The 61573-nt window shown below is 38.5% G+C and overlaps 2 protein-coding genes across 3 annotated transcripts; one reads left to right on the top strand and one right to left on the bottom strand.

The window, feature by feature from the left end:
- On the top strand, positions 29893-31510 carry LOC109226888 (mitochondrial import inner membrane translocase subunit TIM14-3-like). The gene is made up of 3 exons (XM_019391783.1): positions 29893-30063; positions 30601-30770; positions 31138-31510. The coding sequence occupies exons 1-3, from the start codon at positions 30061-30063 to the stop codon at positions 31292-31294; spliced, it is 330 nt and encodes a 109-aa protein (XP_019247328.1). The 5' UTR covers positions 29893-30060; the 3' UTR covers positions 31295-31510.
- On the bottom strand, positions 31593-49430 carry LOC109226887. 2 transcript variants are annotated; one of them, XM_019391781.1, is made up of 8 exons: positions 49165-49430; positions 47324-48621; positions 45137-46391; positions 43285-43564; positions 42484-42591; positions 42125-42403; positions 40856-40999; positions 31593-32130 (listed from the first exon to the last, which is right to left on the bottom strand). In XM_019391781.1, exons 2-8 carry the CDS (start codon positions 48555-48557, stop codon positions 31942-31944), a joined length of 3489 nt encoding a protein of 1162 aa, XP_019247326.1. In that variant the 5' UTR covers positions 48558-48621; positions 49165-49430; the 3' UTR covers positions 31593-31941. The 2 variants fall into 2 exon arrangements, with proteins under 2 accessions (XP_019247326.1, XP_019247327.1); XM_019391782.1 differs by lacking the exon at positions 49165-49430 and adding an exon at positions 48736-48934.

Here is a 61573-nt window from a genome sequence, read left to right as displayed (position 1 = left end):
ACCAAAATCCAATTTCACCATAAAAATCCTTGATTTCAAGTGGAAAACATGTTTAATGATGTTAAAAGTTGAAAGAATTGAGTAAAAATCAACTTACGAATGATTTGGGATGAAGTTTGCTCTTGAAAAATCGCCTATGGTGTTTGGGTTTTGAAAGAATGGTGAAAAGTGATGAAAATTCGACTAAGTATAAAATTTGCTGGGCCTCGGATATGGGAAATGCGAAGGTAAGTTCGCATTTGCGAACATCACAGGCTTGGGAATTGCGACCACAGGGATCGCATTTGCGAACTCGGGTCTGGTGGACTAGGTTCGCATTTGCGAACATCCGATCGCATTTGCGATCATGGCCATATCGCATTTGCGAACAGTGGCGTCGCATTTGCGACCCAAGCTGAAACCCTTCCATCTCGCATTTGCGGTGGGGAACTCGCAATTGCGAGTCCCGCATTTGCGAGGAATCTTTCGCAAATCGAGAATACCAGACCTGATCTGCAATTTTTTTTCAAAGTTCAAAAATGCAACTCGACACCTATCCAAAACTCACCTGAGCCCTCGGGGCTCCAAACAAAACATGCATACAACCTCAAAAACATCCTACGGACTTGCTCGTGCGATCAAATCGCCAAAATAACATCAAAATCATTGAATCAAGCCTCAAAACACATGATTCTTCTTCTAAACTTCATAACCTTTCAAGCTTTGAACTCATAGTCCGAAACACGTCAAACGACGTCCGATTTCGACCAAACTTTACGGAAAGCGCTTAACACATATTTAAGACTTGTACCGGGCGTCGGAACCAAAATACGAGCCCGATACCATAGTCTTTTAATCAATTTTCATTTCCATTTTCCTTAATAATTTCAGAAAAACAATTTCACGGAAAAATTCATATCTCAGGCTCTAGACCTCGGAATTCGATTTCGGGCACATGCCCGAGTCCCATATTTTTCTACGGACCTTCCGGGACCGTCAAATCTCGGGTCCGGGTCCGTTTACGAAAAATGTTGACCAAAGTCAACTATAATCATATTAATATCAAAATTCTTCAAATTTTTCACGGAATTCACATATTTCAACATAAAAGCTTTCCGGCTACGCGCCCGGACTGCACACGCAAATCGAGGCAAGTAAAAAAATGAGGTTTTAAGGCCTCGAAAGCACGGAATGGATGAGGAAATAGGTGATGACCCCTTTGGGTCATCACAACTGATCACTGAGTTTGCAGCATTTGTTCAAGCAGAAGGACCTTAATTTGCACCAGAGGAGGTGGTTAGAGCTGCTTAAGGATTATGATATCACTATTTTGTACCACCTGGGGAAGGCCAATGTGGTGGCCGATGCTTTGAGTCGTCGGGCGGAGAGTTTGGGGAGTTTGGCTTATCTACCAACAGTAGAGAGGCCCCTGGCGAAGGATGTTCAGGCCTTAGCTAGCCAGTTTTTGAGATTGGATAGTTTGGAGCATAGTCGGGTCCTAGCTTGTGTGGTCCTCGGTCTTCCTTGTTTGATCGTATCAGAGAGCGCCAGTATGATGACCCTCATTGGCTTATCCTCAAAGACAAGGTTCTGCATGACGATGCCAGAGATGTGACCATTGGTGATAATGGGGTATTGAGAATGCAGGGTCGGGTATGTGTACCCAATGTAGATGGGCTTCGGGAGTTGATTCTAGAAGAGGACCACAGTTCGCGGTATTCCATCCATCCGGGTGCCGCAAAGATGTACTAGGATTTGAGGCAGCACTATTGGTGGAGGATGAAGAAAGATAGAGTTGGGTTTGTATCTCGATGCCTCAATTTTCAGCATGTGAAATATGAGCATCAGAGATCGAGTGGCTTGCTTTAGCAGATAGAGATTCCGGAGTGGAAATGGGAGTGGATCACCATGGACTTCGTAGTTGGACTCCTACGGACATTGAGGAAGTTCGATGCCATTTGGGTGATTGTGGATCGGCTGACCAAGTCCACGCACTTCATTCCTGTGTGTACTACCTATTCTTCGGAGCGGTTGGCGGAGATTTATATGCGGGAGATTGTTCGTCTGCATGGTATTCCAATTTCCATCATTTCGGATAGAGGTACTCAGTTTACATCACGGTTCCAGAGAGTCGTACAACACGAGTTAGGTACTCGGGTGGAGTTGAGCACAGCATTTCACCCCCAGACAGACGAACAGTCCGGGCGCACTATATAGATTCTTGAGGGTATGCTCCGTGCGTGTGTGATGGAGTTTGGAGGTTCTTGGGATCAGTTCTTGCCACTTGCGAAGTTTTCCTACGACAACAGTTATCAGTCCAGCATTCAGATGGAACCGTATAAGGCTCTGTATGGTAGGTGGTATAGATTTGGACATGGTTTGGTTGGTTTTGGCATCGGTTGTATAATATGGAAATTCAAGTTCATTAGGTTTGGATTTGAGGGTGATTCGTGGTTTTAGCGTTGTTTGATGTGATTTGAGGGCTCCACTAAGTTCTTATGATGTTTTTGTATTGGTTGGTATGTTTGGTTGAGTTCCCGGGGCCTCGGGTGAGTTTTGGATGCTTAACGTATTTGAATTGGACTTAGGCAAATTCTGAAGTTGGCTGCTTCTGGTGTTTTCGCACCTGCGGTGGGAAGCCCGTAGGTGCGGCCCCGCAGAAGGAAGGAAGGAGGTCGCAGGTGCGGTTTGAGGCAGGAGGACGAGTGGTCGGAAATGCGACTCAAGAACCACAGATGCGGAGCTGCATCTGCGAAGAAATGACCGCAGGTGCAGTGCTTGGGGAAATAATGAAATTCCGCAGATGCGGAACCCTATCCATAGAAGCGAGACCGGAAGTGCGGTCCTGGGAGCGCAAGTGCGGAAATCGTTGGGCAGAAAAGATAGCTTCGAGCGTTTGAAATTTCATAACACAAAATTGATTTGGAGCTCGGTTGGAGGCGATTTCTTGAGGGATTTTGAAGGAGAACTATGGGGTAACAAATTATAATTCTAATTTGGTCCTAATACATTAATCTATTCTTGTTTTCCTTATTTAATTAAGGAATTTGAGGGTGGAAATTTGGAAATGGGGGAAAAAGTTCCCCACTTGAAAATCTGAGTTTTGAATAGGAATTTGATGTCGGATTGGGATGATTTTTGTACGAGTGAACTCTTGAGTGAATGATTGTTTGTGATTTGTGATTATTACCCAATTTTGAGACGTGGGCTCGGGGAGGATTTTTGGGCATTTTTCGATTTTCATGCCTTAGCTTTGAATTCATTAGTTAAATGAGTTGCTTGTAGCTATATTTATATTATGTAATTGATTTGATTAGATTTGGGCCACTCGGAGTTGGATACTCGTGGCAAGAGCGTGATTTCGGGATTGATTTTGAGCTTGGTTCGAGGTAAGTGGCTTGCCTAACCTTGTGTGGGGGAACTCCCCTTAGGATTTTGGTACTGTTGTTATATGAATGCCTTGTACGTGAGGTGACGAGTGCGTACACGTGCTAATTGTTGAAAACCCCCGTTTTCATTATGTAATTAACTTTGTTTTCCTTTAATTGAGCAATACTATATTACGTAGCCTCTTGTTTAGCTTAGGCCTTAATTGTCTTATCTACTTTAACTGTCTACCCGGATTCTGTGTAGCGTGTTTAGAGTAAGAATTTCCTATCTTCCTTGCTACAAACTTGACTAGAACTGTAGATACTTCCTAGCTGGAACTGTTGTGTATTTTGAATGAGTTGTGTATTTATTTTGGGACTACGGAACGGTATTCTGGGAGATCCCCCTGTACATTTATGTTTGGGACTATAGGACGGTATCCCGGGAGATCCCTCTGTACTGGATTCTTACTTGGGACTACGGAACGGTATTTCGGGAGATCCCCATGCACATTTACGATTTGGACTACGGAACGGTATCCCGGGAGATCCTCTGTACATTTACGTTTGGGACTACGGGACGGTATCCCGGGAGATCCCCTGTTGCTATCTCTGTGTACTGAGTTACTTCTTCCTGTGATTTCATTTTTCATTGACTGTTAGCATTTTTAACTCTACTGCGATATTTCATACTATTTTATCTTATTATATGTATAAACTAGTAGAGCCCTGACCTGATCTCGTCACTACTCGACCGAGGTTAGGCTTGGCACTTAGTGGGTACCGCTGTGGTGTACTCATGCCCTTTTCTGCACATGTTTTTTATGTGCGGATCTAGGTACTTCTTCTCAGCCATACTTCCAGTAAGGCGGGGCGATCTTAGAGACTTCGAGGTATATCTGCCATGTCCACAGACCTAGATATCCGTCTCTATTCCTCCTTAAGTATTAAACTTCCTGTATTTTTCTTCGTTGTTAGATTTCTGGAGTTAGAAACACTACGTATTCTGTAGCTTGTGATTCATGAGATTCCGAGTTTCGGAAATGCTTATGTTCAGATCGAGAGTGTTTTATTGTATATGCCGAGCAGTATTGTAAACTTCTTTATTATATTTACCTGTTAATTTGTTAGTTTTCGTATCTTTTGTTTCGTTTTCGCAAATGGTTAGGCTTACCTAGTCGTAGAGACTAGGTGCCGTCACGATAGTTCACGGAGAGAGAACTTGGGTCGTGACAGTGATGTGTATGATTTTGAACGGATAAGACTTTAGGCTTCTATTATGCCTTGTTTAGATTGCGTGCCTCCTATAATTCATGCTTAATCATTAGTATGACTATGTGAACTTCTTGAATCATACTAGAGATCAAGTGCAGGTTTGATTTCCTGTATGAGCATGATATTCGATATCGTATGGCATACCCCCCTAATATGAGTTGTAGTCGTACATTTCGCACATGCTACACCATAGCATGCTATTTTTCTCAGTCTGTGAGTATGTGATTTGATATCCATTGTTCATATATATGTATTCTTGTATATGCTTTCTGTGTTATGGATTGTACTGATAGCACGTGAGCGATCCGTACGGGTTGAGTTACTATGGCATGTGATTTGTCTGTGCGGTTGTTATGAATATGGCACATGAATTGCCCGTGGAACGTGTGGATAAGGATCCATCCCCTAGGATCGTCCTCTCATTTTCTCTCTTGATGACGTACACGTTGATTATGAAAAAATGATCAGTGGTTGGATTTTGCATATCTTCTCTATATGCTAGTTCTGGAATGTATACGTGCCTTTCATGCATATCTTTTCTATATGTTGCTTTGATTGATGAAATAATTCATAGTACATATCTTCTCTATATGTCAATATATGCAACTTGACTGGTTTATTCATGCATATCTTCAAAATAAGCTGAGTTGTTAAACTATTGAAGGGTTATTTGATATCTTATCCATATCTTTCTCTATATGATGCCTTACTTGATGAAATGGTTCATAGTACATATCTTCTCTATATGTCAAATGATGGTAGGCTATAATCTTGTGTTTTCGTCGCTTATTGCACTCTAATTCACTGCGCTTTACTTGAGAGCTTTAATTAGTAGTGTTTTGTACTTATTGTGTGTTTTATGCCTTATAGGAGTGATTCTGAGTGATGTAGATTTCATGGACCTAATTCGAGATATTTGGAGCTTTGAAGTCTGAGTAAAAGCCCAAAGGATTAAGCCGGGATCGTGTTCGGGGGTCGAGGACTAAGTTTGGACATCAAAACGCAAGATTTGACCCGTACTCTGAGAAAAGTGTTACAACTGCGGCGTGTGGGGCGGAGCGTGGTGTGCCAGCAGTGTATTTGGGCAGCCCGTTGATGCTCTCTGGATTTCCCCACTAAAGCCATCGTTGCCCCATGCGGCGCGCCTGTGCAAATTTTACATAGCCAATGTCCTATTTCGGCTAGGAAAGGGTGGTTTCGTCTAGGCCCGACCTACTTGGTATAAATACATGGAAAAAAAAATTCCTGGACTTTTGACATACTTTAGACCTAAGGAAGCTAAGGAGGAGCTGGAGGAGCAAAAGCACAGGGATTTCATCATTCCTTCCTCACTCAAGACCCAAGTTTGGACTGAATTTACGTTTTCCTATCTTTTTATCATATTTGTGATGAATCACTCCACATCTATGGAGTAGTTCCTTCTAGGGTTTGATGGATTATGTGTATTGATATTTGTTTGTGGATTATAACTCTAGTTTTATGTGTTGAAGTGTTTTTGGATGATTTAATTGTTGCATCTATATTCACTTGTTCATGTAGTCGAGAGAGGCATAACTTGTGATATCTTGCATTTTGTTGTAGGTTGAGTTTATCAATTCTTATTAGTAATCGAAAGAGGTTAGTTGAATCATTGATTAAACCTAGTTAGGAGGATAATCGAGAGAGGTTCTCCTAAAGACCAATCCACTACGCATTCTTGCATATCATCACCGATCTTAAATTAGTTCATCTTGTGAGGTTGAGACTTAATAGAGAGAGGAGTTTCTACTAAACGTTTGAAATAATAATTGAATGAATTCGAGAGACTCACTTGAACAGTAGAAATGAATTATCTAGAGTTAGATCCCAAACAATTATCTTGCACCTATCCTATCAAAACCCTATCTTCTCCCATTGATAACCTTCTTTGCTTGTTCCTTGTTTCGATTGTCACCAGTCAATAGCTTTAGATTCTTAGTTAATTTTAGTATTAATCACATAAATCATCAATTGTTGATCATCTTGAATAGAAATCAAGCTAGAAAGTACGAGAATACTGTTTAAATCCAATCCTTGTGGATACGATATTATACTATACTATATTTAATTAGCGAGCATAATTTAAGTGTGTGTTTCGAGCTCGTCAAATTTTGTCACCGTTGCTGGGGATTGGCAATCAATAGTGTTTGAAATAGTTTGTAGTGCTAATTCAGGAATTCTTTTTCTTTTTAGTTTATTTTTCTCTTTTTACATTTGGTGTTCTTAGACTATGCGCAGGACATGTTAAGAGTGGTGCATGACTCGAGCTTCTGTGAAAGAAGTGTTACCATACGAACCAGAGATTGAAAAACAACTGTGACAGCTGAGGAAGGAAAGAAATCTCACCGAGACGTTAGAGAAGGTTGGGAAATCCTCAACCAAAGAAACTATGGCCGGAGACGGTGATGATAATGTAGATTTGGCTGCAAGAGAGGTAGCCCAACAACGAGAAAAGTTGCACGGGATGCTGAGGAAGCAGCTATTAGAGATGCACAGATTATCTATAAAGAAGAGAGAGGTCGGAGACTTAATCAAAATCAACCCTTGGTTGTAGACCTGTTTGGAAATATAGCTCCCACGCCCGGGAGGCCACTTAGTGATTATGCTAGACCGCTCTACAATAAAGGATTATCAAGTGTTAGACCACCTCCAACTGCAGCTAATAATTTCCAGTTGAAGCAAAGGTTGCTTCAAACCATTCAGAACTGTTGTGTCTTCAGAGGAAAGACGTCACGACTCAAAACTCCAACCTGTCATGATAGCGCCTATCGATGGTACTAGGCCAGCCAACTTTCAAAAATACTCCGATATTTCATTAAAAGATAAACCAAAAGTCTTTTTCATAACAGAAATTCCATAAAGAGTTAAACTCAAAATAAAAATGCGGAAAAGATAGCCCGACATTGGGGGCCACTAAGTCATGAGCGTCTAAACATAACCGATCCAAATATAACACGACTAACATAGTCAGAAATCCAAATACAACTAAAGGAAAGATAGGGAAGAAGAAAGCAAGGCTGCGAATGCCGGGCAACTACCTCGCTATCTCCAATAATCAGCTAAGAGGACTATCAGCACCCTCTGCGGCCAACAACTCTTGGATCTGCACACGAGGCGCAGGAAGTAACGTGAGTACACCAACTCAGTAAGTAACAGAAAGAAATAAAGAACTGAGAAGCAGTGACGAGCTAAGCAAATTTCAGTTCATTTCATAAGATTCAGTAAAGAATAGGCATGCTTTCAATCCAGAAGTTAAGTCAAATCAATTTGTTTAAGTCAAGTTCAAGTAAAACCAGATATAATATCTTTCAATAGTTTTCAAAACATGGATGTAAGGCAACTATGCATCAATAATGAATTCATATACTGCCTCTCAGGCAATCATCACTCAGTCCACCCAAACACTCCAACCTCACAATCACTCATTCCCCCCAGTCACTCATTCCTCAAGGTCGCTCAGAACTTGGCACTCAACACTTGGCACTCGCACTCAGTAGGTATCTGCGCTCACTGAGGTGTGTACAGACTCTAGAGGGGCTCTTTCAGCCCAAGCTCTATATCGAGCCAATAATGGCAAAAATCAATGAAACATAATGCAGCGTGCAGCCCGATCCATAAATATCCTCACAATAAGGCCCTCCGCCTCACTCACTCATCAATCTCTCCAAACTCTCGGGCTTTCAGAAATCAGGAAAAAAAATTAGCCCAATAGCAATAACATGATGCATCAAATAGAATAACAGAGACTGAGATATGATATGCGAGTAAAAATTGCGACTGAATACAAATAACATTTAGCAGGCAATTCAATATACAACGCAGCCTCTGAGGGGCCCAACAGTATCAACACATAGCCTAAACATGGTTTCCAACATGATTTACTGTCACGATCAAAAATCCACTAGTCGTGATGGCACCTAACCCAACCCGCTGGTATGCCAACTAATAACTATCCAATTTCAATAATGCTAATAAGTCAATTAAACAAAATAAATTATCAGGATCTATTACATTTCCCAAGGACTAGTAGTACAAATCATGAGCTTCTAAGAATAGAGTTTACAAAGCTGATATGAACAATAACATCTTATGTTCGAAAAGTACATAAACAGAATTTTATAATCTAAGGCTACCGTGAACAAGAGGCAGCTACAACAGGAACGCAGGTACGCCTTCAAATCCAGCAACCATCAAACGCAGCAACATCGGCATCCGGGATCTGCGCGCAATATGCAGGAAGTATAGTATGAGTACGACCGACCCCATGTACTCAAAAAGTAACAAACCTAACCTCGGGTTGAAAGCAGTGACGAGCTGAAACATAGGTCGGGTCAAACACCAATAACCAACAGTAGTTCAAACAACGTAGAGCATATAAACAAGGAAATAATCTCAGAGATAAAAATGTTCAGCTTTTACACAGTTTTTCCAAAAATAGTTCTCCTTTTCAAGAATATCAGTGGAAACCCAAATCCTTTATCGAAATCATTAAAAATTATGAGATAGCTTGAAAACTGTAATTTTCCAGGAAAAAAAATCCTTTCCACAATAAGTCCATTTCCTTTCCAAATAACAAGTGTGAAAATACCACTCCATGCCCACATATCAATGTGTGTAAAAATTCATGAACGATGTGCTACCGTACAACATGAGGAAAATGTGTCTCTGCGCATGTATGCCATATATGCATGCCAATGCCATGAAGCTCATAAATGAATCATGTACTTACAGAGTACTCAACCTCACTGTATCACACTTTCCACTTATCATACTCAACCACTCGGTACTATATGTGGCCCATATGGCCCAGCGAAATCCATCCCGGAACATATACAACACTGGCTATAAGTCACCCAGTACCGAGGAAAAAGGGGCAATCCAACCTTGTGGAGAAATCCATCTCCAGGTATCAAGTACTTCGGACAAATCCATGTCCAGGTAAATCCATCCTCAATAATATATAAATGCTCAACCACTCGGTACTGTATATGGCCCATGCGGCCCAGGGAAATCCATCCTGGAACATATACGATACTGACAAGAAGTCATCTAGTACCGAGGAAAAAGGGCAATCCAACCCTGTGGAGAAATCCATCTAAAGATATCAAATACTTCGGACAAATCCATGTCTAGGGAAATCCATGCCTCAATAATATCATCCGCGCTCACTAGGGTGTGTTACAGACTCCGGAGGGGCTCCTTCAGCCCAAGCGCTATCATAATCATCATGTTGCGGCGTCCAACCTGATCCCATAACTATCACTCATAATCAAGCTCTCGGCCTCACTCAGTCATCAATCTCTCCAGTCTCACCCACGGGCTCACAATGTCACTAAAACTGACCCGGAACAATGATATGATTTATCAATAAGTAACAACTGAGACTGAGATATGATATGAATGCATGAATGTGACTGGGTACGAAATATCAATGAAATCAATGAGATGATAATAAGAAACGACCACTATGGGTCCCAACAATATCAGCATAAAGCCTAAACATGATATCTAGCATGATGTACAGCTCACTTACTTTATCACATGGTGAAAACACAGATATTAACAAAATGGGGTCGTTATTCAGCGCCCTGGAAACAACAGAGTCACAATTCACAGGGTGCACGCCCACACGCCTGTCACCTAGCATGTGCGTCACCTCAACATCAATCACGTAGCACGTAATTCGAGGTTTTATACCCTCGGCACTAAGTTTAGAAGAGTTACTTATCATAAAAAGCCAATTCTGACACCAAGCAAGCCAAGCGATGCTCCAAGAATGCCATCACACGCGTAGCGACCTCCGAACGGCTCGAAACTAGCCAAAAGCAACTCAAATACATCAGGTAAAGCACAAGGAAACAATTTCAAATGATAAAGATCGAATCCTAAATAAAATCCCAAATCCGGCAAAAAATCACACCCGAACCCACACCTCGGAATCCGACAAAACTCATAAAATCCGACAACCCATTCAAATACGACTCCAACCATACTTATTTCACTCAAATCCTACTCCAAATCGGCATTCAAATCTCAAAAAATTCATTTAATGAAGTTTCTACGATTTTCCCTGAATTTCCATCTCAAAATACTAATTGAATGATGAAGACAATCATATATTCATGTATATTAACCAAATCCGAGTTAGAATCACTTACCCCGACGATTTTCTTGAAAACCCCACAAAAATTGCCACAAATCGAGCTCCCAAGGTCCAAAATGTGAAATAAAACCCTAAGCCTCGCTTATATAGTACTTCCTCTGAACTTCATTGTGCGGTCCGCACAATTCTACTGCGGCCACACTCTGCCAATCTATGTGGTCGCACAAAAATCGTGCGGCCGCACACCACAATTTTTTCTCCATACCAGGATTCCGTATTTTGACCATAACTTTCTCTAAAAATGTCCAAATGATGATTTTTTTACCTTTATGGAAACTAGACACGAAGGGCTACAACTTCCATTTTTGAATCATCTAAAAATTCCTTGTAGAACAAAAGATATGAGCTTCCGAAGTCGGACTGGCGAATCTGCAGAATCTCCCTGGAGTGCGGCCGCAGACAAAAATGTGCGTTCCGCACTCCTCCTCTGAGCTCTGCACTTTTCTGCTGCGGTCCGCACTCTTATGTGCGGTCCGCATCTCTCCTTTTCCTAAGCGCCCCAAAATGCGTGGTGCGCACCCCAAAAGTGCTAGAACAATATCAAAGTGCCGAAATGCCCAGACTCGCTCAAAACTCACCCGGAAACACACCCGAGGCCCCCGGGACCTCAACCAAAGGTACCATCAAGTCCCAAAACACCACATAACTTAGTCGAGCCCTCAAATCATATCAAAAAACAATAAAAACATGAACCACACACCAAATCAAGCTTAATGAACATCAAACCTCAGACTTCTGTAACTGATGTCGAAATCTATCAAATCACGTCCGATTGACCCCAAATTTTGCACACGTCATAAATGACATATTGGAGCTATTCCAATTTCCGTAATCGGATTTCAATCCCAATATCAATAAGTCAACTCTCCGGTGAAACTTCCAAACTTAAATTTCCGAATAACCTAAAAACCAAAACCGACGATTCACATAAGTCATAATACATCATACGGAGCTACTCATGCCCTCAAACAACCGAGCAAAGTTTGAATTCTCAAAACGACCGGTCTGGTCGTTACATCCTCCCCCACTTAAACATATGTTTGTCCTCGAACGTGCCCAGAGTTGTCCTAAAAGCCATCAAATCGTCGTGTAACCTTACCATGCACATACTCGGGGGTGATCCCATGTCACCCTATACCATATAGTCCTGACAACACAACATAACTGAAGACCATTACTTCAACCTTAGTCCGTAAACCACAAAATCCAATTTCCAACATCCGGAATTTACTACAAGACCCGAACTTCGCATATACACACTGTATAAGTCTGAACAAGCTGTATCAAGCCATAACCATGACCGACGACACAATCACAAGATATACCACATAACTCAAATACTCATAGCGATAGCTTCCGACCGTAATAGTTGCTCGATAACTAACTCGACACCGGTAACGAACCTCATTTCAACTTAAATCTTGTTCTTAACCTTTGTACACTTCCAATCATGAAAGAAACATGCAAAAACTCGTTACCACTTATCATACCAACAAGTCATGGAACTCTCTCTCATTCGACAAGAACAATAACCAATTTCTAAGACGACTTCCGATATTATCCTTCCAACTATGTTGTAATCAATTATGATAGTATCCATTCTAGGTTTAATGACCTCATCTCATCCAACACAATCATTCTAGTGACATGCCACATCAACACAATCTAAAGCCACAACCCGTGCAATCCGTGCACCAGTAAGCAACAATCCAAATGTACTCAAATCATGAAAAATGACTCAAACGAGAGAACTGTCCTGCAAGCTTAACAAGTACTGCCACAACGAAATACTGAAAATCCATCATCCCATAGGACCAAAACATGAATCTAACACAAAGGTTCATACCTCAACATAATTTCGCTGCAATGTGTGCCCCATCCAAGCACTGATCCATGGCATATACCTCAAGCCACCCTGCTCATATCAATAACCACGCGCAATTCGATATTAAGTTCCTAAAGTACATTACCATAACCACGAAGAAGAAATAACACAATACCACAATCCGGAAAGAACAAAGCCAATGCGCAATCAATTATGCACTACCCAGATGCTCACTCAAATTCCGCTATAAACCCCAAATAGAACAGCACCATATGTGCGTATAACCAACGAATCGCAACTGCTCATAGCATAGAAGAGTAACTCACAGATCATGAGAACACGAATAGACTCAACAATCACCGAATGGCACATCCCTCAACGATAGCAACATGGAGCCAACAAATCCGACTCGGTGAAAATACACATCCTAATTGGCTTACCAATGAACCCCCAAATTAGCTCTAGCCACCCACAATTAGATAAATAACCCTCCGAAAGTCCACCATGACTGAATCATATCACATACCATCCTCTAACTTGATCCGGCGACAATTTCACAGTCCACCACCACGAAACAATCTACTCCTAAGAACTCCAGTCTCCAAATCCATAGAACACACGAATCGCCATATCTGATCCGAACTCCACCGCTCGAATGTCTACACATCTCTCATACACGATCATCCCACGAGGAATACTTCTATATTTCTTCTGTGCCACAAAGTAACATTCGATTATCAACAGTCGATCAACTAGACGAGTACCACAATACCAATGAAGTATCCATAGATCAAAACACAGTGCCCCTTCTGAAACTTACACTCTCATCAAGCCATGTCTAATAGTAATATCATTTATCTAGTCATCTGAAATCGTCCATGTTGCCTAAGAATTTTTATGACCTTCTCTTCAAAACTGAATTGACCTCGCTCATGCAAATCTCAATCCCACACAACACGCTGCACATACCATGCCATCATATGAAAAATACGAGAACTTCATTTCATAATCCGCTCCGAATCACAAGCAACCACATGCTCAATTAGCCAAGAACCTTCCATTTGATCCCACCTAGGAAAAATCACAATACACCTCATGCCCCGCACATCAATATAAAATATACACCTCGAACCGTGGTAGAAACCCTTGAGAACTCTTTGAAGCCCATGTGCACATAACCAAGCCAACAGAACTTAACCTCTCTAACTCAACCAAGCCACGCAGGTTGTCAAAACCCATGAGTATCACCACAAAACACCTGTAGAAACTCACTACATCATAAGAAACGAAAGAGCCAATCACATTCGTTACCATGCTGATCCAACCCGTTGCCAAACTGTCATAATTCTCCGAGTTCTTCTGGATTACTTTCAATTGATACTTTCCTTGCTAGTACACTATTATCCTTAGCCAAAACTTGCCCATGAACTTTAGTAATAAAACCACACCGCCCCAAGGCTTATAAGCCGCATAATTCCCTCTTAAGCACCCCAAAAGTACCACAACCGACATACCCACTCCGAAGAGACCTTCTATGAATTTAAAGCGTTCCTTTTACCTTCGTGATACTGAAATGTAGAATCCATACGAATATAAAAATGCCACAAGTCTCAACACCATCAAATGAAAATCTCAATTTCTAGCCACATACCGATCCTGAAAATTCTCAATTGCCACATATAAACCTTGAATTCATTAGAACTATTATCGAGAGTCATCCACTCTACTCAAATCTCAATTAAACTGACCAAACAGACGAATGACCTATGCCCCATTAGCACAACAACAACCAAGGATGTAATCCACACTCCTAAGCACTGGGCAAATTCTACTCCATGAACACTACATCCTTCACGAGTAACCACTCAATCATTCCATGATTTCCCATATACGCATAGAGTGTAATACAACCCGTATCTAGAAATTCCCTTACTCGAGTCATCCTCGATCTCAACCTCTTCAAGTCATAACTGATTCGCCTGCATACCTCAAACTGAACCCAATACAATACATAATCGTGCAATCAACCCGTCGATAACAGACTCCCCCACTTGGCTCAAAGCCATAGATCAAAATATACAATAATTCAAAACGCCCATACTCTATTAGTGATACAATACTGTAGTGAAATGCAGCTGAATCCTTCATAAGCTCACATGCACAACCCACATAGTACCTCAAATCATCTGCAAATCTCGCATTCACCCTAGTAACAGCCAAGCCAACTCCCGCCAGTGATCCAAACTCAAATTGCAACACATATAATTCACTGACAAAAGGGAACTCTCTACAAAATAACATAAGGATCACACAACCTCAGGACACCCCGCAGGAGATAACCTACATGCTTAGTCTCAATCTGGCATCTCTTCTTACCCTTTAACAACCACAACTACTACACAATCGCTTAGTCTTCCTAATTCTGATCTCAACAATAAGACACGAGAACCTAATTTGTTCTGGCATTAAGCAACAGGAAAGATCCTTCAATACACTCATAACTTGGAACCATACGTCGCATCAAGACAGAAACCAAACACCCAATAGTCCTTTCTGCATCTCAAGAATACCCTTCTCGTCACATTCGAACAATCTGAACACATCTCGCAGTCACATCATACTCACCACATAGTCATCCAATCACAAATCCTATTAATAGGGACACCACCGGACATATAAGCCCCAAAAGCACATGCTCACACAATCGAAATTTCCATGCTCAAGCTATAGTCAAAACCCGGCCTCAAGTCCTCCAGACTGGCCCATCATCAGCATGCCAAAATCTCATTTCGCACCTCAACCATGGAATCACAAGTCATCGATACACAGCTGATACCAAGCGCTCACATGCGCATACGAATGCGTGGAAGGAATTCAAAGAGTTACACTTCAAGATGAATCAATGTCGCACGATAAGGAAAGAAAGATGGGAAGAATATCTTAAATGTCCTGTAGCCTCTCGAAGATAGGTATAAACATCATCATACTGATCCGCAAGACACTACTAGACACTTGCTCATGACTTGTAGAACCTATGAACCTAGAGCTCAGATACAAAACTATCACGACCCAAAATTCACTAGTCGTGATGGCACCTAATCCAACCTGCTAGGTAAGCCAACTAATAACTATCCAATTTTAACAATGCTAATAAGTCAATTAAACAAAATAAATTATCGGGATCTATTACATTTCCCAGGGACTGGTAGTACAAATCATGAGCTATTAAGAATAGAGTTTACAAAGCTAATATGAACAACAACATCTTCTATTCAAAAAGTACATAAACAGAATTTTATAATCTAAGGCTACCGTGAACAAGGGGCAGCTACAGCAGGAACGCAAGTACGCCTTCAAATCCAGCAACCATTAAACGCAGCAACATCGGCATCCGGGATCTGCACGCAATGTGCAGGAAGTACAGTATGAGTACAACCGACCCCATGTACTCAAAAAGTAACAAATCTAACCTCAGGTTGAAAGCAGTGACAAGCTGGAACATAGGTCGGCTCCAACACCAATAAACAACAGCAGTTCAAACTCAGAGATAAAAATGTTCAGCATTTACACAGTTTTTTGCGAAAATAGTTCTCCTTATCAAGAATATCAGTGGAAACCCAAATCCTTTATCAAAATCATCAAAAAATTATAAGATAGCTTGAAAACTGTAATTTTCTAGGGGAAAAAATCCTTTCCACAATAAGTCCATTTCCTTTACAAATAACAAGTGTGAAATACCACTCCAATGTGTGTAAAAAGTCATGAACGATGTGCTACCGTACAGCATGAGGAAAATGCATCTCTATGCATGTATGCCATATATGCATGCCAATGCCAAGTACCTCAGAAATGAATTATGTACACACACTCTTAGAGTAATCAACCTCACTGTATCACACTTTCCACTTATCATACTCAACTACTTGGTACTGTATATGGCCCATATGGCCTAGGAAATCTATCCCGAAACATATACAACACTGACTATTGGTCACCCAGTACCGAGGAGAAAGGGGCAATCCAACCCTGTGGAGAAATCCATCTCCAGGTATCAAGTACTTCGGACAAATCCATCACTCAATAATATATAAATGCTCAACCACTCGGTACTGTATATGGCCCATGCGGCCCAGGGAAATCCATCCTGGAACATATACGATACTGATTAGAAGTCATCCAGTACCGAAGAAAAAGGGCAATCCAAACCTATGGAGAAATCCATCTCCAGATATCAAATACTTCGCACAAATCCATGTCCAGGGAAATCCATGCCTCAATAATATCATCCGCGCTCACTAGGGTGTGTTACAGACTCCGAAGGGGCTCCTTCAGCCCAAGCGCAATCATAATCATCAATATAACTGACGCGGTGTGCAGCCCGATCCCAAAACTGTCACTCATAATCGGGCTCTCGGCCTCACTCAGTCATCAATCTCTCCAGTCTCACCCACGGCTCACAATGTCATAAAAACTGACCCAGAACAATGATATTATGTATCAATCAATAACAACTGAGACTGAGATATGATATGAATGCATGAATGTGACTGAGTACGAAATATCAATGAAATCAATTAGCTGACAGCAAGAAATGACCACTATGGGTCCCAACAATATCAGCATAAAGCCTAAACATGATATCTAGCATGATGTACAGCTCATTTACTTTATCACATGGTGAAAACACAGATATCAACAAAATAGGGCCGCTATTTTAGCGCCCTGGAAACAACAGAGTCACAATTCAAAAGGTGCACGCCCACACGCCCATCACCTAGCATGTGCATCACCTCAACATCAATCACATAGCACGTAATTCGGGGTTTTATACCCTCAGCACTAAGTTTAGAAGAGTTACTTATCTTAAACAAGCCAATTCCAACACCGATCAAGCCAAGCGATGCTCCAAGAATGCCATCACGCGCGTAGCAACCTCCGAACGGCTCAAAACTAGCCAAAAGCAACTCAAATACATCAGGTAAAGCCTAAGGAAACAATTTCAAATGACAAAGATCGAATCCTAAATAAAATCCCAAATCCGGCCAAAAATCACACCCGTGCCCCGCCTCGGAATCTGACAAAACTCACAAAATCCGACAACTCATTCAATTACGAGTCCAACTATACTAATTTCACTTAGATCCGACTCCAAATCGGCATTCAAATCTCAAAAATTCATTTCATGAAATTTCAAAAAAATTCCCCAAATTTCCATATCAAAATACTAACTGAATGATGAAGACAATGATATATTCATGTATATTAACCAAATCCGAGTTAGAATCACTTACTCCGGCGATTTTATTGAAAAACCCACGAAAATTCGCCACAAACCGAGCTCCCAAGGTCCAAAATGTGAAATAAATCCCTAAGCCTCGCTTATATAGTACTTCCTCTGAACTTAATTGTGCAGTCCGCACAATTCTGCTGCGGCCGCACTCTACCAATCTCTGCGGTCACACAAAAATTGTGCGGCCACACACCACAGTTTTTTCTCCATACCAGGCTTTAGTATTTTGAAAATAATTTTCTCTAATAATGTCCAAATGACAACTTCTTTACCTTTCTAGAAACTAGACACGAAGGGCTACAACTTTCATTTTTGAATCATCTCGAAACTCCTTGTAGATCAAAAGATATAAGCTTCTGAAGTCGGACCGGCGAATTTGCAAAATCTCCCTCGAGTGCGGCCGCAGATAAAATTGTGCGGTCCGCACTCCTCCTCTGAGATGCGCACTTTTCTGCTGCGGTCCGCACTCTTATGTGCGGTCCACACCTCTGCTTCGCTTCAGCACCCGCAAAATGCGCGGTCCGTACCCCCAAAACTGGTAGAACAATATCAAAGTGCTAAAATGCCCAGACTCGCTCAAAACTCACCCCGAAACACAGCCGAGGCCCCTGGGACCTTAACCAAAGATACCATCAAGTCCCAAAGCACCATATAACTTATTCGAGCCCTCAAATCACATCAAAAAACAACAAAAACATGAATCGCACACCAATTCAAACTTAATGAACTTGAAACATCAAACTTCTATAACAGATGTAGAAACCTATCAAATCACGTTCGATTGACCCCAAATTTTGCCCACAATTCATAAATGACATAATGGAGCTATTCCAATTTCCGGAATCGTATTTCGATCCCGATATCAAAAAGTTAACTCTTCAGTCAAACTTTCAAACTTAAATTTTCGTATAACCTGAAAACCAAAACCGACAATTCACATAAGTCATAATACATCATACGGAGCTACTCATTCCCTCAAAAAACCGAGCAAAGTGTAAATGCTCAATACGACTGTTCGGGTCGTTACATTTACAATCAATTTCTATGACACATAGAGAGCATACAGCTAACAGCAAATTTGTTCGACTTTACAGTTTCCACGGGACGGACCAAGTCACAATCCCCATGGTGCACGCCCACACGCCCGTCACCTAGCATGTGCGTCACCTTCAAAATGATCACATGATACCAAAATTCAAGGTATCATACCCTCAGGACCAGATTTACAACTGTTACTTACCTCAATCCGAGAAAATCTCTATTCCGCAATGCCTTTGCCTCTCAAATCGGTCTCCAAACTTCCCGAATCTAGCCACAAACATTACAATACAATTAATATAGGCCAAAGCAATCAATTCTGCAAGAAAACTACTAAATTAGATTCAAAATCCGAAATTGGCTCAAACCCGACCCCCGGGCCCACGTCTCAAAATCTGACAAGTCACTAAAGCCGAAAGCCGATTCACTCACGAGTCCAACCATACTAAATTTATCAAAATACGACCATTTGGTTATCCAAAACCCCAAAATTCACTCTCCAATTCTTAAGCCTTAAACCCCCGAATTCCACCTCAAAAACTCACCAACTAGGTGTAAAATCAGTAGGGAAACACCATTATTGAAGATAAATAAGCACAAGGAACTCACCTCAGTGATTGCTTTGAAATCCCTCTCAAAAATCCCCAAAATCCGAGCTCAAAGTGATAAAAACGGTGAAAAATCCCAAAGTGTTCTATTTATACTTTTTGTTCAGCAAAACCACATCTGCGGTCGCTTTGTCGCTTCTGCGGCGCCGCATCTGCGGACCAAGCTCCGCTTTTGCAGAGAATCACTTAAACCCAGCCCCCGCTCTTGCGATCAAAGAACCGCATCTGCGCTCATCACAGGTGCGGAATTAACATCGCACATGCGGACCAAAACACGCACCCGCGCCCACTTCCGGCTTCTGCGACCATCGGAGGTGCGGCAAACCCTTTGCACCTGCAAACTTTGCCTGTCCTTCTCTCTTTCACTTCTACGGCCATATTCCCGCTTCTACAGGTTCGCACCTGCGATGAGGCATCCGCAGGTGCGATTATGACAGCTGAGTTAAACTTCAGCAGCCTTCCAAATTCCAAACTTGTTCCGTTAATCACCCGGAATCAACCCGAGGCCCACGGGACCTCAACCAAACATACCAACATATCCCACAACATTATACGAACTTAGTCAAATCACCTCGAACAACATCCAAAACACGAATTACACACGGATTCAAGCCTAATGAACTTCGAAACTTCCAAATTTTACAAACAACTTCAAAACCTATCAAACCATGTCCGATTGACCTCAAATTTGGCACACGAGTCATAACTGACACCACGGACCTGGTCCAACTTCCAGAAATCAAATCCGACCCCGATATCAAAATTTCCACTACCGGCCAAAATCACCAAAATTTTAACTTTCGCCAATTCAAGCCTAATTCCACTACAGACCTCCAAATCTCATTCCTGACGTGCTCCTATGTCCAAAATCACCTAATGGAGCTAACAGAACCATCAAAATTCAAATCCGAGGTCGTTTACACATAACTCAACATCCGGTCAACTCTTCCAACTTAAGCTTTCAAATAAGAGACTAAGTATCTCAATTCACTCCAAAACCACTTCGGGCCCGAACCAACTAACTCGGTAAGTAATAATACAGCTGTAGAACACAAAAGAAGCAGGAAATGGGGGAACGGGGCTATAACTCTCAAAACGACCGGCCGGGTCGTTATAAAAGATAAACGAAGATCCACACACACATCTAATGGACTTCGAGGAAATTATGAACACCTTTCAATACAATGGTGTGTCACAAGATGCATTGTACTTAAGGGCATTCCGTTTTCACTCAAAGATGATTCTAAACAGTGGCTTCAAAGCTTTCCCAATGTATCGATTCGAACATGGGAGGAGATGACCAGAAAATTTCTTGATAAATATTTCTCCTCAGCTAAAACAGGCAAGTTTAGAAAAGAAATGCATAACTTCTGCCATAAAGAGACTGAAACTATGTTTGAAGCATGGGGGAGGTTTAAGGAGATAGTGCGAAAGTGTCAACATAGTGGAATTGAACTCTAGATGCAACTCCAAGACTTTTGCGATGGATTGACACCGGCCTCACGTAAAACATTGAGAAATGCAACTGGAGGCCCTTTGATGAAGAATACTCCAGAGGAAATAGTTATAATTCTGGATGAGTTATCTAAAGATGCAAATCAGTGGCCCTCTGAGAGTGCTGAAAGAAGAATATCAACTGGTGTTACCAAGTTGATGCTAATACATCTGTGCAGGTACAGCTTGATGCTATGGCTAAAGAAATACGAAAGCTGACCTTAGCCGCGATACAGAGTGAACCTCATGCATCTTGTGATATATGTGGAAGAGGACACCCTACTCATGAGTGTCAAACCTCAATTGAGGAAGTGAATGTTGTGGGAAATTATAATTTTAATGGAATGGGTCAGAAGCACCCTGATTTTTCATGGAGTTCATCTAGGGGTACTGTGAATGCATGGCAACAAAACAATCCCAGATTTCAGTGACAAAGAGATCCTCGTTTCGTGAATCAGCCGAGACAGCAATTTCATCCTCAACAACCCAATCAGCCTGGTTTAGAAGATCTCATGAAGGCCTATATTGCGAAAACTGATGAAAGATTTGAAGTACAAGGGGCAGCAATTCGAAATCTAGAGAAGTAGGTGGGGCAGATTGTAACAATATTATCTGATAGGGTTCTAGGAATTGTCCCTGCTGATACTGAGAGAAATCCAAAAGAAATAGTAAATGTTGTAACCTTGAGAAGTGGGCAAGTGTTGAAAGATCCCACCCCATTTCAAAAAGATGTGAAACTTAAAAAGAAAGTGGAGAGCAGCTAAAAAGTGATGTTGATAAGAAGAAGAAAGGAAAGAGGGCAGCTGAGGAAAAGAAAAAGGGAGAGAATTCAAGAAGGGTGGAACATGAAGAGAGCAAGCATACGCCTGCTTTACCTTTTCCCCAAAAGCTATATAGAGAAAAGTTAGACAAGAAATTTGAGAGATTTCTGGATATGCTGAAACAAGTTCATGTGAACTTACCATTCACAGAACTACTCTCACAAATGCCGGCCTATGCCAAGTACTTAAAGGAGATCCTTACAAAGAAGAGGAAAATAGAGGAGACCGCAGTGGTCAAGCTTAGAGCATTGCAGCGCAATCTTGCAAAACAAACTCCCACAAAAGTGTGGAGATCCAAGCAGTTTTACTATACCTTGCTCTTTAGGAACTATTAATTTTGATAAGTCTTTATGTGATTTTGGTGCCTTGATTAATTTAATGCCTCTATCTATTTACAGGAAACTGGAGAAGGAGATTGGAGAGATAAGGTCGGCACCAATATCTTTTCAGCTGGAAGACCAAACGACTCTAATACCCGAGGGGATAGTTGCAGATGTGTTAGTTCGGGTTGATAAGTTCGTATTTCCTGTGGATTTTATAGTGGTGAATATGAAGGAAAACAAGGAGGTCCCCCTCATCCTAGGAAGACCATTCTTAGCAACGGGTAGAGCGATATTAGATATAAACGAGAGAAAACTCATGCTCAGAGTGGGTGAGGAGACCGTGACTTTTGAGATGAATGTAGCAATGGGGGTGAAAAAGGAGAAACCAGCTGCAAGTGTTGAGCGAAAAGTAAAGGGCTCGAAAAAGAAGGTTGCAGTGAGTGAGAAAGATAAGTGTGGGGTTTACCCCAAGAATGCTGAGAAGAAGTTGTTTTCATGGATGTGTGCAATAGTTCAGGCGCAGGGAATGGAGCCCGACTTCGACTCAAACCTCGTCTAAATATTCAGGGAAGTTTTCTTTACCTTATGCTTTTTAATTGTGTGTCATGGGACATTCCACAACTTAAAGTGTGGGGTGGGGGATATTTGTATGTATGTATATTAGTTTTTAGTTTTTATTTTGCTAGTTGTAGTAGATAGAGATAGAAAATAATTGGAAAAAAAATAGAACAATGTTAAAAAATTTGATTTTTCCCGATGATGGATATCATCGACACGTGTCTTGAGGGATTAAAGTCGAAGAAAAAAGACCAAAAAGATTTTCTTTTGTTAGGTAGTGTAATAATTCACCCTTGATTTTTTCGTACGGCGGTTCTTTTGCAAGGTTTTGTTTGAACCGGGTGTAGTTAGTTTTTATTTTGTTAGGAGTAGGAAACCTTGTGCTATAATTTGGATGTAAACAATCTTTCTTAACTTTGTTGTACCTTGAGAATAGTGAGTGCTTTAGTTGTGACGCTTAGGCTCATTTTTTGACTCTTGTGTAAGTACCTTAAATTATGTGATCTTAACTTTGCGTAACTACTTGGACTAGAGTGTCTTGATGAGTCCAATTCTGAGTGAGTTATGTGCCATGTGTGTGTACGGTTTTTTGGTAATTTGTGCATTGCATTTGATATCTAGAACTTGCCCCGTGTGTTTGCAAAGCGAAATAGTAGTTTTATTCAGTCTTGAAAGTCATATAGGCGTTTCTTTATTGAGCCAGATATATGTTTTTACCCACCTAATTGTTATGTATCTTAGTTAACCTCTTTGAGCCTGTAATCCTGTCTTTTGACAACCACATCACAAGTTTTTCCCATTTATTTGAATTGACTATCTATTTGAACCTTGTACCTCTCTTGAGCACTTGAATTTGTTATGAAGTTTGTAAAAGTTGTAGTGTGGGGTGGTTGGTTGGCTTTTGAGTGGAACTATTAAAATAAGTAGAAAGGTACAATGTTTTGAAAAAGTAAGAACCACTTGGATTGAAAAAAAAAATATGTATATATATATATATATATATATATAGTGTATTGTTGTGCAAATATCCCTTGATAAATGGTAACTCTTGATATAATGTGCTTAAAGAAGTAGGGACTTAATGTATATTGATGTGAAGGTGGAGTTATGGTTTCAAAGTAGTGTGGGGTTTTGAATGGTTAATTGTATGTATTAAAGTGCTTAGGGAGGTGTAGTCAGTCTTATATCTAAATGTATCCTACCGTCCCGCAGCTTACATTACAACCAAATAAAGTCCTATTTGATCCTTGACTGAATGAGCTCAATTAATAGAGTAGTACACTACGGGCAAGCCTATGGTACATCTTTTGTGGCACATGAATGTTAGTTTTGAGAGTGAGCGAATTCTTTATATCTTGAGTTCCTAATTGTTCTTAAATTTTATTGGGTGTGGAACTACTCTCTATTGTTGTGTGAGGGCACTTGATTCATTAAGGAAAGGTAATGTCGTTGACCTCTATGTTAGAGTAAGTGAGTGAGTTGTGAATAATGCATGGTACTTTTGAGTCAAATCTTGAGGCGAGGATGTTACGGTATTGTACTTAATCTGTTTTAGATATTCTTGGAATGATAAGTTAGGGGAGTTATTTAAAAAGGTCGTGTCTTTATGAAGTGTAGTTTAATTGCTCGAGGACGAGCAATGGTTTAAGTGTGGGGTGTTGATGGTAGGCTATAATCTTATGTTTTAGTCACTTATTGCACTCTAATTAATTGCACTTTACTTGAGTTGAGCTTTAATTGGTAGTGTTTTGTACTTATTCTGTGTTATGTGCCTTGTAGGAGTGATTCCGAGTGATGTAGATGTTATGGAGCTAATTCGAGCTAGTTGGAGCTTTGAAGTCTGAGTAAAAGCCCAAGGATTAATCCGGGATCACGTTCGAGGTTGAGGACCAAGTTTGGACGTCAAAACGCAAGATTTGAGCCATACTCTGAGAAAAGTGTACAACCGCGGCGCGTGGTGTGCCACGGCAGTGTATTTGGGCAACCTGTTGATGCTCTTTGGATTCCCCACTAAAGCCTCGCATGGCGCGTCGCTCCATGCGGCGCGCCTGTGCAAATTTTACAGAGCCAATATTCTATTTCGGCTAGGAAAAGGTGGTTTCGTTTGGGCCCAACCCTACTTGGTAAAATACATGGAAAAACGTAATTTTCTGGACTTTTGACATACATTAGACCTTAGGAAGCTAAGGAGGAGTTGGAGGAGCAAAAGCACAGGGATTTCATCATTCCTTCCTCACTCAAGACCCGAGTTTGGATTGAATTTATGTTTTCCTATCTTTTTATCATATTTGTGATGAATCATTCCACGCCTAAGGGGTATTTCCCTTTAGGGTTTGATGGATTTGTGTATTGATATTTTCTTGTGGACTATAACTCTAGTTTTATGTATTGAAATGTTTTTGGATGATTTAATTGTTGCATCTATATTCACTTGTTCATGTAATCGAGAGAGGCATAACTTGTGATATCTTGCATTTTGTTGTGGGTTGAGTTCATTAATTCTTCTTAGTAATTGAAATAGGCTAGTTGAATCGTTGATCAAACCTTGTTAGGAGGATAATCGAGAGAGGTCCTCCTAAGGACCAATCTACTACGCATTCTTGCATATCTTCACAAGCTTAAATTAGTTCATCTTGTGAGGTTGAGACTTAATCGAGAGAGGAATTTCTATTAAACGTTTGAACTAATAATTGAGTGAATTTGAGATACTCACTTGACCATTAGAAGTGAATTATCTAGAGTTAGATCCCAAACGATTATCTTGCACCTATCATATCAAAACCCTATCTTCTCCCATTGATAACCTTCTTTGCTTGTTCCTTATTTCGATTGTCACTAGTCAATAGCTTTAGATTCTTAGTTAATTTTAGTATTAATCACATAAACCATCAACTGTCGATCATCTTGAATAGTAATCAAGCTAGAAACTACGATAATATTATTTAACTCCAATCCCTGTGGATACGATATTATACTATACTATATTGGATTAGCGAGCATAATTTAAGTCTTTGTTTCGAGCTCGTCATCAAACTGTATAACTTGACTTACTTATTCATGTATATCTTCTCAATATGTAACTGTCGATGATTTGTTGGTTCTAGGCGCATAGCTTCTCTAGATGTTGGGCTGTTAAATAATTGAAGGTTATCATATGTGTATCTTCTTTATCAGAAGTGCTATTTTGTTTACAATGCTTGCGCATATCTTCTCTATGTGCACCAATGGCCTTACTTGTACATCATGCTTAGATTTTAATATTATTGTTGTGTACATGTTTATGCTATTGAGCTGCATAGGTTAAGTAAAAAGAGTATCTTATGATTTTAAAACATCATCACTACTTCACCAAGGTTAGTCTTAGTACTCATCGAGTATATTGTGCTCATACTTTTGCACCTTACCTGCAGATTTTGGAGTTGAGCTGTTGTGGATGATAAGGCTAGCATTGAACATGCACCAGCATTCCAGATATAAATTACCACATAATCATGGTAGATTAGGATTTGTACTTATATTTATGTATATTCAAAAATATTTTGTATTTTCTTCGTAACGGTGTTGTAAATCTAAATCTTAGTACTCCGTGACTTGTACTATCAGTCCTTGGGGTAGTTGTATGAATTTGTTTTCCATATTATTTATTGTTTATTAATGATCTTTTATTTCAGTTGTGTTTTTAATTGTTTGTCTTACCTAGCATGTTGGGGTTAGGCACCATCACGACTAGAAAAAATTTTTGATCGTGACAAGTTGGTATCAGAGCTCTAGATAGGTTCTACATGTTATGAGCAAGTGTCTAGTAGATTCTTGAGGATCAATATGATGACGTAGTTGCTTCTCCCCAACAGTCTGCTTCAAGGAGGTCCAAAACAATTGATGAAGGGTCCCAAAAAAGTGAAACACCACTATCGACTGTCTTTGTTGTACCTTGATGTGTTAACTGATCCGCCACTAAATTTTGCTCCCTGTAATCCAGCTGGTGGATGACTGGGTAATTCAGCTGGTGGATGAAGGACCATAGTGCATAATACCTAAATTAACACCTCTACGTACATAAGTTTTTAAAATTATTCCTCTAACTTTATGAATTTTCAGTTCGGAAATTTTAGTTGTCATATGACATGTTTTAAATATCTTTGATTGTTGATCAAATTTATGTTCTTTACAAAATGTTTAAGTATGAGTTCTCATTAGAGGTGTGCATTCGAATCGGTTTATCGATAAATCGAATCGATTATTTGTTATCAGTTTATCGATTTATCGATTTCGATTTTGATTTCGAGATTTTCCTTATCGAGTTATCGATTTCGATTTCGATTTTGTCTCTTAGATACTAAAAAGACAAATTTTTTTTTTTTTACTCTTATTCTATAATAACCTTTCCTTTACCCTAAGTCCCTAACCCTATTATTTCCTCTACCACATTTAAGGAATGATCATATTTAAAGCTCAAGGGAATGAAGTTCAAATTAATGGAAAACAGAATTAGCCGTGATGATGTATTTTATTTTTTTTATTTTTTATTTTTATACCGTTGGAGTGTTGGTGGCATACATTTGATCCCTTTCTTTAGTTTCGTTGCATGTTCTTGTTGACACATTTTTATGTTATAAACGGTGTTCGTCTTATTTTAGCTTCTTTTTGTCCATATTAGTTAGGCGTGTTTATAGCGATATACTTTCCGTGGAATCCCGCAAATTTTCTTATTGGTGTAATTGATAACAGAATCGATAAGCCCCAAAAATCGATAAATCAAAATCGAAAAAATCGAAACCTTATTGAAACGATAACGATAAGCATATGTACAAATCGATAATCGATAAGTAATTATCGATAAGGGTCAAAATCGAATCGATAAATCGAATGCATACCCCTAGTTCTCATTGAAAAAATTACACAGTTCCCGCTAAATACAGTACAACTAGAGTTTGTTAAATAATTGATAGAGACTTTAAGGTGCTCATTTTGATAAATTTAGATGACCAAAAACTGCTCAAAGAATATTATAAGGACTAATCTAAACCTACTCCAAACCTAAGGGATGTTTTTGTCATTTTATCTTAGAAAAACTTTTCAACTTTTTTTTCTCATAGGCGCATTTAGCTAATTAAACTTTTTCCTTTTTCCATAGAAATTTACACTAGATATGTACCCGTGCGATGCACAGGCCCAATTGTTACTTTTTTTTTTCTTTCTTCTTCTTGTTTTCATCCTTTTAATATTTCTTGGTCTATTGTTAATTACACACTTTCTACGCCTTTAGGAAAAGAAGAAAGAGAATAGGCTTTTGTGTAATAACGTATAGAACGACGATTACATGTATTGTTATTTATCTTTTGCATTATATGCATTTTAATTTTTCTGAAATCTTATTACTATACCAATCACTTTGAAACACTTATCGAGTCTAATGCTTTATTATACGGTGATTAGATAATAATTCAAGTAGAATTTAAATTATTTCTACATAGGGCCTTTTTTATTTTAGAAAATTTTGCATCACTAAGCCTTAAATTAATTATTGTTAAATACTAATTAAAAAGTCAGTTGAAAAATAAGTCGTCATGTATTTTTCACATTTTTTTGATTGAATGATATATAGTTTTATTCTTTTATTATTTTCAGTGTGTTAATGTATCATTTTTTTCTTTTTTTACTAATCAAAATTTAAATAATAAAAATATTAATATTATTCCCAAATAATTGATGAAAAGGTTTTTTTTGGTTCTTTGAAATAGTAATCATGATTTTTAATTATTAAGAATTTTAACAAGAAAATTTGTATTTTGTTCTAGTTGAATGACATAATATTATAAATAAATTAATATCTCGATCACTCTAAATACTAATCAAATTGACCGTAAATTAAAATATTGCAATTTTTTCTAGTTTCATTTGATATGATTGAGATACTATCTAGGGTATAATGCGATTTTCATCACAATAGTAGTATTTGTTGAGACTATTTTAAAAATAATTAATTGTATATTTATGCATTTTGAAATGTATATAATGTTGAATTCTTATTGAATAGAGTTTGTACTCAACTAACTTCGATCATAGAGGGAGAAGTATAATCATGTATGACGATACTTCTCATACTTCCTATTATATAACGATTTTTAAAAGAAAAGAATTTCACAAATTAATCTTAATTTTTACTTCAGATATTCTCAACTCATATTTTAGAGAGGGGATACTTATTATACAATTTGGACAAATTTTTTATATTCTATAATAATAAGGCGGACTTGAAACTATATTTTATTCTTAAATAATTTTTTTCCGAATTTTATGAAGTATTCCAATTGAAATTGCAATTTAATGAGAACTTTGTATAAATGATACAAATTGATAATGATATAATAATATTTGAATGTAAATCTACATACATTATCACTAATTCTTGTTTAAAGAAATCTTCTTTACCTGGAATAGTTAATAATAAAATATATTTCTTAAGGAGATAATAGAATTGTCATATATAAATGTATGTGACCTTAGTATTTTTAATCAGGTGAACATTTGAATTATAAAATTATTAAAAAAATAATTTTTCTAGTTAAAAGTACTTATTGAAAAAATAATAATAACAATCAAGTAATGCATTTGATGAAGATAGTGAAGGTTGAATGGAAAGTGAGTTCCACTATTTAAAAGCTTATGGACACGCTAGTTTTGGTTTTTCCTGTTATTAAGAACCTACAACCAAACTTTTGAGCCTAGTATACAAACAAACAATGCGCTAATATATTTAAAATGACCATTTCCACTATTTAAAAGCTTATGGGCACGCTAATTTTGGTTTTTCCTGTTATTAAGAACCCACAACCAAACTTTTGAGCCTAGTATACAAACAAACAATGCGCTAATATATTTAAAATGACCATTACGCCCTTGGTCAACCTCCTCTTCTCTCTTCTATATAATATATAATATATAATTATTATATATTATATAATTATAATATATAATATAATATTATATTATATTAAATAAAATATAATAGATATTGGACCGGCTAAAATTGGGTGAACCGGACACTGGAATCTTCTGGAACTAGAAGAAAGAACCGCCATCTTAGTGGGTCAACAATTTCTTAATGCCCAAGCCAACTTTTTAACGCAACCTATATAAAGTCCCTGGTTCTAACTTGGACACCATCAAATTTATTAGCAATTGATTGTAAATCCGAGTTCAGACTCTAAGCTTACGTTCCCATATATCGCAGACCGATAGGAAATCTTTAAATCTTTGAACTGACCATTGGTATTGGTGAAGTTTTGGTCGTTTTCTCATGGTAATCCTCTATTTATTTTACTTCGCTTAAGAATTTTGTTTCGTTTGATATAGGAGCATGTTGTTCTTTGCCGCTTAGGTTAATACACCCTTTGCTCTTTTCCATATCCACGTTATGTTTTCAGAATTCATGTTTTTTGGCATGATAAAGTAAATGCTTTTCAAATTTTTAAGTTAAGAAATTTTGTGGTAAGGCTTTTTGTATGCAATTATTATTTTTTTATTGGTTATTATCTCTGCTTTTCTTTCTCTGCATATAGTTTTAATTGCATAATTGAACCTCAAAACTATTATGTTTTCCACCTCAATTTTTTGTTGATTAAAAGTTAAAGGGATGTTCTTGAGCTAGCATACATACACCTGTTTAAGCGCTAAAGATCTCTGTTTTTAAATATAAAAAAACAGAAGGAACTGGATATTTTGTGTATTATTCTTGTTAAACATATTTGTAGTAGAAAACAATGTGTCCATATAATTACTCTACTCTTGGTTTTTCATGAACGTGTTTCTGCTTTGTTTTCATGGTTTCTGTTTTCAGGCATCTCCGATAGTAGTGGGAACTACAGTTGGAGCTGCTGCTTTGGGAGCTAGGTACTTGATAAGAGCATGGCAAACATTCAAAGCTGCACCTCGAGTTCGGAGGTTTTATCCCGGTGGGTTTGAACAAGTTATGACAAGAAGGGAAGCAGCATTAATTCTTGGGGTCAGGTATATATAAATCTGGTATTCTGTTTTGTGATGCCAAAGTGTGTCTCTTTTTTGCTCTATTCTTGGGGTATCAACCTGAACCTCGTACACTCGCAACCTGAACAATAGCTTAGTTATAAATCTGACGGAACAAATGTCCCCTTTAGATTGCTAACTTCTTTCTGGTTATGTTAGGAGCTAGGTTATCACTTTCAGAATGTATATTATGCATAGTCCTTTAGGCCTTAGGTTAGCAGAATTGATGGTCAATTTGCTCATCAATAGGCAGATTGTTGCGCCTGGCATACTTTTTGTTTGAGCTTGCCAATCAAACTTGACCATGGATAAAATTGCTTCATGTCCAATATATGGTGTCTTTTCCTTGCAGAGAAAGTGCTGTCCTGGAGAAGATAAAGGAGGCTCACAGGAGAGTAATGGTAGCAAATCATCCGGACGCCGGTGGTAGCCATTATATTGCTTCCAAAATCAATGAAGCTAAGGAGATCTTGTTAGGGAAAACCAAGGGAGCTAATTCCGCTTTCTAATTCACTTTAACAGCTTCATTGTCAGTATGCGTGTTGATTTGAGGAAGAGGTGAATTTGTATCAGTAAATGTATTACTATCATAATTTACCAAAGTAAATTCTTTTTAATGTAATTTAGGAGAGTTCTTTGCGGTAAAGAGTTGTACTATCCTGTTTCCTTTCCCATTTTGAACCAGGGATCTGCACGGAATATATGAACACCTCTCTTGAACTATATATACCAGTAGTCTAACTTTTTCAGAGAAGTGAGAACTACACTTACAGTCCATACAAACCGGAGTAAAAACTCAGAACAAGATATCAACAAGTAGCATTTTGCATTATATTTCGCGAAATACGTCTGTTCATGGTACATTACAGCAACCGAGCGAACTCCAAAAAAAAATTGGAGAAGCGGCTATTTCACAAGCTACACTAAATACGTAAAAAGAATGAGCAGACATCATGTACAAAGAGAACGCATTTCCTTCGATGAAACAAAGACAAAAGCAAGAAACAAAAAATCCTAATGTTACAAAACGCTCAATTGCGTTAAATAGAAATACAACCCAACCTGGAGGAACCCGACGTGGAGGACTTTCTTCATGTCATCAGTGGAGAATCCAAATCGAAGCAATAGAAAAACTTTAGTTGCCTGAGAAAATAATTCATGACGATATTGGCTCGTACGGATATGATAGCCATGGGTGTTTTAGAGCCTCTAAAGCAGAAGGTCGCTTCTTTGGGTTAACTTCTAAAAGATGAGCCACAAAATCAATAAAACCTTGATCTCCCATCGGTAATCGATACCTCAAGGATGTCTTCTTGGGTATTAAGTATTCCAATCTGTTTGTTTCCTATAAACAGAAAAAAGTGGAATGGTTAAAATATAGTACAAATGAGAGTAGCAGACAGAAGCACAGCAACATCCATGCTTGAAGCAAGTGTACTGAGGGGAGGCAAAGAAGAGGAACTCTCTAAAATAGGAGAACATATTAAATCCTAACTTTTTGACATGTGTATTATATCAAATTTTATTTTATTTTTTGGCTAAAGTTACGTCCTTAATTACGTACAACTCATAGAAAACAAAGGATCTGAAGGGTCTCCAGCAACGATGTTTACAGATGTTTCAGCAAATTATAAATCATAGTCGAAGTTCAACTCAAGGAAATATTTAGTATATAAGGAACTATCAAGACCAAAGGCCTTTCATAGATTAATATATGTTGTCCTCGAGACTATGTGCATGGACTCGAGATGAGTTACATATCCTATAAGGGTGAAAATTATTTATACCTCCATCTTTGCTTTAAAAGTCAAACTTCTCCCTCAACTTTGAACAATAGCCATTCACCCCTCATTTCTCAGTTACCTTTTAAAATGCCTATTTTACCTTTTATATTATCACCGTTTATCTCTCTTTTTCTTTCTTTTTTCTTTTATATCATGATATTTTTCTCTTTTATAATAATATAGAAACGGAGGAGGAACGTCTCTGCTGGACTTTGCTAGAGCTTTTGATTTGGTGATAGCAAACTCAAGTTTTTCGAAGAAGATAGGAGCACCCGGTCGCCCTCCGAAGTTCGGCGACCGAGACTCAGATTGATTATCTACTCTGCAGGAAGTCCGATAGAGGTCTTTGCACGGATTGCAAGGTCATCCCGAGTGAGAACCTCTTAACCCTTCATAGGCTCTTGGTCATGGATCTTGCGATCACAAGGAAGAGGAAGAAGGCGATGTATAGCCAACATAGGATCAAGTGGGGAGCCTTGACGGAAGTTAAAGCGCAGGAGTTGGGGGTCAAGCCGCTGACTATAGGAGTTTGGAGGAGTAGAGGGGACGCAAGCGCTATGTGGACCACGACTGCGCAATGCATTAGGAAGCCGCAAGAGAGGTATTAGGGGTAGGGGTGGGCATAAAATCCGAAAAACCGAATTCCGAACCAGACCGAATTAATTCGGTATTTTGGTTTCGGTTTTTTCGGTATTTCGGTCTAATTCGGTATTACATTTTCGGTATTTCGGCATTACGGTATGGTCCTCGGTATTAGGATCTTGAAATTTCGGTATACCAAAATACCGAATTACCGAATTTTTAAAGACTTTTTATTTTTTTAAGTTGGACCTATAGTTAGCTATACTGCCCAACCCAACACTTTTTAAAGACTTTCTAATCTAATGCCCAGCCCACTGCCCACTCCAGCGCCCCAGCCCAAGCCCAAGCCCACTCTCTAGTCTTTGTCTTTCATTCAATTAGGGATTAGGCATTACTTATTAGGGAATTAAAATTTAGAAAGTCAGAACTCACTCCTCAGAAAGTCAATTAGGGCAAACGGCGTCGGCGTCTCGGCGATAGTTTCAGCTTCAGGCTTTCAATTAGGGCTCAGCTTCAGGCTTTCAATTGGGGCGTTAGTTTCAGAAATTCCGGGCAAACGAAGACCGGCTGCTGTGACTTCAAAGAGATTGGCTGCTGTGACTTCAAGGAATCAAAAATATGTTTCTAGTGTCTTCCATAATTTACTTGAAAGCTTTCTCCTTTTTAAGGTAGAGAAATTGCCTTCTCTTTAGATTATTGGGTATGTGTCTTACTGTCTTTACAAAAAAAGATTTATATTTTTAATCCTTTTTTCTGTAGTTTTTTGTTTTACGAAGAACATGTATATTCTTTTGTGCTGGAACTGTTACAGATTGGATTTTTCTTCAGCTCTCTACCAGTTTTTCTTTGATTACCTTGAAAAAAAATTGGGTAAATGCAAAATAGAAGGTCAGTGAGTCATTTTAATGAATTCATTTGGAGTGGGGTTTTGAACTCCCTTGATTGGATTTCGTATTTATCATCTCAGTCTGCCTCCCTCTTGAGTTTCATTCTTAATGTTTTCATTGTATGTTTAACTTTAAAGTTAAAATAGTTGCTAGAACAAGGCAATCACGTTGTGGGTCCATTTTTCTAAACCTTTTTCGGTCCTTTTGTTCTGTAAGGTTTTCATCAACAGCTTATAGCGTAGATTGCTAAGATATCAATAGGTGTTTATTCTGCTTATTCTGTTCAATTGTGTAGACTTGCTTATTCTGCTGCTTATTTGTAATTGCATAACATTTTGGCTTGCTGCTGCCTCTGTTATTCTGTTAATTGTGTAGACCGATGCCTTGTTAAATGATCCAAATCCATTGATCCATCAAAATTCCAAATACAGTGTTCTTTCTATGGTTGAATCCATACAAATAAATTCTTTACCTTATTTGTATAGATGGCAGATGAAAGTAGAGTAAGTGATGCCGGTTCAAGTGAAAGTTTACCTATTACTGAAGATAGCAACACCAACACCATTGATACTCAAGATTCTAAGAAAAGAAAAGCAATGCAACCTAGATCCAACGTTCGGAATCATTTTTGATAAATTTGAGGTAAATGGGGTTGGTAAAGCAAGGTGTAGATATTGTAAGCAAGCTTATGCTGCTAATTCATCTAGGAATGGAACAACAGGATTGAAAAATCATTTGACTAGATGCAAAAAATACCCACCTAACATTGATAAAGATAATAGTCAAACAAAGATAAATTTTCAATCTTGCCAAAATGATGGAGGATCACTTTGGAAATTTGATCAAGAAGTGGTTAGGAGGGCCTTAATTGAGATGATAGTTATTGATGAACTACCATTTAGCTTTGTAGAAAATGAAGGCTTTATGAAGTTTATGAGAAAAACTCAACCACTATTTCGTCTTCCTTCTCGTAGAACAATAACAAGGGATTGTTATGAAGTTTACGGTGAATTGAAGCAAAATCTAAGATGGTCTTTTAGAGAAGCACAACCAAAAATTTGCCTCACAACAGACACATGGACTTCATTACAAAGAATAAATTATATGTGTTTGACAGCCCACTTCATTGATAGGGATTGGAAGTTGCATAAAAGAATACTAAATTTTTGCCCTATCACTAGTCATAAGGGTGAAGAGATGGCTAAAGCTATTTCAAATTGTTTGCTTGAATGGAAATTAGACAAGGTATTCACTATTACCGTGGACAATGCTTCTTCAAATGATGTCACCGTCAAAGAATTGTCTAAAAAGTTAGATATGTGGAAAACTAATATGATGAGTGGTAAACATCTTCATGTGAGATGCATGGCTCATATACTAAATCTAATTGTGCAAGATGGTTTGAAAGAACTTGATGCTTCTGTCACACGTGTTAGAAATATTATGAGGTATGTGAGATCTTCGCCTGCAAGGACCTTAAAGTTTAAACAGTGTTGTGCACATGTAAAGGTAGAATGTACCAAAACATTGTGTTTGGATGTTCCTACTAGGTGGAATTCCGCCTATTTGATGTTGGATACGGCACAAAATTTTGAAAAGGCCTTTGACAAGTTTCATCTTTTTGATGATGGATTTTCTGCTTATCAATGTTCTAATCTTTGTGAAGATGGTAGTAGTGCAGGTCCTCTTGAATCTGATGATTAGGTGAATGTGAGGAATGTGATAGAGTTTCTTGTAAGATTTCACGAGCTCAACAAAAAAGTTTCAGGTTCACGTTATATCACTTCTAATTCTCATTTTGAGGATGTATTTGAACTTTATTGTCATTTGAAAATGCGTTTAGTTAGTGAGGATGAGCATTTGAGAAAAATGGCTGAGCGGATGCAAGAAAAGTTCAAGAAGTATTGGGGTGAGCCTGAAAAGATGAATAAAATGATTTTTATTGCTTCCGTCTTGGATCCACGTAACAAATTTGAATATGTAGAGGGAGCACCTATTTGGGGAGGAAAAAGGGAAGAAAATAAATGCTGAGGTGTATGCTTATATGAATTCTTTGTTATGGAGAGTATCTAAAAAAGTATTCAACTGGATCTTGTCCTCAATCTCCATCTAGTTCTACTTCATCTAATAACACACATAATACATCTAGTGGGAGTGTTATAACTGCATCATTAATAAGAACGAAGCTTCACTTGAAGAAACAAAAGGAAGACAATGGAAGTGAGGGTGCTAAATCGGAGTTGGATAAATACATTAGTGAAGATTGAAGAACAAGGGCCTTTTAGCGAAGAATTTGATATCTTAAGTTGGTGGAAAACACATGCTCCTAGATTTCCTATTCTTTCGGAGTTGGCTCGTGATGTGTTGGCCATTCCAATTTCTAGTGTGGCGTCGGAATGTGCGTTTAGCACCGGTGGCCGCATTCTTGATTCATTAGGAGTTCATTGACTCCTAAATGTGTGCAAGCTCTTGTTTGTGTTCAAGATTGGCTTAGAGAAGAGAAGAATCCTATTAGTGTTGAAGAAGACTTGAAGTATCTTGAGGAACTCGAACTTGGTAAGCTTTAATATTTTGTGTGTAGTTTAGTTCAAAATAATATATCATACTTGTTTATTTGTATGACATATTTGGTCGAATTATCTTTAGATATGGAAAATAATGGAAGCACTACTAGCATTGTTTGAACTTTGATGTATAGTTGCAACTTGCAACATGAGTGGTAAGTTTAGTACTCTATTTGTTTGGTGATATACTTTTGTAGTTTTATTTTATTATCATCAAAAAATAATATTCTAACTTATGATTTTTATTTTTTTTTAGGTTCAAGTGCAATCATGCCCCGTGCTCCTAAAGCACGCTCTCATATTTGGGAACACTTTGAGGTGAAAGAAGATAACGGAGAAGTTCGCAAAGTAGAATGCAAGCATTGTGGTCGAGTCTATAATGTTCATCCAAAGAGGGATGGAACATTTGGTTTAAGGAGCATATTAGGCGTTGACTTGAGCGTCTTCCTGGAATCCGTATTTAAGAATTAAGACTAAGTTGATTCGAGACTATTAGTGTGAACTTGAATTGAGGGATGCCCTCTCTGTTTTTGTTGTTTTTGTTGCACTGTGTGTTTAATTCTGCTGCTACTGTTAGAGTCTGCTGCTAGCCTGCTACTGTTAATTCTGTTGTTTTTGTTGCACTGCTGCTACTGTTAGAACACTAATTCTGCTACTGATAATTCTACTGCTACTGTTTATTCTCCTATTGCGCTGTGTTTAATTCGGTTGGCCATTTTCAGAGAAAAAATTGCAGCCTGTTAATGCTGCTACTGTCGCATGTTTGTTGAATAGTGGATTAAGGCATTAAGCCACAAGAATGTGAGTTGGCTCCAAATGCCAGCATTTAGCGAAATGGCTGTTCCATTTCATGTCTATTTGCTTCTTTCTATTTACTTCTTTATGACGAAATGGTTGTTCAATTTCATTGTATTTCTTGGCTGAACAGTTAGACAGCAGTCAGCAGGGCATTGAAACATAGGAGAATTGTCACTCATTAGTGTTGCTTATTTAGCGAATAGTAAACCGAAACTGTACCGAAACCGTACCGAACCAAAATAATAAATACCGAACCGTACCGAAATACTTTGGTACGTTATTTGGTATACAATTGATAAACCGAATACCGAAATGCCGAACCGAAATTCTTAAATACCGAACTGAAATATCGAATGCCCACCCCTAATTAGGGGTCTTAAAGGGTTACTCTGGTGGTCACAAGGGAGACTGGTGGTGGAATGGAGAGGTGCAAGGAAAAGTGGAAACCAAGAAAGCGGCGTATCTGAAGCTAGCGGAAAGTGTAGACGAGGAGGAGAAGAGGGCGAATAAGAAGTAATATATGTTGACTAAGAAAGAGGCAATGCTAGCAGTTACGGCGGCCAAGACTATAGCTTTTAGTCGTTTGTATGAAGAACTCGAGGGCCGAGGTGGGGATCAGAGGTTGTTAAGGTTAGCTAAGGCGCGAGAAAAGAAGGCTCGTGACTTGGACCAAGTGAAGTGCATCAAGGACGACGAAGGACGAGTTTTGTTGGATGAGGGGCTTATCCATCGGAGATAGCAAACCTACTTCCATAGTCTCTTGAACGACAAGGGGATAGGAGCATTGTACTGGGTGATTTGGAACTCTCCGAGAGTCGTTGTGACTTTAGGTATTGTAGGCGGATTAGAGTTGATGAAGTTGAGGGGACTGTGCGTAAAATGAGCAGGGGCAAAGCGACCCAGACGGATGAAATCCCGATGGAGTTTTGGAAGAGTGCAGGCAAGGCGGGATTGGAGTGGCTCACTGGGTTATTTAATATCATTTTTAGAATGCAGAAAATGCCCGAAGAGTGGAGGTGGAGCACGATGGTTCCTGTATACAAGAACAAGGGTGATATCCAAAATTGCAATAACTATCGGGGTATCAAGCTGCTTAGCCATACTATGAAAGTTTGGGAGAGAGTGGTAGACTAAGGGTGAGGAGGAGTGTGTCTATTCCCGAAAACCAGTTCGGATTTATGCCGGAGCGTTGGACTACAGAAGCCAGTTAGGACATTGACGGAGCACTATAGGGAGAGGAAGAAGGACTTGCATATGGTGTTCGTAGACTTAGAAAAGGCGTACGATAAATTTCCGAGGGAGGTTTTGTGGAGATGTTTGGAGGCAAGAGGTGTACATGTTGCCTACGTTAGGGTGATTAAGGACATGTATGATGAAGCAAAGACCCGAGTGAGGACGGTGGGTGGGGACTCAGACCATTTTCCGATTATGATGGGGTTGCATCAAGGGTCGACACTCGGCCCTTTTTCATTTGCCCTGGCAATGGACGTACTGACGCGCCACATCCAAGGGGAGGTGCCGTGGTGCATGCTATTTGCAGATGATATTGTATTGATTGACGAGAAGCGAGGCGGTGTGAACGCGCAGTTAGAGGTATGGAGACAGATCCTGAAGTCTAAGGTTTAAAGTTGAGCAGGACCAAGACTGAATACTTGGAGTGTAAGTTTAGTGGTGAGACTCAAGGAGGGGAACGGGAGGTGAGGCTGGACTCGCAGGTCATCCCTGGGAGAGGAAGTTTTAAGTACCTTGGGTCTATTATTCAGGGAGATGGGGAGATTGATGAAGATGTCACACATCGTATTGGGGCGGGATGGATGAAATGGAGACTTGCTTCCGGCGTTCTGTGTGACAAGAAGGTGTCACTGAAACTTAAAGGTAAGTTCTACAGAGTGGTGGTCAAACCGACGATGTTGTATGGGGATGAGTGTTGGCCAGTCAAGACTCAAGATCGCTCATGTCCAGAAGATGAAGGTAGCAGAGATGAGGATGTTGGGATGGATGTGCGGGCACACCAGATTAGATAGGAGTAGGAATGAGGTTATTCTAGACAAGGCGGGTGTGGCCCCCTATTGATGACAAGATGCGGGAAGCGCGGCTTAGGTGGCTTGGTCATGTGAGGAGGAGCACAGACGCCCCGATGAGGAGGTGTGAGAGGTTGACATTGGAGGGTCTACGAAGAGATAGAGGTAGGCCAAAGAAGAGGTGGGGAGATATGATTAGGAAAGACATGGCGCAGCTTCAGCTGACCGAGGTCATAACCCTTGATAGGGAGGTATGGAGGTCGAGGATTAGGGTAATAGGGTAGGTAGTCTAGAGTGTTCATAACAGTAGTATTGGCACGCAGCCTCGCTTTTTGTTGGTAATAGGTTTTTATGACTAGCCGTTGTTTTCTTTCATTGTTGATCACCTTACTATCTTATTGTTTTTATTCTGCTTTTATATGTTTTTTGGTGTTGTCCCTTCTTATCTATATTTTCATTAATATGGTGCTTATGCTTTCCTGAGCTAAAGGTCTATTGAAAACAGCCCCTCTATCCTCTGCGTACACACTAGCCTTCCAGACTCCACAGTGTGGGATAATACAGAGTATGTTGTTGTATATATTTTGAAGAAAGAACCTATTAAATAATCTAATTTTCAAAATTAAAAATAATAATAATAATAATAATAATAATAATAATAATAATAATAATAATAATAATAATAATAATCAAGCATATAATTTAATGATGTTGAATAGTGAAAATGATGAGCAAATAAGAAAGATATTATGATATTGTGGTGAAGGGGTTTAAAAATTATTTTAGGTCTCACAAGTTCAAATCCTAGATATGGTACTTTAGTTTTCTTTTCAAAACCTCTTGTACGAATTTTTGGCTCCGCCAGTGAGAAATTATAACTTGAGGGGTCGTTTGGTATGAAGACAAGTTATGTTGGGATTAGTTATCATGGGATCGGTTATGTTGGGATTAGTTATCATGGGATCAATTATGTTGGGATTAGTTATCCCGATATTATTCCTTATTGACTATTTGGTATATTGTATTAGTCTTGGGATTGTCAATTTTACTGCTTTATCCTAGGATAACTTATCCTGGGATTACTATTCCATCATCTGGCAGGTACAAGTTATCCCGAAACTATTTTTAAGCTTGGGATAAACCTATCCCAGGAATAGTAACCAAACAAGGGATAAGGTGGTACTAAATTTTTATCCCATGATTATTTTTGCTTATTCATCATACCAAACAACCTCTAAAGTACTTAATATGTGTTATATTAAAATAACAATCATAAAAGTAAGAGTAGATTTTGTAGAAAGGAATATTCTATTTATTATTTTAATAAACTTAAGTTACAACTTATAATAAGACATGGGAAAATAGGTGATCAACCCCCGAAAAGGAAGGGAAAAAGAAAATGAAATAATGAGTGGAAAGGAGAGGAAACTTTACCTGATTTCGTTCATATAGCATGTGATTTTTGGTGAAATATTTGTAAGTATCTCGTCCTTTGACGAGCATCTCTTGATCAATCGGACCTATGATACCAATTACCCTAGCAAGCAGCGTGGCGGGAGAGTCATTCTGAAAAAGGACCTGCAAATATGGACAAAGACCTATAAAATCCCACTAGCATAAGACTTCATTATAAGTAAACTTGAATATTCAAATACTTTATTTCTATTCACTTATTCGTGAAGAGAGAAAGAGCTATAACTTAAATCATTTCTCATTAGCTTGAATTTTACTTTGCCAACGGGGTTTTTCTTTCCAATTAGGTAAAATTCACCAACTGGATATTAGTTGCTCGAGAAAGAATCAGCTCAGAGAAGTATCAAGAGTACAACTACATTATTACAATACACGTGTTATTTACTATTTATGCCTGTTAATGCAAGAGTTTTAATTGGCAAAAACATTTGTTGTCTAACAAAGGGAAAATTGATACTTGAATGAAATATAAAGTTCCCTAACGTGTTACCTAACTCCATCTAATTACATTAGGCATGCCACTGTCAGAATTTTGCTTTATCCACAAGGTCGTTAGTCCTTCTGAAGATTCTCAGTGGAAAAGCAGTATCAAAGCCAAAAGCTAATAAAATAAAACATACACAATTTACTCGTCCGGAGAAACATTCTTCTGCAAGTTGGATATTGGTTTCTTGTGATTCTAACATAAGATAGGATTAAGTAGCAAGATCGAAGAATGGTCTCTCTATGTCCTCCAAACAAACTTATTTCATATTAGGATTACATGCCAGCAGTTACTAGGGAGCTTCCGAAAGGTTTGGAGCCAATAGCAACTCCAAGACATAATTTCTTTAATAAGAAATCCCTGAGGGCCAAAGAGGCGCATGGTTCAAAACTCGGTAAATAAGGGGTCCGCTCTTGTACCCAGAAAAATATCAGGCTTTCATTTGCAGCAAGGTACAAACCCTTGGCGTGCGCCTAACCCATATATCACACGCTACACTCTTACCACTAGACCAAAGCTCTAGGGCTAACTTCATGAAATAATTATGTGTTGTATTAATTTGGATTTACCAAATTCATAAATCCAGAAGAAAGGGGAAGGGATCAAAATGAAAAAGTGAATAAGCACTTCAAGAACTACCCCAATGCATGGCATAATGGACAATAATATCCACTATAAATTCATACTGACAATAAATAAATAGAGATAACAATCAATATATAAAATGCATAACAAAAAAAACTTACATTGCCCGTGCAAAGTTCTGCCAAGATGCAGCCAAGGGACCAGACGTCTATCTTTTTATCATAAGGAAGCCCCAAAATAACTTCTGGTGCGCGGTAGGATCTTGACTGGACATAAGAACAAAGATGATCTGTTTCGAAGCAACTGCTACCCAGATCAATTACCTTCACCTCACATCTACTGTAGCTTTTCACCAATATGTTTTCAGGCTTCAAATCACAATGTATGAGCCCAAGGCCATGCAAGAACTGAAGAGCCTCTAAACACTGAATAGTGATTGACTGCACAACAAATTCATATGAAATTGACCACACAAGATATCATTAGCATCAAATCGCAATAAAATTTTGATCCAACAAACCTGCAGTCTTGGCATAGTAAAGTAGACTTCTCCACCAGATTCTCTGTTAAATTTATGGAACTCATACAGATTGGCCTTAAGTAGTTCACATACAATTAACAAATGTTCCTGAAAATAGACACAAAGATAAGTGTCAAATTTTCATGACCAAAAGTTTCATCTGCTTACATTAAGAATAATACATAAATGTAAAGTATACGATAGTATTGCACAAGCTCAAGAGGCACATCCAAGTGCACATCAACATTTCTTCCCACTTCGTATTTGATTACAGAAAATATTATTTTCAAACTGTCATGTTAAGATTGGCCGAAGATGTCAGCCACAACTATCAATTAGAATCAAGTGCAAAGCACAAGCTTTTCACTTAGTCAAGACTTTATCGACTTATTGATAAAAACTCACAAAATCAACTAGATGTTTAGACATGCTCACCTCTCTTGAGCAAGCAGCCAGGGTTGAGCTTACACATAACACAGTGTTGAAGTTTATTCTCAAGGTTCAGAACCATCTAGGTTTACAAGGACTTAGATGTTTTAGATAAGAGGGGAAAGTCAATAAGATGAGTTGGGTAAAATCATTTTAAGTCTGATGAGAAACTTATGAACTTAAGGTTACCTTCCTCAACATCCATACAAGCAAGAAGAACAATGTGGGAGAATGATGAAGAAAACTGTGCACACTCAAGATGTATCTTGCTGACTGTACTGGCAGATCTCTCTACATTGCTAAGTCATTTCGACGATGTAAAACTAAATTGAGATTTTTACAAAGTTTGTAAAGATACAAATTTTCACTTACTCGATAATAGAAGTAATCATACAACCGAAGTAGGTGGTACTTGTCGGCAGGATCATGCTTGTTGACAAATTTGAGAAGCTTTATTTCATCAAGACTCTGATCAAAAAAATCTTTGTTGTTCTTTATAATCTTCACACAGACATCCATGCCTGTATGAAGATCATGTGCTTGAACTGCTTTGCTGAATGCAGCAGATCCAAGATACTCAGTTACTTGATATCGTCCAGCTATAACTGAATTTAAAACAACCTGGAAATTTTTGTCCTCCTCAAATCCAGTTCTGAGTCAAAAAAAAGAACTTCATTAACCACCAAAAAGAAACCCCTCAAAGCCTGAAAAATAATAACTATTTGAGGTCAAGAAAATTCAAAGCATGTTCCCTTTTGTAAGAGAAAATCAGAACATAATAGGATGCATGAAGAGACAACTACGGAAAGAAAGCTTCTTACTTAGGCTGAAGAAACTTGCCAAGGTATATTTTGCAAAGGTAATACAGAAATAAATAAAAACATATATGTAAACATTTACTAGGGTAAAACATGTCTTGCTGAAGTCAAAGAAGATCAACTAGCTACAATCATATAGATCGACAGAACTATCTTTAAGTCACTAGCCTAGCATTCATCAACACTCAGTGCATAAGAAAACTATAATACATTAATCTGGAGTTCTTAGTAGCTAAATGGAAGTGGTCCAGTTACAGAGCTAAAGATCTCAGTTCCCACAGAATTGTTTAAAAGCCTCTCTGTCTTTCCTCAAGAATTGCAGTGAAATTCCTTCAAGTAAATACAGTTCAAGCCAAACATACAAATTTCTCCAGCTCCCTTGACAACTACTATTGATCTGAATCACCCAGTCTCCTTGAGCTAACAACCAGATCAAGCAATAATTTGGCTACAGACATGCACACGGAAAATAGAGAGAAGCATAGTTATGGTAAAATGTATGAATGTCGTCTCTATGAAGAGTCTAGCTTGTAATACAAGATTACATTATGTTCAGAATCCAACAACTTATCATGCACCGTAAAGGGCTTTGCATAGTTTATTTATTAAGCAAGCCTGTTTTTGTTAAGCATGAGATACAGTTTAATCAGGAAAGTATTTCCTAGCATTCTAACATAACCAGAACATAAGCTCACAAATCTGATATATCCCTTCGTATCCAGAAGAATATAAGACAATTAGATATCCTGATCCTTGTATAATGAAAACTGAATATTTATCTCAATTGAAACATACTAAATCCGCTTTTTGCCTTTTTTCAGCATAAATGGGGTTCAACAAGAATTACAACAACAAAAAAGGCAAATGTCACTTTTCGGATAATTTTGATGGTGCAGGGTCATAGGCTGACCTCACCGAGAATAATCAGCCTCCCTCTATCCCAGAAAAGAGGACCAATCTTAGATCACAATCTCATGCCAGCATTTACTCTTAGGGTGAGTTCATTTCCACCACCTTCAGCAATGGCTGCTTAACCTTACTATGTTGTCAAAGCAAATTAAGGGCTCAAAATTTCCGTCTCTACATAGAGCTCAAGATTTGTTAACAACAACAGCCCAGAGAGCTGTGGAAGAGCTTTTCATTGACTTACTACATCTTCACATCTCTAATAGAGTACATGTTTCTAATGTGTTCAGTAGACAGCCTCTCCCTTATCACAGTTTAAATCTATTCTTGATCAGTGTTGTGCTTAGAAACCCAACATAAGCAGTACCAAGATGAAGATTGTAATTGCAAATATGAAGCAGTTTCCTAAAGACTTGAAAATGGCAAACTACTGATTAAAATCAAATAACAGGCATCATTTCCCCTCTAATTCAAAAGAAGCAACAGGAGATTGAACATGCCTGTTTTTCCTATGCACAATCTTTAGTTCAAAAGTTTCAAATTCCTCTTCCTGCGCCTTGATCTGCTTTACTTGCTCCTGAACAGCAGCTGCTTCCTCATCCTCCAATGATGCTTCCAAATCTTCCTCTCTTGCACTGGCTTTTTGTGTGCCCTCTTCTTTCTTCACATGCTCCCGTTCTACATAACCATAATTTGAAAGAGATGAAGAGCTAGAATTTACTGATCCTGCAGCAATTTGGTTGCTTTCGTCTCTCGAGCTCTTAATAGGCGAGGACTCGTTGCTTTTGCGCCTCAAAGAGCCAAACATGTCATCATTTGCCATCAGACTGTCACGAGCCTCATCAGTTATAATGGTATTGCCCTTGCTTGACCATAAAGATTTACCTGAGCTTGTCTGAATCAACTGCCCATCTCTGGGAGGGGGAAATGAGAATCCCCCATGTAAGTGATTTGTTTGTACCGATCCTCCTTCATAAGTACCAGTGCCAAACTTGTCAAATCTCTGCTCAGCTGATCTCTCATCTCTGTTTCTTATCTCAGAATAAGGCTTATCTGAATCAGGGGGTATGTGTCTGGCCCCACCAATACTGGCATCATGATCGTGGAAATACTCTATATCCCCCTCACTACTCCCTCCAACGAAACTGTCACGCACCTCACTACCAATGTCAACAGTATCGCTGTGAATACCTACACCAATTGACCTAACTGAACCATGCTGATCACCGTCCATGCAAATATCATGCAATCGGGGCCTTTCACCCTTGTTCGAGGCTCTATCATTCCTTAACATGACAAGTTTATCTGTTTGAGCGACAAGTCCCTGCCAAACAGGCTCTGTGCACATCAAATTCATTTCTTCATCTGAAGGCCCAACTGGACCAACATTCTTTGATTGAGAATATCTCTGACCTGATAAGTAGGAATCTTCCTCTGCAAAAGATTGCTCATCATCGTCTCTGTTTTGCTCTATTTGAGGATCTGCAACACTCCCGTGCCCTGTTCCCTTCTCGTTATCACTAGGGTAATCAATTTCATGAGATAAAAACCAGGACTCATCTTCAATAGGTTGCCTTGTATAGCCAACATCGTCATCATCATCATATTCATCGGAATCCCAATATTCATTGGGGAAGTCAACACATTCACTCAATCCATCACCAATAGTTGCGAAACCAGAAACAAGTTCAGAAGTGTCCTCAGTAATGCCTTGACTTACAGACAACCAACTGCCTCCGCCGATCCTTTTTCCACCTGATGATCAGTTGAACAATGATATGATTAATCCACAAAGACATCAATCAGATTCACATAAAGAAGATAAAAAATATAACACAAGGATAAGTAGACAATATCATCAGGTCAAAACAATTTAGAAAACTACCTCAGAATCCATCTATTTTCTATGGCATTATTACTGGTTATTGTTATTGTTTTTCCATCTATTTTCTGTCTCTTACGATGCTGATATTATTTTTCTGTATTGTTGTCACTGATCTATCGTTTATTTTCGTCTTCTTGAGCCGAGGATTTTTTGGAAACAACCTCTCTACCCCTCCGGGATAGGGATAAGGTCTGCGTACACTCTACCCTCCCCAGACCACACTTGTGGAATTTTACTGGGTTGTTGTTGTTGTTGTACCTCAGAATCCAAAATTGAGAAAGAGTGGATAACCAAGTTTGTTTCGTCCCAAAAGTCTATGAGTAACTTACATTCAAGAGCTCCCTTTCGATTTTCTTTATTTGGGGACGACCATCACAAACAAGATTTAGGATGTTCCGTCTACCACATATCAATATAGGACAGGATAAGCTAATAGCCAAAAACCCTCCCCTTGCACCAATCATCGGATACGATACTACGATAATGATTAAGCAACTTAGGTAACTCGTTTAATACTCCTCCATCTGTTTTGCAGTCATAGAATACAGAGGTTGTCGGTACTAAACAAAAATTCAAAAGGTTAATGACTTGGAAGTTTATTTTATTCCCTCTAGGTGGCATCTTCTTTCCTAATCCAAACAGCACTTTCAGGGCCTCATCATGTATCATCTCATTCAATTTGTGAGATCACAAAATTTTCCTTCGAGAAGTTCAGAGCCATTTATTAATTTTTGTATGTTCAAAGAATGAGCTAACTTTTTGTCTAAGAGTACAAGATAAAAGTAGTCATTAGAGAGCAAACCTGAATTGCTAAGTTCTTGTCCAATAGGAACATCTAGAAATGAACCTATGACATATGTATTGTCACCGTCTGTAATCTTTGAGCAAGGTCCATCTCGTTCAAACTTTTCCTCCCAATGAATATTGAAGGACTTCTCTTCTGACTTGATTCTAACAGGTGGCAACCTGGGTAGTTCTTCTTTCTGACTCTCAGATATAAGCGAAAAGCCTAAGCTGCTGAAATCTTTTGGTTCGCGTCCTGGAATCTTCCCCAGATACAAAGCTCTTCCCACCTCATCCACTTGCTCTTTAATTGTACTCCTAACGTCGTTACCTTTTGTTATGCTTTTACCTACTTTGTTACCACCAGAACCAAAGTTTTGATCATAACTTGTCGAAACATCTCCTTTAGAGAATGGAATAGCAGTTTTGGCCGAGCAATCTTTCCAAGGCTCGGATGAAGAGTTAGTCGATTCAGGACTTTTTGACCTAGGGTTACTAATAATTACATTGTTGGATGCCCCATTTAGTTTAATCTGATGATTGCCCTCTTTGAGTTCACTATTTTGACTCCTTTCATTCTCTGGTTCCACATTGTCTTTGCTGGTATTTCCAGGCCACGACGTTCTCCTTTCACCTGAAAAACTGACATCTTCTCCAGAATTTTCATTAGCCTTACCACTATCAAAGACCTCAGACGAATTTAACCGCAACTTCCCACTATGCACCAAACCTGAAAAGTCCTTGGTAGCACTTGTGCGACCATTGTTCTGATAAGACACAAGAGAACCATTGGGATTGTAGTTCCACGAGTACATATCAATCGCACTATCCTCGGCATTGTTGCAAACACTCAATGTTTTGTTGTTTGTCCCAACAGATTCATTATGTTCCTTCTTCTTGCCAACATAAGCAACATTTTTCAAGTTACATTCTGTGCCATTTCTCCCAATCCCACACTCTATCTCCTTAACAATAAGCTCTTTTGGAATTTCGCCATTGCTCCTCAAACTTGTCTCCTTGAAAACCTCCCCACCATTTCGACAGGTCATACCAAGAATCTCCAAAGACACTTTTCCTCCATTTGCTTCTTCTAATGATCTGCTGAGCTCTTTATCCTCTAGCGTAAGCTTCTGAACCACACCATTCAGATCAGAACATTTATTCAGCTCACCACGCAATGCAGCCTCGGCCCTTGTAAATTTATTCTTTCGCAGAAATTCCAGTATCGCATCTAAAGATGTCGAGTCAGCCATCGATACAACGGAGAACTCGAAAATCTTCAAATATTCAACTGCTATAAACAATATTCAACCCAACCTGAAAAAAAAAAAAAGGCAAACAATAATATAAAGCCTATTACAAGAAGTGCACAACAAGTCAGCTTTAAACACTATATAAAACTTGATAACAGATGCAGAGTTAAGAAAATACAATGTCAAATGTGGTCCAACTTAGGTGTTGATTGACTGAAAAGTACAGATTACCCATATTGTCCTATATGCTGTTTGGCTCCAGATAACAGAGGATTGCATAATCACAAGAAAGCAATAAATTTCAAGAGACCAAAATACTGAAACAGAAAGCTGAACCTAAGTTGTAGTAACAGACACAACTACAAGAGTAAAAGCTGAATGAAAACCAAGCACCTTAAAAACCCTAGCTAGATTTTCCACACACCCAATTCAAAGATCTCAACTTTAATGATTAAAGAGTTCAAAAAGATTCTACTTTTACTGATTAAGAAAAGTAAATAAAAAAAAGGGTACAGAGAAGAATAAGGACACCAAAAATTGAAAAGGGTTAAAAATGGAAAGAACCTGAAAACGGAAAGAATGAAAAAGAGTGAAAATGGAAACTCACGGATCGAAGCTACGATATACTTGCTGGTAAACAAAAAATATCTCAATTGATAACATCGTCAACAAACATCACATTCAGCTGAGACAAAGCTGGATATGGATGCTTCCATTTACGTTACAACAAAATGGGAGCATTTTGATTTTGAATTTTCCTTTTTTCTTTTTTCCTTCTTTTAGGCTCTTGAGTATTTTATTTTTTTTCCTGTTGTTCTTTGGTGTTCTCCAATGCGAAGTGATCTTTTGGCTTGGCTAAGAAAATATTTCAGGTCTGGCATGGGGACATGGTTGTCGAATTAAGCATTATACTTTTAATGGTATTGTTACTATAAAAGATAATTAGTAATTTCTTACTACTACATACTACAGTAATATTTTCTTAAAATACTTTTTATTAAAAACGATAATTTTATCCTATTTTACACTGCAACTTTTAACTTTTAAGTATAAAGTATGAATAATTTCACTCCGAAACGATTAAGTAATTGAAATGTTTAAAATCTTACAAATTAAACGTGTCGACATTCTTACTCTAAACCTGATCCTTCTTTTACTAACAAACAGAAATAAAAGTTTTAAAATACCCAATCGAACCCCGACCATATCGATCCTTGCCAAAAATAAATCTTGGACCTAATTCAAATTTAAAGTTAGCTCATGAGATGATCATTGTCCAAGATTATATAAAAAGTCCAACAAACCCTCTCCCTCCCTTGCACGCCTAGGACTAGACATCCGAGCATGGATAATATAATATGAGGATCCAACATTGTATAAATAATTAATTGGAATGGGTCTAGCCCTAATATAATATTAAAGAAATATACCTTGGGCCAAACTCAACTCCAGAAGTTAGCTCATGATATGAAGATTGTCCAATACCATATAAAGAATCCAAATTCCCAGCCCACAATGGATGTGGAAACTAAACAACCCTCCATCTCACCCTCCACACCAACCGTTCATTAGTTGGACTTCAGCACAATCCAATTGGACGAGGATTTGACTTATATTGAGGAGCCGGTGGCTATCTTGGACAGACAGGTCCGGAAGTTGAGATCAAAGAATATTGCTTCAATTAAGGTTCAATGGAGGGGCCATCCGGTCGAAGAGGTGACTTGGGAGACCGAGCACGACGTGCGGAGTCGTTATCCTCATCTATTCACCACTTCAGGTATGTCCTTATGCACGCTCGAGGACGAACGTTTGTTTTAAAAGGGGGGAGAATGTAACGACCCAACAGGTCGTTTTGCGTAATTGCGCCCCGTTGCCCCTTTTTATGCTTCACACATGTGTGTTTATGAATTTATGACTTGCGGGATTAGTTAGTTTTGTTCCGGGAAGCTTTCGGGTTAATTCGGACCTCTTGATTCTTGACTTAGAAGTTTCAATTAGAAAATATTGACGAAACTTTGACTTTTATGAAAACGAACCCGGACGGGTGTTTTGATGGCTCCAATAGCTTTGTATCGTGATTTCAAACTTGTGCGTCTGCCCGGAATTGATTTTGGAAGTCTGTAGGTTGATTTGTATTGATTTACCAAAATTTGGCAATTTGAAGTTGAAAAGTTTGACCGTAGGTTGCCTTTTAGCTATCGAGTTCGGAACTCGATTTTGGGACTTCGAATAGGTCCGTTATGGTATTTGGAACTTGTCTACAAAATTTGTTGTTGTTTGGAGTTGATTTGATAGGATTCAGACGTTTAGTTGTAATTTTAGAAATTCTTGAACTTTACTTTGAAATTCATGTATTTTAGTGTTCGATTCGTAGTTTTATATGTTATTTTTGTGTTTTGATCGTGCGAGCAAGTTCGTATGAATGTTTTTAGACTTATGTGGATGTTTGGTTTGGAGTCCCGAGGGCTTGGATGAGTTTCAGACATGTATCGGAATAGTTTTGAACTAAAAATGTGTTGCCGGTGTGCTGGTGCTTAGTTATCGCAATTGTGAGCACCAGCCTCGCAATTGTGAAGGTGACAGTAGGGGGCAGATGTCGCAAGTGAGACCACCCCTTCGCATTTGCGAAGTTAGCAGGATTTTGGTCTAGTTCGCAATTGCGAATATTTGTTTGCTTTTGCAAGTTTCCAGCTTCGCAATTGTGATGCCTTATATTTGATCCCGAGTCACCAGCAAAATACATACCCGATCAGTCAAAAACCTTCCATTTGATCACATCCAGGAGAAAATCACAATACGCAACATGCTCCCCACGCCGGTAGGAAATATCCATCTCAAACTGTGGTAGAAACCATCGAGAGCTCTTCGAAACACATTTGCACATAACCAAGCCATTAGAACTGAATCTCTCTAACTCAACCAAGCCACGCAGGTCGCCAAACCCAAGAGTATTGCCCCAAAATACCTGTAGAGACTCACCATATCATAAGTACCCAAAGAACCGATCATATCCATTACCGTGTTGGTCCAACCTACTACCAAACAATCCTATTTCTCCGAGTCCCTTATGAATTGCCCTCAAGTTGACATTTCTCCTTGCCAGAACACCACGATCTTTACCCAAAGCTCACCACAAGAGATCCTATCATAAAACAACGCCGCCCTAAGGCCCATAAGCTATTGTATTCCCTCTTAAACACCCCAAAAGTACCATAATCGAGACACCCACTCTGTAGAGACTTTATGTAAATCTAAAGTCATTGCCTTCACCCTCCTGGTACTGAAATGTAGAATCTATAATGATATAGAAATACTGCGAGTCCCGGCACCATCCAAGGCAAATCTCATATCTTAGCTCTATACAAATCCGAAAAATTCTCAATTGTCACATATAAATCTTGAGTCCATTAGAACCTTCTCGAGAGTGATCCACCTTATTCAAATCTCAAATGAATCGCCCAAACGAGCCGACAATCTGCGCCCCATTAGCACACCAGCACCCAAAGAAGTAATCCACACCTCTAAGCAACCGAGCGAATCCCTTTTCTTAGTACATTACATTCATCATGAATAACAACCCTAAACCATTCCCAAGACTTCCATATCCATAAGGTGCAATACATCATGCATCTAGAAATTCCTTACTCAGGTAATCCTCAAAACCAACCTCTACGAGTCATAACCGATCCACAAGTATGCCTCAGACCGAAACTAATATAACACATAATCATGCAATCAAATCGCCGATGGCAAACTCCCCCACTTGGCTCAAAGTCATAGAAAAAAACACCCGATAACTCACAGTACCCATACTCTATTACTGCCATAATCCCGCCGTGAGATTCAACTAAATTCTTCACAAGCTCACGGAACCCAAATCATAAAATACCTCAAATCACCTGCTAAGCTCGCAGTCGTCCTCGTGACAATTGTCGCGCCCCGTTTTCTCACGAAAGCAGGTTTTCGACGTGTGACAACTCTTTTAAATGAAGGTATTAAAAGAGAAGATTCGCCACCTAAATTTTTAAGGTGCTTTAGGGAACCTTTTGCAAATAACTCTGTTTGACTAGTCAACGCCACCAAAGATCGGGTAAGGGCTCAAATTACCTCAAAGAGAAGGTGTTACGCCCTTTTCGAGGTCCACAACTGTGGGTCCCGACCGAATTTTAAAACTATATGGATTATGTAATTAGACTAGGTGATCAAACAAACAAAGGGAAATATAGAAGTCGAAGAGTCTTATCATAACACATTGTGAATTGGTACAAATCTTTAATGATTACAAGGTTACAAATACATTGGTCTATGTTAAATGTCTAAGTGTAAATAACAAGTATATAAAGAAAGGGGGAGGGTCCTAAGTTTTTTAGCCTAAAGGATCACCCCGTGCAACATAAATAATACTTCGCAACTCCCTTAAGGTAGGGGGTTGCTCATATTATTCAGTGGGCACAAACTATCATCTCCTGCTACCCTATTACTATGTTGAAGTTGTTACTTAAAGACGCTCTAGTTCAATTCTAAACTATATCCTATGCGTGCACTACCTGTCCCATACCTGTGGTCCAGAAGGCTTTGGACCTACTATTTGGGTGGTTCTAGACTTTACTTAGGGTGCTCAAAATGATAAAACTAGGTGCACATGTAAAAACAGGTAGGACTACACATAAGGACAATGAATGGCTCAAGTTAGCCTCCACACATAAGCAACAAAAGTACACTGATAGATTTCACATTAGGCAGTAGGCAGTTTCAGAATCGAGGTGTTGTTTAAAACCTATAGGCATGGTTTCTAAGTGACCGCACAGTCTAAGAATATCTCATGGGAAGTGCTACTATTCGAATTATCTAGATTACACATTACAAGTTATGAAAACCTATAGACATGATCTCTAAGTGATTTGCGTAATGAGGCAGTGAAAGCCATTGGAAAACTCAGAATTATTAGTGTTTGATCCTATTGGCATGCTTTCTAAGCGAGTAGCTATATTTATAGCCAGGTTCTCTAATAGTTGGTATTTGAACGCAGATTTATTGTGCTTATTCCTATAGGCATGTTATCCAGGTGGGCAGAGTAATAAGACAACAGACGCAGTCAATTAGTTAATCAATTAAAGCCCTATAGACATGGTATCTAGATGAGTATTAGCAAAGGCATATATTAATACGATCCTATAGGCATGCTATCTAATAAACACACTGCAATTGCACAAATTGAGCGAATAGTTATTGATGCTTGATTCCTATAGGCATGCTATCTAATAACGCATAAGAGTAGACATGTGAACAAGTAAAGCACTTAAACTAATGCTTATGATAATGCGTGGGCATTAGACAAGTTGAGTAAGTGAAGTGTTTGAATTCCTATAGGCATGATCTCTGTTAGTGTATAGAAATAGGCACGTCAAACAAAGTAGCAAATAAGCATGTAGACCCTATAAGCATGTTATCTACCCATTCATGTGAAACTTAAAGCATCCCAACCCCTTTTTATTAACTTCCCATCATTCGTTATTACAAGTTATTACAGACCATATTGAATGATTACTGACCCAAATATGAATACAGAATAACCCAGTAGCACATCTGGGCCTTCAAACAGGCGTAGAACTTCATATGGACTGCAGGTCCAAACTCCAAATGCAGACAGCGCATCCCAGACTTCCAGTACCACGGCAGGTCCAACATACCAGGCCCAAATGAATGACTTACTTTACCCAAATGGATGCCAAGTTCAGCCATACAAGCGACAAACTAGTTATAGAATTTAACTAGACATCTTAGGCACTTAATTCTTAAAGCTATAGCTAACATCATCTCCAGTTAAGATATATAAACAGCACTAGGCTAGATTGAAGGCACACAAGATACGTTTGAGGCAAGTTGAGGCTTGTAATTCCAGAAAGAAAGTTTAAGAGCGACATAATTGACCACTATAGGATAATGAACCATTCCAAAGAGAGTTGCAAAGTAAAGCATGATCCAAAATTAGCGCAAAAGACTTTAGACATAAGAGTTTTACATGAAGGTCTAGTAGAATCAAGGATAGGAACAAGTGAAATAGCAGTCCGCACATAAAATTCTAACATGGGAGCCTAGTGAGCATGACAAATAGGCTAATGGGTATAGTCTACAATGGTTGACAAGCAATCACATAGTAAAACTTAAATGCTGAGCATATGTTATAATACCAGAGTTCAGAAACATTGCCAATATTAACAGGATAGGTAGGCATCAAGATTTAGACTAGTTAAATATATATAAAACGAAAAGGCTATGTACTGAAATCTTAGGCAATATTTGAGGAACACAAACTTGAACAAATCAGGAACATAAATTGTACTTTACAAGTAGCAAGAAAACATGTCATGCTGGTTCAGAAGTTCAAGCAATACTAGCATTTAAAAATTACATGCATAGATTAACCATAAAGAAATTAACAAGATGTATAGGAATGACACAATAGGAATTCTGGGTGTGAATTAATCTATCACAAGAATCAAGAATAGGGTAGAAAATAAATTTAGGACAAGCAGCAGATACGAGCACACAGACACACAAACACACCGGGCTAGATATGCTTAAGAAAGCTAGAATCAGGGATAGAATTTAAGCTAGTTCAGATGCTAAAAAACATAGAACCACGAGAATGACTCCAGAGCAAATAGGCCTACAAACAGAGATGACATAGTATCATATTGATTCACAAAGGTCTCAATGACATAGATATACATAGCATGGACACAAGCGAAAAATAAAATTTCGAGAGTCTCAATACTTACTAGTTTGCAGAACTAAAGAACAAATAAGGTAGAAAACTAAATGCCAACAACACTTTAATCCTCAACCGCAAAAGAACAGCCAAACCCCCAAAATCCCAGTGCATCAGAGTTTTCAAGGGTTGCAAGTGAACCTCGAGCAGTGCTCGCACTGAGTAAGAGCAACAATTATTTTTCGATGGCCTTGGCTATCAGTCGGCCAAGGTCTTAGATTTCAGAATAGTATGGAATGAGAGGATAAGAGAGTGTGACAGTCATTGTGAATACCTAATTTTTGCACCCCTTTTATCTCCTAAAAAGAAAAGATAATTTTAAAACAATCTTAGCTTCCATGTAATAAATTTTCTCATATTTGTGTGCATTTTTGTTTGTATTTTCTTTCATAAAAATACCAAAAATATTTTTTACCTTTTATTTGTATATTTTAGTTTGCATCTTTAAATTATATATACCAAAAAGATTTTTCTTTCTACTTGTATATTTTCTTTAGGACTAAAAAAGATAGTTAAGGGTTAAGGGATTGGGCTAGTGTATTTTAATTGAAATTGAGCCAAAATTGGCCCAAAATTAGAAGCCCAAAGAGCCCAGGTCCGGTCCAAATGGGGCTGCCATAGGAGGGTCGAAACGACGTAGTTTTATATTGAAACTACATTGTTTTGGTTAAGTCACAGAGGGTCAATCCTTACCATCAGATCTTCTTCAATCCAATGGCCTTGATTTTCTTCCATTTAATATATAAAGCTAGAAAAATAGAAATTTTGCCTCATTTTAACCCAAATCCTAAATCTAGCCTCCTCTCTTCTCTCTTCTCCCTCACCTTTCAGTCGCTGCCTCTTCTTCGCCCGCCGCCGCCCGCCGGAATTCGCCACCGGCGGCGGCCAACCTCCAAACCGTGCCAATATTTTACCATTTCTTCCTCTCAACCTCCTCTCCATGAATCCAAGCCTCATATCCTCCAAATCTCCACCAATCTCCATAAATCTACCAAAATCCAAAAAAAACCCTAGCCTCTTTTTCCCCAAATTAATGAAGTCCCACGCCCAATTTTCACATAAAACTTCCATATACGTGTATGTCTTGCTTGGTTCTATGTCTTTGTGTTCGTTTCAAGTCCAAACTCCGGCGATCGAAATTCCATCGTCCACCGCTGCCCGCCGCCTCTACCACCACCATGGCTTCTCCATCTTAGTTTTTTCCAACTCAAAGGCACTTGTTTCTTTTTGGCAAGACGCCAAAATCTATTGGTTTAGCGTCTGCCAAAAAGAAACATGCACCTCGGGGTCGGACAACCACCACTTGGCATTTGCTCGATTCGACGTCAAATGTCTCGAAATTTGGTATAAACTAGAACCTTAATGCTTTCCTCCATGTTTTGAATTTTCTGTTTCTTTGTCATTTTATCGTAGTTTCTTTGTAGTGTAAATGTTGTTAGCGATCATTTTGGTTAGCTCTCAATCTAGTTTTTAATTTTCGTTTTTTTGTTTTAACTTAATTGGTTATTCTAGTTTACCTCACAGTAGATATGTTTTTGCTTTGCATTAGTAGTATTTTTGATTTCGTTTTTGTTTAAGGTCGTGAGTTTCATTAATGTATTCACTGACATGCATCATTTTGTTAATTTTAGTCATTAGGTTCTGAGTTTCTCTTAGTTAATCAATTGTTTAGTTGTTGAACGTCATTGTCTGATTGTTAGCGATGCTCGTCTAGTCTCTGTTTTGAGCATTAGTTTGTGAATTCAGTTGTTTGTTCTATGTTTAGTTTGCATAAATCAATTTGTTTTAATCTAGTTAGTTTGAGTTTTAGTTCCATTTGAAGTCTTGTTTCTGTTTTGTCAATTGTTAGTTGTGTGAGTTGTTTTGGTTCAAAATCAATAGGGTGGTATTGATGTTGTTAAAATCTGAAGATTAGATGGGTTTGATCATGAGTTAGAGTACTAGTAGCTTACTTTTTATCGATAGGGGGGCTAAAATGACTCTTTGCTTCTGTTACAGCAGGTTCTCAGGCTGTCCTTTCACCTTTTGGACAACCTTTGAACAGTGTTTACCACACAAAGTCAGTCCCTTTTTGGACAGATTTTTGGTGAACCAAAATTTGCCCGAAAAGGGCTTTCTTTGCCTACTTAAGGGCAGTCATTTCCTCACTTTACATAGACACTCTACCATACATTTGCTAGATATTTTTACACACTAAAAAAAAATACAATTTTAGGAGTAAAAATCAGCAGCTGAACTTAAAGAAAGTAAGCTGATAGGGGTGTTCAAAACCGATCCGAAACCGAAAACCGATCCGGAACCGAAGCTTAATGGCTTATTGGTATCGGCTTAACGGTTTAACGGACGGGGAACGGATTGAAATTTTTTTATTAACGGCTTATCGGTTTGGGGGCGGATTAGTCAATTTTCTTAACGGCTAATCCGTTAACCCGTTAAAGAATATATATATATATATATATATACACATAGATCAATAGAGATCAAAACACACAAATTTTTGTCATCTGTACCACAATATGGCACAAAGAAATGCGGAAGTATTAAAATTCATCTGACAGTCATGTACAAATATCCTATATAATGTTCATGTAAGAAGGAAATTATGACATGTAAAACCAACTCATCAACTAAACTGCTCCTGTAAGACATGCTTTTACAATGGCCTTATCTATCTGGATGTACAAAGGAACATCACACACACCAACAAAATTTATCTTGACTGCAATTTCATATGATGGACAGTCAACAGTGCACTCAGCTACACCCTGAGCCTTCTAAAATATGGAGGACATCACTACTGTGCTTGCATCGATTCTGAGGGGATATCTCAAGATTCAGTCAATCAGGTGGCAGAAATGGCTCTTCTCCACTTATCAGACACTTGCATTGCATCTTTGGAAACGCTACATTACGTTGGGCTTAAGCAAGTAATTTCAGCGTTCACTGTCTTTTCAGCAGACTCCTTCCACCGTACTACTGGTTTCTGTTCAGCTTCCTAAAACTTTTTGATTCTTAACGGGTTAACGGATTAATTCAATTTTTGAATTTGTATGCTAGACTGTTAGCAAATAATTAATGCACGCAATATAGGTAGAATTAGGCCGATAAACCGCCCGATAAGAGGTAAACCGATACCAACCTGCCCGATATCTTATCGGGTGGCTAGTGGATTAATACATTTAAAAGCCGATAACCGTTAAGCCAAACCGTTAAGAGTAAATAACCGCCCAATCCGCCCGATAAGCAGCCCTAGCTGATATGGTGAGCTTTAGGAGTGAATCTTAGAGTGCGAACTTTTAGAAAAGTATAAGTCTTCTTTAGAGTTCGTTTCTGGGTTTCTTCTCTAAGTTTTCAGGCTGTTTTAACACGGATTCACTATTGTTTCGCAGCTGTTGCATTGCTGTTTGTTGCTGAAATTCAGTCCCTCCCTTGCTAATATTTTCTTTCTGTTGATAAGGAATTTCCTCAACTGTTGTACTACTTTTTGGATCAAGATTGAATGGAAATGAAGTGATTCAAGTCCTTTTAGTATATTGTGTTTGTGTATGATCCGTCTTCTTTTAAGTACCAAGCATATATAACAGTTAGTTGAATTTTTTTTAGTCATTGACATGTTTAAATAATGTTTGGGTTGTTGTTTATATTGCTTGAATACTTACTATATTAAGATTCTGTTTATGCCTAAGTAGGAACCCGTAATTTAGTGTTAGTATTCAATGCTTGCATCCTTATCACTTCTAATTTAGGTTATTGATTAAAATCAGTTGAGAAGGCTTCTATATCTTGCTGAAATTTTCATGTTGTAACTTGTAGATAGATTTTTTAAGATAAGTGCACTTTAAGCTTAAAGCTCTAGTGCTCAACAATAGTGGAGTTATTTTTCCACTTTAATTTTCGTCTGCTTAAGGCCTGTAGTGTATTGAGTTGCTATGAGTTATTCAGCTAAAAGTTTTTAATTAGTTTACTATTGCAATTATTGTTAAATTAAAAGAAAAAAACAGGATACACTAGTAGGTTATTAGTTGATTTGTAGTTGTGGATAAACTTTAATATGTATGGGCCAAAGTGAACTCAAATTCAGCCAGGCCCATTATGAGGTTAATCATGCTAGCAGGGCCATTTGTCTTTAATAGTAAGGTAGCTTAATGCCAAAAATAATAGAATTGGCCATTTTAAATCCAACAAACAAAGTTGGTCCAAGTTTCTAATTACAAGCTTTTCAAATAATTTTTCAATTCATCATATTTTCTTTTAATAATTATGTAACTTAATTACCTGTGCAATTTAATCACCTTACTAATTAATTTAAACGCAAGGCAACTAGTAGGTACGTTTTAACTTTTTCATTCTTGGACTCGCTTGCGTAGCGTGATATTAACTCTTAATATTTTAATTCAATAATCTCATATTATTTCTACTAGCTTTAATTATTTTCTAATTTAATTAATTCTTTTGCTAAAATTACGGTTTCGCTTGCGTAGCGCGATACTTAATATTTTAGTAATTTTCAAGTGTAGTAACTTTTTTTTAAAAAGTAATAATGTACTAATAATCCTTGTCATAACTGCGGATTCGCCTGCGTAGCGCTATTATGATAAAATTAATAAAATTTCATCTCGATCACGCATTTGCTTGCGTAGTGTGGTTATGACATCTTATTATTCAAAAAATTTCTTTAATTTTTCTAATAATCCAGATATAAAAGCGGCTAGGTAAAAATATAAAACGCATATAAATATCAATTTGTTCAAAATTAATTAAAGCCAAGTTTAAGTCAATAAAGCGACCGTGCTAAAACCACGGGACTCGGGGAATGCCTTACACCTTCTCCTCGGTCAACATAATTCCTTACCCGAACTTTGTTTTCGCGTACCGATAATAATAGAGTCAAACCTTCCTTTGACTAGGGATTCAAATAAAAAGGTGACTTGGAACACCAAAAAAAATCAATTCTAAGTGGCGACTCTGTAAACAAAATAATCCCTATTCGAGTTTGTCACTTTAATTGAAAAAACTCTTTAACCCACCCACAATCCATAACATATATATTATTTGGGGGTAGAAAAAGGGGTGTGACAACTCTGGCGACTCTGCTGGGGAATCAACCAGATTTCGAGCTTGTACTGTTGGCTTTTTATTTGGCTTTATTAATTTTGTATATGTTGTGATTTACTTGTGCCTAATGTGCTACCTGTTCGCTCTTTACCGTTTTGATATTATTGAACTGTACATATAAACTATTTTCTCACGCACCCCCTCTGACTCTTCTTAAAATTAAAAATTGGGCATTTGCTTGACATAGCCCGCTTTCTTTGAGATAGCCGAGGTGCTTGTCACCCGGTGAAGGATTTTAGTCACACATGTTTTAGGCGGGGAGCACCACCAGTTAAGCCGGAAAGCAATGCTACCGGTAAACTGACCCTCCTTGGCTCGAGTTGTCCGCTCGAGTAAGCCAGTCTAGATACCTTCTTCACCAGGATTTAAACCTAGAAGAACAAACCTCATGTCGGATATCCCTAGTAGGTTCGCTTTATGTGCATCGCATGCATTTGACTTAGCGAAACTCGGCACAGGGGCCGGGTCCGTATAAGACAGGTATTCTCTTTGAGACCATCATGTTCACTTATGTGCTACTTGATACATCATTTGGAAGGCTTACTTGCATTGTCGACCGGCTTTAGAAAATTTGTGTAGCGGAATTATTAAAAAAAAAAAAATATTCTCCTAGTTTAGTATAAATAATCCTTTCTCTTTAAAAAAAAAAGATTTTGTAGTAGTCTAGCGTGAGGTGTAAAGATTAATTTTCATAAAAATCAAAAGAGAAAAGTACCCAGTTTCACCGAACTACGCGGGTTTGATTCTCACCGGATGTGAGATACGTAGGCAACCTCCATCTGGTTCAGCCCATATTTTTCAAAAAAAAAAGAGCATAAAATTCCGCATGTGCATAAAATTTTCCAAAAAAAAAATACTTTTAGGTCACCTTTTATTGTTTTACCCTCTATTCCAGTCGTTTTGCCAAGACAGCCTTAAAATCTTCCTCGGAAGTGCTGAAGGGCTTTTTTGTAAAATAGCTATTTTATCCATCTTTGTTCGCTTTTTATCATTTTGCCCTTATGTCCAGTACATTTTTTGTCGTAGATTAGCTAAAAAAACCTTCTACGGAAGTTGCCGAAAGGCTATTTTCGCAAATGTACATCTTATCTAGTTTGTTTGGCTATATTTTCCGAGTCAGCCTTTGAAT

This window comes from Nicotiana attenuata, chromosome 6 (genome assembly GCF_001879085.1).
Source record: "Nicotiana attenuata strain UT chromosome 6, NIATTr2, whole genome shotgun sequence".
Taxonomy (NCBI): Eukaryota; Viridiplantae; Streptophyta; class Magnoliopsida; order Solanales; family Solanaceae; genus Nicotiana; species Nicotiana attenuata.
The sequence above is the reverse complement of the archived record's forward strand: the minus strand, read 5'-3'. Positions and strand labels throughout refer to the sequence as shown.

What these genes read in the sequence shown, in the direction of transcription:
- LOC109226887 (XM_019391781.1), bottom strand. Translation starts at nt 48,557, where the DNA reads ATGGCTGACTCGACATCTTTAGATGCGATACTGGAATTTCTGCGAAAG. An exon ending in ACAAGAACTTAGCAATTCAG is followed by an intron (nt 46,392 to 47,323) that starts GTTTGCTCTCTA and finishes ACTGATCATCAG; the next exon opens with GTGGAAAAAGGATCGGCGGA. An exon ending in CAGAACTTTGCACGGGCAAT is followed by an intron (nt 41,000 to 42,124) that starts GTAAGTTTTTTT and finishes CCATATTTGCAG; the next exon opens with GTCCTTTTTCAGAATGACTC.
- LOC109226888 (XM_019391783.1), top strand. An exon ending in GCATTAATTCTTGGGGTCAG is followed by an intron (nt 30,771 to 31,137) that starts GTATATATAAAT and finishes TTTTCCTTGCAG; the next exon opens with AGAAAGTGCTGTCCTGGAGA.